Source organism: Rana temporaria, chromosome 3 (genome assembly GCF_905171775.1).
Source record: "Rana temporaria chromosome 3, aRanTem1.1, whole genome shotgun sequence".
NCBI lineage: Eukaryota > Metazoa > Chordata > Amphibia > Anura > Ranidae > Rana > Rana temporaria.
The window spans coordinates 495,162,307-495,234,395 of record NC_053491.1 but is presented as its reverse complement, the minus strand read 5'-3'; the positions used below and the strand labels follow the sequence as shown (position 1 = coordinate 495,234,395).

General features: G+C 52.6%; 3 protein-coding genes across 4 annotated transcripts in view; 1 reads left to right on the top strand and 2 right to left on the bottom strand.

The window, feature by feature from the left end:
* The window catches only part of LOC120933853 (sodium/potassium-transporting ATPase subunit beta-2-like), a 21,694-nt gene extending 5,490 nt beyond the window's left edge, over positions 1-16,204 (top strand). The window contains exons 2-7 of one of the 2 annotated variants that reach the window (XM_040347267.1): positions 165-272; positions 3,112-3,320; positions 4,933-5,004; positions 5,100-5,126; positions 15,192-15,302; positions 15,418-16,204. In XM_040347267.1, coding sequence (XP_040203201.1) covers positions 165-272; positions 3,112-3,320; positions 4,933-5,004; positions 5,100-5,126; positions 15,192-15,302; positions 15,418-15,579 — 689 coding nt within the window. In that variant the 3' untranslated portion in view covers positions 15,580-16,204. The remainder of the gene's footprint in view (positions 1-164; positions 273-3,111; positions 3,321-4,932; positions 5,005-5,099; positions 5,127-15,191; positions 15,303-15,417) is intronic. The other variant, XM_040347268.1, reaches the window with a different exon arrangement.
* Positions 16,205-24,768: 8,564 nt separating this feature from the next.
* LOC120933852 (uncharacterized protein DDB_G0271670-like) lies at positions 24,769-52,950 on the bottom strand. The gene is made up of 6 exons (XM_040347266.1): positions 52,682-52,950; positions 52,484-52,560; positions 45,894-46,235; positions 42,944-43,501; positions 38,592-38,852; positions 24,769-25,306 (listed from the first exon to the last, which is right to left on the bottom strand). The coding sequence occupies exons 1-6, from the start codon at positions 52,702-52,704 to the stop codon at positions 24,942-24,944; spliced, it is 1,626 nt and encodes a 541-aa protein (XP_040203200.1). The 5' UTR covers positions 52,705-52,950; the 3' UTR covers positions 24,769-24,941.
* Positions 52,951-56,281: 3,331 nt separating this feature from the next.
* TP53 (tumor protein p53) lies at positions 56,282-69,544 on the bottom strand. Its single transcript, XM_040347265.1, has 10 exons — positions 69,445-69,544; positions 68,063-68,108; positions 67,696-67,875; positions 62,565-62,751; positions 60,195-60,304; positions 58,595-58,704; positions 58,358-58,479; positions 58,029-58,108; positions 57,870-57,955; positions 56,282-56,530 (listed from the first exon to the last, which is right to left on the bottom strand). Exons 1-10 carry the CDS (start codon positions 69,513-69,515, stop codon positions 56,443-56,445), a joined length of 1,080 nt encoding a protein of 359 aa, XP_040203199.1. The 5' UTR covers positions 69,516-69,544; the 3' UTR covers positions 56,282-56,442.
* Positions 69,545-72,089: the final 2,545 nt, after the last annotated feature.

Below are 72,089 nucleotides of genomic sequence, written 5' to 3'. Positions count from 1 at the left end.
TGGGTAGAACATGGTGGAGTGGGGGGCTGTCAGTGTTTGGGTAGAACGTGGTGGAGCGGATGAGCATTTGAACGTATTCCATCGATGGACACTTCACTCTCATGCAGCGTCGGCGTGTCGTCTGTCAGATTTCTCTCTCATATCGGTGGTCTTTCTCCTCGCAGGGTTGATGATCAGACCCAAGCTGGACGCCCTGGAGATTGTATACAGCATCAATGGGCACAACGCTTCCTGGCAGAGATACGTTGATGGCCTTAATACTGTGCTGCAAGGTAAGTCTACTGAGATCTCCTATATATTCCATCTATATCTTCCCATCACCGATATCCATTCCCCTCTGTCATCTGCCGCCTGTACTTGTCTCCAAGACCCTCTGTCATCCAATATCTCCCCGGCACCTGATACCCATCCCTGGGACCATCTACTACCCCATGTGTCCCTAAATCATTCATCTGATATCTTTCCCGTCTTCCATTCCTCTGCCACCAACAGGATCATCTGCCATACAATATCTCCCCAACACCTTTATCTGATACACTTCCCCACTATCACCCCAAAACTCAGTCATCTGCCCCTACCTAGAGGACCATCTGCCATCCAATATCTCCCCGGCACCTGATACCCATCCCTGGGACCATCTACTACCCCATGTGTCTCTAAATCATTCATCTGATATCTTTCCCGTCTTCCATTCCTCTGCCACCAACAGGATCATCTGCCATACAATATCTCCCCAACACCTTTATCTGATATACTTCCCCACTATCACCCCAAAACTCAGTCATCTGCCCCCACCTAGAGGACCATCTGTCATCCAATAACTCCCCAGCACCTGATACCCATCCCCAGGACCATCCACAATCCAACGTGTCCCTGACACAATCATCTGATATCCTTCCCCGCTATCACCCCAAAACTCTGCCACCTACATTCACCTACAGGATCATCTGCCAATGCCATACAATATCTCCCTAACACCTTTATCTGATATCCTTCCCCACTATCTCCCCAAAACTCAGTCATCTGCCCCTACCTAGAGGATCATCTGCCATATAATATCTCCCCAGCACCTACACCTGATACCCATCTGTAGGACCATCTACAATCTAACATGTCCCTGACACAATCATCTGATATCCTTCCCCGCTATCACCCCAAACTCAGTCATCTTCCCCCAACTAGAGGACCATCTGCCATCCAATATCTTCCCAGTAGCCGATACCCATCCCCGGGACCCTCTACTACCCAACGTGTCCCTGACACAATCATCTGATATACTTCCCCACTATCTCCCCAAAACTCAGTCATTGGCCCCCACCTAGAGGACCATCTGTCATCCAATATCTCCCCAGCACCTACACCTGATACCCATCTGTAGGACCATCTACAATCCAACGTGTCCCTGACACAATCATCTGATATCCTTCCCCACTATCACCCCAAAACTCAGCCACCTACAGGATCATCTGCCATACAATATCTCCCCAACACCTTTATCTGATATACTTCCCCACTATCACCCCAAAACTAAGTCATCTGTCCCCACCTAGAGGACCATCTGTCATCCAATAACTCCCCAGCACCTGATACCCATCACCAGGACCATCCACAATCCAACATGTCCCTGACACAATCATCTGATATCCTTCCCCACTATCACCCCAAAACTCTGTCATTTACCCCCACCTAGAGGACCATCTGTCATCCAAAATCTCCCCGCCACCTGATACCCATCCCTGGGACCGTCTGCTACCCCATGTGTCCCTAAATCATTCATCCGATATCTTTCCCGTATTCCATTCCTGTGCCACCAACAGGATCATCTGCCATACAATATCTCCCCAACAATTTTATCTGATATACTTCCCCACTATCTCCCCAAAACTCAGTCATCTGCCCCCACCTAGAGGGACCATCTGTCTTCCATTATCTCCCCCAGCACCTACACCTGATACCCATCCCCAGGACCATCTACAATCCAACGTGTCCCTGACACAAGCATCTGATATACTTCCCCACTATCACCCCAAAACTCAGTCATCTGCCCCCACCTAGAGGACCATCTGCCATCCAAAATCTCCCCAGCACCTGATACCCATCCCCAGGACCATCCACAATCCAACGTGTCCCTGACACAATCATCCGATATCCTTCCCCGCTATCACCCCAAAACTCTGCCACCTACATTTACCTACAGGATCTGCCAATGTCATACAATATCTCCCTGATATCCTTCCCCACTATCACCCCAAAACTCAGTCATCTGCCCCCACCTAGAGGATCATCTGCCATCCAATATCTCCCCAGCACCTACACCTGATACCCATCTGTAGGACCATCTACAATCCAATGTGTCCCTGACACAATCATCTGATATACTTCCCCACTATCACCCCAAAACTCAGTCATCTGCCCCCACCTAGAGGACCATCTGCCATCCAATATCTCCCCAACACCTGATACCCATCTCCAGGACCATCCACAATCCAACATGTCCCTGACACAATCATCTGATATCCTTCCCCATATATCTCCTAAAACTCTGTCACACCTTCATCTAGTAACTACCCCCCCCCACTATTGCCCCCCAAATGTTTGAACTGTACCCATATCATGCAATGTCTCCATTGCCTGTAAATGGCACGCAGGGCATTTTGTATCTAATATTTCCGATATCTTTTCATCTGTAAGTCTTCTCCCCGTCTCTTGTGTCCCGTATTTCACCAACATTGCCCCTCCTGCACATCTCTAAAGACGATCTTCCCCAACCCATCACCCCGGGTCATTGCGCTTTTCCCCATTATCCGTAATCCCGCAGATACTTCGCCTTCAGCCATCTCCCCAACACACACTGTGCCCAATCTCTGCCCACGATATCTCCCTCTATACGGTGGTCCTCTATCTATTCCCATCTCCGACAACCACCTCCCACTGACCACCCCTCAGAAGGATCTTCCCCATTCAGTACTCCTCCAATGTCCGTACCTAGGCTGCCATCGTATTGCCACCATATTCCTCTTCCATCTACACTCCTTCCTTTGTTCCTCTGTCCTCCTCCGACATTCTCAGTAGTGTAGGTCTATTGTAATGTGTGGCCTTACCTCCCCACAGATTACAACCAATCTGTCCAAGAACATAGAGGCACCGTGTGCCCATCTGGAGTCTACAACCGGCAGGACGACTTTGGGGAGGTCAGGAATTACCCCAAGAAAGCTTGTCAGTTTGCCCGGGATAATTTGGGTGACTGCTCCGGGATAGGATTCGATCCCATGTTCGGATATGCCAACGGAACGCCATGTGTCCTCATCAAAATGAACCGGGTGAGGCCTTTGGGGGACTCGGCTGGGGGGGAGGGCGGTATTTACCATATATTATTACTCCCCTCGTATCTATGTGTACCCCCAAATATGCTGATACACAGAACCCCCCCCAACCCCTTTACATCACCCCAAATCTTCTAAATCCTGACAAGAGGTGATGGTGACGAAACTCTTTGGCCCGGGCCTCACCTGACACAACGGCCTCCCCTTAGGGCAGTGATGGAGAACCTTGGAACCCCAGATGTTTTGGAACTACATTTCCCACGATGATCATGCACTCTGCAGTGTGGTGGAGCATCATGGGAAGTGTAGTTCCAAAACATCCGAGGTGCCGAGGTTCCCCATCACTGCCTTAGGGGGTTTCTGGTCCTCCACTCTCATTGCGGAGAGAAGGGAGGGAATGGTGAGAACATCGATCAGGTTCTCATTGCCGTCTTGTACCCTTGTGGAAGATATTGTCCCGTTTCCTGTCCTGGTGACCACGCTCTCTTCTCCCCCCTACGTCTTTGTATGTTACCTCCATCTGCACAAAGTAGACCTCCAAGAACACAGGCCCACCATACTGTCATTAGTATAGAGATCTGGAGGGGACTACAAAATATCTTCCCTATATCCAGGGGCAATTTGGGGGGGTAGCTTGGGGTAACAATTGCTAGAAGTGGTGATTTAAGGAGATTTTATGTTGGGAGGGGCAATTTGGGGGGGCAGCTGGGGGTATGAATTGCTAGAAGTGGTGATTTAGGGGGATTTGTGTTAGGAGGGGAACTTTGGGGGGTGGCAGGGGGAAAGAATTGCTAGGAGTGGTGATTTAGGGGGATTTTGTGTTTGAAGGGACAATTTGGGGGGAAGCAGAGGGTAAGTGGTGATTTAGGGTGATTTGTGTTAGGAGAGGCATATTGGGGGGCAGCAAGGGGTAAGAATTTCTAGGATTGAGGATTTAGGGGGGTTTGTGTTGGGAGGGGCAATTTTGGGGGGTGGCAGGGGGAAAGAATTGCTAGGAGTGGTGATTTAAGGGGATTTTGTGTTTGGAGGGACAATTTGGGGGGAAGCAGAGGGTAAGTGGTGATTTGTGTTAGGAGAGGCATATTGGGGGGCAGCAAGGGGTAAGAATTGCTAGGAGTGAGGATTTGGGGGATTTGTGTTGGGAGGGGCAGCAGGGGGTAAGTATTGCTGAGTGGGGATTTATGTTGGTAGGGGCAATTTGGGGGGGCAGCTGGGGGTAAGAATTGATAGAAGTGGTGATTTAGGAGGATTTGTGTTAGGAGGGGAACTTTGGGGGGTGGCAGGGGGAAAGAATTGCTAGGAGTGGTGATTTTAGGGGATTTTGTGTTTTTCGAGGGACAATTTGGGGGGCAGCAGAGGGTAAGCCATTGCTAGAAGTGGTGATGTAGGGTGATTTGTGAGGGGAGGGGGGATGGGGGAGGAGGACATAATGCTCATACATCTTGAAGGGGGTGGTGAAGTTTGGTAGGTTCACCCCGGGCTCTAGATGATCTTGTCCCGGCATTGCCTATACCTGACGGTTCGTAGGTTACCACCCTTCACCACCACCACAGTTCTCTACTCTTCTTCTCCTAACATTGGTCCTCATCATTCTTCTCTATTACGGCAGGTGATAAACTTCTTCCCAAAAGTCATCCCGAGCCTCTCCAACACCTCCATCACCATCAGATGTTTCGGCAGGGTGAGTTTTTGGGGGGGGATCTGAGCGGTTCTTCTTCCCGTCTGTCATGTCCGTTATCTCAGACTCTTCTGTGTCTTTCTCTTTATTATCTCCAGAAGATAAAAATGGCTGCAAATGATACGGTAAGAGGTGGAGCCTATAGGGGGCACCATAGAGACCTATAGAAGCAGCTTATAGACCTCCTTATAGTGAACCCCGATATGAAGACCGCATATCCCAATGCTATAGAAGATACCTGCTTGTGATAGTGAGAGGAACATGGTGGGAGGTGGACCCTATAGGAGATGCCGTAGTAGAGCGGGTCACTCTTCATACCCAACTCCTGGGCATATAAAGGGTGGAATATTCATCACTACTATACAGAATATGGTGGGAAGAGGTGGAACCCTTCAATGTCGCTCTTCATACATAATTCCTATGTATAGGGAATCGTAGATATATTACATAATAGAACGTTACCTTCTATATGAGACCAGAAGAAATGGTACCCATACCAGACGCCGGAAGGTCACCTCATAGACCCCATAGATGTTCCTGGTGGACCCCATAGCCTGCCCCTTCTATGCCATACATTGCACCTACAACATGGAATATACATCACTATTATAAAGAATATCGGCCCGGATTCAGGTAGACTTTATGTCGGCGTATCTATAGATATACGCGGCGTAAGTTGAAAGATGCGCCGTCGTATCTCTGCACGCTATTCTGGGAGCTAGATGCGCCTGAATTTCTGCTTCCTCCGACCGACGTAAGTCTTAGTACGCCGTCGTATCTTGGGTGCATATTTACGCTGGCAGCTAGGGGCGCTTTCATAGATTTACGCATAGAATATGTAAATGAGCTAGATACGCCGATTCACAAACGTACTTGCGCCCGCTACGCCGTTTACGTATGGCTTACGTCCCGCATAACGTTACCCCTGCTAAATGAAGCGCAGCCAATGTTAAGGTATGGACGTCAGAACAGCCCTCTAAATTTACGTAGTTTACGTAAGTGGTAGGTGAATGGGGCTGTGCGAAGGTTATGTTCATGTCGAAAGTATTGCGCCGACGTTTCTTAGGGAGTATATGCGACGTGATTCTGAGCATGCGCGCGCATGCGCCGTACGAACGCCAATTCATTTACATGGGGTCACGGCTAATTTAAATGAAGCACGCCCCCTACCTGCCTATTTTGAATTAGGCGGCCTTACGCCGGCCTAATTACACTATTCCGGCGCAACGTACGGCGCAGGATCTTTCAGAATACTGTTCTGGGCTCCCTGATTTACGTCGGCGTAGCGCATATGAGATGCGCTACGCCGGCCAAAAGGTACGCCGCTGTACCCGAATCTATCTCTTTATCTGTAACTCTGTAGATGGGACAAGAAGAGGTGGAACCTTGGAGGAGATACCCCATAGCCTGCCCCTGCTGATATCCCATAGAGGCACCTAGAACATAGACTATACCCTATTATATAAAATATAGTATGTAGGAGACTAGAAGAGGTGGAGCCTATGGGAGATAACCACACCCAATACAGACAACAAGTATTGTAAAGAATATATTATGTAACTCTGTAGATGGGACAAGAAGAGATGGAACCTTGGAGGAGATGTGGTATAGTTACAGACCCCATAGCTGTACCTGATAGACCCCATAGCCTGCACCTGTTTATATCCCATAGAGGCACCTAGAACATAGAATATACATCACTATAATAAAGAATATAGGGCCAAATCCTCAGCCAGGCGGCGTAACTTAACTTTCAGCAGTTAAGTTACACTGACTTAAAGTTTTTACCTAAGTGCCTGATCCTCAAAGCACTTACGTAAAAATTTCAAGCAGTGTAAGTTAAGTGCCGCCGTCGTAAGGCGTTCCTCCTCTCCGGGGGGCGTTTACAATTTAAATGAGGCGCGCTCCCGCGCCGGCCGTACTGCGCATGCGTGTGACGTCATTTTCCCGACGTGCATCGCGCGAACGTAATTGACGCCGGGCGGCTTTGTGGATTGCGACGGGACACTAAAGTTACGACGGGTGAAAAAAAGACGCGCCGGGAAAACAAATAATTATAAAAAAAAATGACAGCGTCGCTCGGCATGCATTCCTGAGGGAGAACTCCATGCCAATTTTCAATGAAAAAAACGGCATGGGTTCCCCCTCAGGAGCATACCAGGCCCTTAGGTCTGTTATGGGTTGTAAGGAGACCCCCCTCCGCCGCAAAATTGACGTAGGGGGTCCCCCTACAATCCATACCAGACCCGTATCCAAAGCACGCTACCCGGCCAGCCAGGAAGGGAGTGGGGACGAGCGAGCGCCCCCCCCCCCCTCCTGAGCCATACCAGGCTGCATGCCCTCAACATGGGGGGGTTGGGTGCTCTGGGGCAGGGGGGCGCACTGCGGGCCCCCCCACCCCAGAGCACCCTGTCCCCATGTTGATGAGGACAGGACCTCTTCCCGACAACCCTTGCCATTGGTTGTCGGGGTCTGCGGGCGGAGGCTTATCGGAATCTGGGAGTCCCCTCAAATAAGGGGGCCCCCAGATACCGGCCCCCCACCCTAAGTGAATGGATATGGGGTACATCGTACCCCTATCCATTCACCTGTAGGCAAAAAGTAAAAGTTAATAAACACACAACACAAGGCTTTTTAAAATATTTTATTATTCTGCTCCGGATGCCCCCCCTGTCTTCGTTATTAGCTCTTTTACCAGGGGGGGCTTCTTCTTCCACTCTCCGGGGGTCTTCCGCTCTCCGGGGGGGGCTTCTCCGGACTCCGGGGGGCTTCTTCCATCTTCTCCCCTCTTCCGCTCTTGACTCGGCGAACCCCGGTTCTTCTGCAGCTCTCCGGTGCCTTCTTCTTCAGCGCTGGCTGCCTGCTATCTTTGTGTGTTAGCTCGATTTCAAACAGGCAGCCGGCGCGGTCTTCTGTGGCGTCAGGGTCTTCTGGTCTTCTGTTCTTCCGATGTTGCCTCGTCGCCTGTTGTCGCTGTAATGATGGAAGCGCGCCTTGCATCCCATTTATATAGGCATCACCGTCCCATCATGCTCCGGTAGGTACCCACGTGGTGGGTGCCTACCCACGTGCACCCACCACGTGGGTACCTACCGGAGCATGATGGGACGGTGATGCCTATATAAATGTGATGCAAGGCGCGCTTCCATCATTACAGCGACAACAGGCGACGAGGCAACATAGGAAGAACAGAAGACCAGAAGACCCTGACGTCACAGAAGACCGCGCCGGCTGCCTGTTTGAAATCGAGCTAACACACAAACATAGCAGGCAGCCAGCGCTGAAGAAGAAGGCACCGGAGAGCTGCAGAAGAACCGGGGTTCGCCGAGTCAAGAGCGGAAGAGGGGAGAAGATGGAAGAAGCCCCCCGGAGTCCGGAGAAGCCCCCCCGGAGAGCGGAACACCCCCGGAGAGCGGAGAAGACCCCCGGAGAGCGGAAGAAGAAGCCCCCCCTGCTAATTGAGCTAATAACGAAGACAGGGGGGGCGTCCGGAGCAGAATAATAAAATATTTTAAAAAGCCTTGTGTTGTGTGTTTATTAACTTTTACTTTTTGCCTACAGGTGAATGGATAGGGGTACGATGTACCCCATATCCATTCACTTAGGGTGGGGGGCCGGTATCTGGGGGCCCCCTTATTAAAGGGGACTCCCAGATTCCGATAAGCCTCCGCCCGCAGACCCCGACAACCAATGGCAAGGGTTGTCGGGAAGAGGTCCTGTCCTCATCAACATGGGGACAGGGTGCTCTGGGGTGGGGGGGCCCGCAGTGCGCCCCCCTGCCCCAGAGCACCCAACCCCCCCATGTTGAGGGCATGCGGCCTGGCACGGCTCAGGAGGGGGGGGGGCGCTCGCTCGTCCCCACTCCCTTCCTGGCTGGCCGGGTAGCGTGCTTTGGATACGGGTCTGGTATGGATTGTAGGGGGACCCCCTACGTCAATTTTGCGGCGGAGGGGGGTCTCCTTACAACCCATAACAGACCTAAGGGCCTGGTATGCTCCTGAGGGGGAACCCATGCCGTTTTTTTCATTGAAAATTGGCATGGAGTTCTCCCTCGGGAATGCATACCAAATGCCGTCGCTTGAATGGGCCTTTACAAGGTGTGACTAACTTTACACCTTGTAAAAGCAGCCCTAGTTTTACACCAGGCAAACTAACACTTACGGCGAAAAAACTAGGCACAAAAGCTTTGAGGATCGCCCTAATGCTAATTTGCATACTAACAGAGGCATTTCGACTCGAAATGCCCCCAGTGGCGGATGCGGTACTGCATCCTAAGATCCGGCAGTGTAAGTCCCTTACAGATGTCGGATCTTCTGCCTAACTTAGGAAAACTGCTTCTGAGGATCAGTTCCAAAGTTAGAACCAGAGATACGACGGCTTACGCCGTGGTATCTCTTTTGTGGATTTGCCCCATAGTCTGTTACTCTATAAATGGGACAAGAAGTGGTGGAACCTAAAGAAGATACCCCATAGCCTGCCCCTGCTGATATCCCATAGAGGCACCTAAAACAGACTATACCCTAACCCTATTATATAAAATATAGTATGTAGGAGACTAGAGAAGGTGGGACCTATAGGAGATGACCACACCCAATACAGACACCAAGTATTGTAAAGAATATTGTCTGTAACTCTATAGATGAGACAAGAAGAGGTGAAACCTTGGAGGAGATGTTGTAGAATCCCTTATAGACCTTATAATGGTATCTGATAGACCCCCATAGCCACCCCCTGCAGGCCCCCAGAATATGGAATATATAGAATATAGCACATAACCTTATACATGAGACAGGAAGAGGTGGCACCTTGGAGGAGATGTTGTAGAATCCCTTATAGACCTTATAATGGTATCTGATAGACCCCCATAGCCACCCCATGCAGGCCCCCAGAATATGGAATATATAGAATATAGCACATAACCTTATACATGAGACAGGAAGAGGTGGCACCTTGGAGGAGATGTTGTAGAATCCCTTATAGACCTTATAATGGTATCTGATAGACCCCCATAGCCACCCCATGCAGGCCCCCAGAATATGGAATATATAGAATATAGCACATAACCTTTTACATGAGACAGGAAGAGGTGGCACCTTGGAGGAGACACCCAACATATAGAATATACATTTGTATTAGATCCGGCCTCTTCTGAGATCTGAGGAATCGCCACTTGTGTAGAGTCTGTATGTCCGTATCTCTCCAGGGATGAGAACCATATACAGTATGAGAATATACAGTGTATGATAGGACAATGTGGTGTCACCCCGATATCTGACCCGGTGTATGATAGGACAATGAGGTATCACCCCGATATCTGACCCGGTGTATGATAGGACAATGAGGTATCACCCCGATATCTGACCCAGTGTATGATAGGACGATGTGATATCACCACCGATATCTGACCCAGTGTATGATAGGACAATGAGGTATCACCCCGATATCTGACCCGGTGTATGATAGGACAATGAGGTATCACCCCGATATCTGACCCGGTGTATGATAGGACGATGTGATATCACCACCGATATCTGACCCAGTGTATGATAGGACAATGAGGTATCACCCCGATATCTGACCCGGTGTATGATAGGACAATGTGGTATCACCCCGATATCTGACCTGGTGTATGATAGGACAATGAGGTATCACCCCGATATCTGACCCGGTGTATGATAGGACAATGTGATATCACCCCGATATCTGACCCAGTGTATGATAGGACAATGTGATATCACCCCGATATCTGACCTGGTGTATGATAGGACAATGAGGTATCACCCCGATATCTGACCCGGTGTATGATAGGACGATGTGATATCACCCCGATATCTGACCCGGTGTATGATAGGACAATGAGGTATCACCCCGATATCTGACCCGGTGTATGATAGGACAATGTGATATCACCCCGATATCTGACCCGGTGTATGATAGGACAATGAGGTATCACCCCGATATCTGACCCGGTGTATGATAGGACGATGTGATATCACCCCGATATCTGACCCGGTGTATGATAGGACAATGTGGTATCACCCCGATATCTGACCTGGTGTATGATAGGACAATGAGGTATCACCCCGATATCTGACCCGGTGTATGATAGGACGATGTGATATCACCCCGATATCTGACCCGGTGTATGATAGGACAATGTGGTATCACCCCGATATCTGACCTGGTGTATGATAGGACAATGAGGTATCACCCCGATATCTGACCCGGTGTATGATAGGACAATGTGATATCACCCCGATATCTGACCCAGTGTATGATAGGACAATGTGATATCACCCCGATATCTGACCTGGTGTATGATAGGACAATGAGGTATCACCCCGATATCTGACCCGGTGTATGATAGGACGATGTGATATCACCCCGATATCTGACCCGGTGTATGATAGGACAATGAGGTATCACCCCGATATCTGACCCGGTGTATGATAGGACGATGTGATATCACCCCGATATCTGACCCGGTGTATGATAGGACAATGAGGTATCACCCCGATATCTGACCCGGTGTATGATAGGACGATGTGATATCACCCCGATATCTGACCCGGTGTATGATAGGACAATGAGGTATCACCCCGATATCTGACCCGGTGTATGATAGGACGATGTGATATCACCCCGATATCTGACCCGGTGTATGATAGGACGATGTGATATCACCCCGATATCTGACCCGGTGTATGATAGGACAATGAGGTATCACCCCGATATCTGACCCGGTGTATGATAGGACAATGTGATATCACCCTGATATCTGACCCGGTGTATGATAGGACAATCAATGTGGTATCACCCCGATATCTGACCCGGTGTATGATAGGACGATGTGATATCACCCCGATATCTGACCCGGTGTATGATAGGACAATGTGATATCACCCTGATATCTGACTCGGTGTATGATAGGACAATGTGATATCACCCCGATATCTGACCCGGTGTATGATAGGACAATGAGGTATCACCCCGATATCTGACCCGGTGTATGATAGGACAATGTGATATCACCCCAATATCTGACCCGGTGTATGATAGGACAATGTGGTGTCACCCCGATATCTGACCCGGTGTATGATAGGACAATGTGGTGTCACCCCGATATCTGACCCGGTGTATGATAGGACAATCAATGTGATATCACCCAGATATCTGACCCGGTGTATGATAGGACAATCAATGTGATATCACCCCGATATCTGACCCGGTGTATGATAGGACAATCAATGTGATATCACCCAGATATCTGACCCGGTGTATGATAGGACAATCAATGTGATATCACCCCGATATCTGACCCGGTGTATGATAGGACAATGTGATATCACCACCGATATCTGACCCGGTGTATGATAGGACAATGAGGTATCACCCCGATATCTGACCCGGTGTATGATAGGACAATGAGGTATCACCACCGATATCTGACCCGGTGTATGATAGGACAATGAGGTATCACCCCGATATCTGACCCGGTGTATGATAGGACAATCAATGTGGTATCACCCCGATATCTGACCCGGTGTATGATAGGACAATGTGATATCACCCCAATATCTGACCCGGTGTATGATAGGACAATGTGCTATCACCCCAATATCTGACCCGGTGTATGATAGGACAATCAATGTGATATCACCCCGATATCTGACCCGGTGTATGATAGGACGATGTGATATCACCCCGATATCTGACCCGGTGTATGATAGGACGATGTGATATCACCCCGATATCTGACCCGGTGTATGATAGGACGATGTGATATCACCCCGATAGCTGACCCGGTGTATGATAGGACAATCAATGTGATATCACCCCGATATCTGACCCGGTGTATGATAGGACAATGTGATATCACCCCGATATCTGACCCGGTGTATGATAGTACAATGTGCTATCACCCCAATATCTGACCCGGTGTATGATAGGACAATCAATGTGATATCACCCCGATATCTGACCCGGTGTATGATAGGACGATGTGATATCACCCCGATATCTGACCCGGTGTATGATAGGACGATGTGATATCACCCCGATATCTGACCCGGTGTATGATAGGACGATGTGATATCACCCCGATAGCTGACCCGGTGTATGATAGGACAATGAGGTATCACCCCGATATCTGACCCAGTGTATGATAGGACAATCAATGTGATATCACCCCGATATCTGACCCGGTGTATGATAGGACGATGTGATATCACCCCGATAGCTGACCCGGTGTATGATAGGACAATGTGGTATCACCCCGATATCTGACCCGGTGTATGATAGGACAATCAATGTGGCATCACCCCGATATCTGACCCGGTGTATGATAGGACAATGTGGTATCACCCCGATATCTGACCCGGTGTATGATAGGACATTGTGGTGTCACCCCGATATCTGACCCGGTGTATGATAGGACAATGTGGTGTCACCCCGATATCTGACCCGGTGTATGATAGGACAATGTGATATCACCCCGATATCTGACCCGGTGTATGATAGGACAATCAATGTCGTATCACCCCGATATCTGATCCGGTGTATGATAGGACAATCAATGTGATATCACCCCGATATCTGACCCGGTGTATGATAGGACAATGTGGTATCACCCCGATATCTGACCCGGTGTATGATAGGACAATGAGGTATCACCCCGATATCTGACCCGGTGTATGATAGGACAATCAATGTGATATCACCCCGATATCTGACCCGGTGTATGATAGGACAATGAGGTATCACCCCGATATCTGACCCGGTGTATGATAGGACAATGAGGTATCACCCCGATATCTGACCCGGTGTATGATAGGACAATCAATGTGGTATCACCCCGATATCTGACCCGGTGTATGATAGGACAATGTGATATCACCCCGATATCTGACCCGGTGTATGATAGGACAATGTGGTATCACCCCGATATCTGACCCAGTGTATGATAGGACAATGTGATATCACCCCGATATCTGACCCGGTGTATGATAGGACAATGTGATATCACCCCGATATCTGACCCGGTGTATGATAGGACAATGTGGTATCACCCCGATATCTGACCCAGTGTATGATAGGACAATGTGATATCACCCCGATATCTGACCCGGTGTATGATAGGACAATGTGATATCCCCCCGATATCTGACCCGGTGTATGATAGGACAATGTGATATCACCCCGATATCTGACCCGGTGTATGATAGGACAATGTGGTGTCACCCCGATATCTGACCCGGTGTATGATAGGACAATGAGGTATCACCCCGATATCTGACCCGGTGTATGATAGGACAATGAGGTGTCACCCCGATATCTGACCCGGTGTATGATAGGACAATGAGGTATCACCCCGATATCTGACCCGGTGTATGATAGGACGATGTGATATCACCCCGATATCTGACCCAGTGTATGATAGGACAATGAGGTATCACCCCGATATCTGACCCGGTGTATGATAGGACAATGAGGTGTCACCCCGATATCTGACCCGGTGTATGATAGGACAATGTGGTATCACCCCGATATCTGACCCGGTGTATGATAGGACAATGTGGTGTCACCCCGATATCTGACCTGGTGTATGATAGGACAATGTGATATCCCCCCGATATCTGACCCGGTGTATGATAGGACAATGTGATATCACCCCGATATCTGACCCGGTGTATGATAGGACAATCAATGTGATATCACCCCGATATCTGACCCGGTGTATGATAGGACAATCAATGTGATATCACCCCGATATCTGACCCGGTGTATGATAGGACAATGTGATATCACCCCGATATCTGACCCGGTGTATGATAGGACAATGTGGTGTCACCCCGATATCTGACCCAGTGTATGATAGGACAATGTGGTGTCACCCCGATATCTGACCCGGTGTATGATAGGACAATCAATGTGATATCACCCCGATATCTGACCCGGTGTATGATAGGACAATGTGGTGTCACCCCGATATCTGACCCGGTGTATGATAGGACAATCAATGTGGTATCACCCCAATATCTGACCCGGTGTATGATAGGACAATGAGGTATCACCCCGATATCTGACCCAGTGTATGATAGGACAATGTGGTGTCACCCCGATATCTGACCCGGTGTATGATAGGACAATGAGGTGTCACCCCGATATCTGACCCTTCTCTCCTCTCCCAGAACGAGGAAAACGACAATCTCCTGGGCAGCAGAGCCTACTTCCCCAGCACCAACCAGGGCCTGGGCAGCATCGACCTCAAGTACTTCCCCTACTATGGAAACCGGGCACAGGTAAGAACCTCCCACGTTGGGGAGAATTCATCAACCAATCAGATGCTGTGTTCTGCCATTGTTCTCCAATCACCCCGCCAATCTCACTTTTCTTGGTCTCCCCTCCCCCACACAGAAAAATTACACGCAGCCATTTGTGGCGGTGAAATTCCTGAACGTGACGCAGAACATGGACCATAATGTGGAATGTCGCATAAACGCTGCCAACATCAAGAATCAGGATGAACGGGACAAATTCCAGGGGCGGGTGATCTTCAGGCTGAGGATTGACTCATGAAGACGATCGTCCAACGTTCTTCCTCATCTTCCCCCGACATAGACGGACAGAGCCGGGGACATGGGATCGTAGTCGTAGGATATCACTGCCTCCTCCCACCCGGCTCATACATCAACGGACCGCCACGCCAGGCTGGGGGGTAATGACACCATGTAGGCTTATATCCCACCTAGGAACTACCACTAAACATGTCCACACATAGGCCACTGTCTCCACCAGACAACACAGGGGCGTGCAGCCAATATCCCCACTAAGGGGCGTGCAGCCAATATCCCCACCAAGGGGCGTGCAGTCAATATCCCCACTAAGGGGCGTGCACAGTCAATATCCCCACTAAGGGGGCGTGCAGTCCATATCCCCACTAAGGGGGCGTGCACAGTCAATATCCTCACTAAGAGGCGTGCACAGTCAATATCCTCACTAAGGGGCGTGCAGCCAATATCCCCACTAAGGGGGCGTGCAGCCAATATCCCCACTAAGGGGCGTGCAGTCAATATCCCCACTAAGGGGCGTGCAGCCAATATCCCCACTAAGGGGCGTGCAGCCAATATCCCCACTAAGGGGCGTGCAGCCAATATCCCCACTAAGGGGCGTGCAGCCAATATCCCCACTAAGGGGCGTGCAGTCCATATCCCCACTAAGGGGGCGTGCAGCCAATATCCCCACTAAGGGGGCGTGCAGCCAATATCCCCACTAAGGGGGCGTGCAGCCAATATCCCCACTAAGGGGGCGTGCAGCCAATATCCCCACTAAGGGGCGTGCAGCCAATATCCCCACTAAGGGGCATGCAGCCAATATCCCCACTAAGGGGGCGTGCAGCCAATATCCCCACTAAGGGGCGTGCAGCCAATATCCCCACTAAGGGGCGTGCAGTCAATATCCCCACTAAGGGGGCGAGCAGCCAATATCCCCACTAAGGGGGCGTGCAGCCAATATCCCCACTAAGGGGCGTGCAGCCAATATCCCCACTAAGGGGGCGTGCAGTCAATATCCCCACTAAGGGGGCGTGCAGTCAATATCCCCACTAAGGGGCGTGCAGTCAATATCCCCACTAAGGGGCGTGCAGCCAATATCCCCACTAAGGGGCGTGCAGCCAATATCCCCACTAAGGGGCGTGCTGCCAATATCCCTACTAAGGGGCGTGCAGTCAATATCCCCACTAAGGGGCGTGCAGCCAATATCCCCACTAAGGGGGCGAGCAGTCAATATCCCCACTAAGGGGCGTGCCGCCAATATCCCCACTAAGGGGCGTGCAGCCAATATCCCCACTAAGGGGCGTGCCGCCAATATCCCCACTAAGGGGCGTGCCGCCAATATCCCCACTAAGGGGCGTGCCGCCAATATCCCCACTAAGGGGCGTGCAGCCAATATCCCCACTAAGGGGGCGAGCAGTCAATATCCCCACTAAGGGGCGTGCCGCCAATATCCCCACTAAGGGGCGTGCACAGTCAATATCCCCACTAAGGGGCGTGCACAGTCAATATCCCCACTAAGGGGCGTGCAGTCAATATCCCCACTAAGGGGCGTGCAGTCAATATCCCCACTAAGGGGCGTGCAGTCAATTGCTATTGTCCCCATCTAAGGATGTCCAATCAACTGCCACTGTCTCTGCCTAGGAGCATTCAGGCAACTTCCACTGCTCCCTCCAAGGACCGTGCAAACAACTGCCACCATCCCCACCAATGTGTGTCCAATAAACTGCCACCATCCCCACCAATGTGTGTCCAATAAACTGTCACCATCCCCACCAAAGGGTGTCCAATAAACTGCCACCATCCCCACCAATGTGTGTCCAATAAACTGCCACCATCCCCACCAAAGGATGTTCATTAAGCCACAATTGCCCCCATTAATGGTTGTCTAATCAACTGCTATTGTCCCCATCTAAGAGTTCCCAATAAACTGCCACCATCCCCACCCAAGGGCATCCAATAAACTACCACCAACCCCACCAAAGTGTGTCAATTCAACTGCTATTGTCCCCATCTGAGGGTGTCCAATCAACTGCCACCATCCCTACCAAAGGGCATCCAATCAACTGCCGCCATCCCCACCAAAGGGCGTCCAATCAACTGCCACTCTCCCTATTTAAGCACATCCAATCAACTGCAACTCTCCCTGTCAAGGCGTGTCTAGACAACTGTCACTGCCCCCTCCAAAGGGAATCCAATTGGCTGCCAATCTTGCGACCCCAGGACGTCCCAGTCACAAGCCACCACCCCCCAAAAATGGTCATCCAATGAACTAATGCTATTACAGGAACAATGCTGAAGTGTTCAAGATTAGAAATCTGTCCCTCCTCCCCACACTGGCACCCCCCTATAGACACCCCGCCACCCGCAGCACCGCGCCCCAGCACTGTATATAATGATGTGTATATAACGTATTTATTGTAGAGTGGATTCAGATCCATCAATAAAGAGCCGGTGATTTCTACTGAGACTCGTTTCATGGCGCACAATGAATGTCAGGCGGACGACGTTGGTGAGACCCCCAGATCAGCTCTACAGCGGGGACACCCCGACATGAGGGGGAATGTGTACTGACCACCAATGAGAGGAGCATTCTTCCCACTGACCACCAATGAGAGGAGCATTCCTCCCACTGACCACCAATGAGAGGAGCATTCCTCCCACTGACCACCAATGAGAGGAGCATTCCTCCCACTGACCACCAGTCTAAAGGGGATCTTCTCTAGTGACCACCAATGAGAGGAGCATTCCTCCCACTGACCACCAATGAGAGGAGCATTCCTCCCACTGACCACCAATGTAAGGAGCATTCCTCCCACTGACCACCAATGTAAGGAGCATTCCTCCCACTGACCACCAATGAGAGGAACATTCTTCCCACTGACCACCAATGAGAGGAACATTCTTCCCACTGACCACCAATCAGAGGAGCATTCCTCCCACTGACCACCAATGTAAGGAGCATTCCTCCCACTGACCACCAATGTAAGGAGCATTCTTCCCACTGACCACCAATGAGAGGAGCATTCTTCCCACTGACCACCAATGAGAGGAGCATTCCTCCCACTGACCACCAATGAGAGGAGCATTCCTCCCACTGACCACCAATGAGAGGAGCATTCTTCCCACTGACCACCAATGAGAGGAGCATTCTTCCCACTGACCACCAATGTAAGGAGCATTCTTCCCACTGACCACCAATGAGAGGAGCATTCCTCCCACTGACCACCAATGTAAGGAGCATTCCTCCCACTGACCACCAATGTAAGGAGCATTCTTCCCACTGACCACCAATGAGAGGAGCATTCCTCCCACTGACCACCAATGTAAGGAGTATTCTTCCCACTGACCACCAAAGAGAGGAGCATTCTTCCCACTGACCACCAAAGAGAGGAGCATTCTTCCCACTGACCACCAAAGAGAGGAGCATTCTTCCCACTGACCACCAAAGAGAGGAGCATTCTTCCCACTGACCACCAAAGAGAGGAGCATTCTTCCCACTGACCACCCTCCTGAAGGGGCTCTTCTCTAGTGACCACCAATGAGAGGAGCATTCTTCCCACTGACCACCAATGTAAGGAGCATTCCTCCCACTGACCACCAGTCTAAAGGGGCTCTTCTCTAGTGACCACCAATGAGAGGAGCATGCTTCCCACTGACCACCAATGAGAGGAGCATTCTTCCCACTGACCACCAATGAGAGGAGCATGCCATCCCACTGACCACCAATGAGAGTAGCATTCCTCCCACTGACCACCAATGAGAGGAGCATTCCTCCCACTGACCACCAATGAGAGGAGCATTCCTCCCACTGACCACCAATGAGAGGAGCATTCCTCCCACTGACCACCAATGAGAGTAGCATTCCTCCCACTGACCACCAGTCTAAAGGGGCTCTTCTCTAGTGACCACCATTATAAGGTGCATGCCATCCCACTGACCACCAATGAGAGGAGCATTCTTCCCACTGACCCCCAGCCCTAAGGGGCTCTTCTTTAGTGACCACCAATGAGAGGAGCATTCCCCCCACTGACCACCAGTCTAAAGGGGCTCTTCTCCAGTGACCACCAATGAGAGGAGCATTCTTCCCACTGACCACCAATCAGAGGAGCATTCTTCTCACTGACCACCAGTCTAAAGGGGCTCTTCTCTAGTGACCACCATTATAAGGTGCATGCCATCCCACTGACCACCCTCCTGAAGGGGGTCTTCTCTAGTGACCACCAATGAGAGGAGCATTCCTCCCCCTGACCACCAGAATAAAGGGGCTCTTCTCTTGTGACCACCAATGAGAGGAGCATTCTTCCCACTGACCACCAGTCTAAAGGGCTCTTCTCTAGTGACCACCAATGAGAGGAGCATTCTTCCCACTGACCACCAGTCTAAAGGGGCTCTTCTCTAGTGACCACCAATGAGAGGAGCATTCTTCCCACTGACCACCAGTCTAAAGGAGATCTTCTCTAGTGACCACCAATGTAAGGAGCATTCCTCCCACTGACCACCAGTCTAAAGGGGCTCTTCTCTAGTGACCACCAATGTAAAAAGCATTCTTCCCACTGACCACCAATGTAAGGAGCATTCCTCCCACTGACCACCAATCAGAGGAGCATTCCCCCCACTGACCCCCAGCCCTAAGGGGCTCTTCTCTTGTGACCACCAGGGAGGGAGGGAGTAGGTCCCTCTAGTGAACGTGTTGGATCGGTTGAGGAGGGCGGACATGTCTCCGGCACAGCGAGGGTTAATCTTGCTGGAGGAACTCCGGCACGCACATTGGTGGTATTAGTGCTCGGGATTAGTCCCGGATTAGTGTCACCGTCTGTCACTCCTGCAGATGACACAACAAGTGCAGACGGGGATGATAACGGAGTGACCACCTGCCGATCTATTCATGTGCTGCTCTGGGGGGTTCTTATGTACTTTCTGTAGAGGGCGCCACCTGCAGGTAATGTGAAGTATGAAGCTGTTCTGGAGTAAATGCCAACAATAGAAGAAAGCTCCCCGGGGGGTTTGTCAAATGGCGGGGGGGCTGGGGGTACTGGAAGGAGGGAGGCTGAAAAACACGTGAGCCCATGGTGCCTCTTCAGAAATCAACCAGCAAGATGGAACCCCAACCCCCCCAGTCCAGTCACAGATAACGGCACACATGATCACACCATTGCCCCCGAAATGTCAGAGAGGTAAGACCACCGTGACTAGCGGGTCAAGACCAGGGAATGACCCAAATATCTAAGGCCTCCACTAGAGGGGGACTCCACCGAAATACCTGAGGCCTCCACTAGAGGGGGACTCCACCGAAATACCTAAGGCCTCCACTAGGGGGAGACTCGACCCAAATATCAAAGGCCACTACTAGAGGGGAACTCGACCCAAATACCCAAGTCCACCACTAGAGGGGGACTTTACCCAAATACCCAAGTCCACCACTAGAGGGGGACTCGACCCAAATACCCAAGTCCACCACTAGAGGGCGACTCCACCCAAATACCCAAGTCTACCACTAGAGGGGGACTCGACCCAAATACCCAAGTCTACCACTAGAGGGGGACTCGACCCAAATACCCAAGTCCACCACTAGAGGGCGACTCCACCCAAATACCCAAGTCCACCACTAGAGAGAGACTCGACCCAAATACCCAAGTCGACCACTAGAGGGGGACTCGACCCAAATACCCAAGTCCACCACTAGAGAGAGACTCGACCCAAATACCCAAGTCAACCACTAGAGGGGGACTCGACCCAAATACCCAAGTCCACCACTAGAGAGAGACTGCACCCAAATACCCAAGTCTACCACTAGAGGGGGACTCGACCCAAATACCCAAGTCCACCACTAGAGGGCGACTCCACCCAAATACCCAAGTCCACCACTAGAGAGAGACTCGACCCAAATACCCAAGTCGACCACTAGAGGGGGACTCGACCCAAATACCCAAGTCCACCACTAGAGAGAGACTGCACCCAAATACCCAAGTCCACCACTAGAGGGGGACTCGACCCAAATACCCAAGTCCACCACTAGAGGGGGACTCGACCCAAATTCCCAAGTCCACCACTAGAGGGGGACTCAAAGCAAATACCCAAGTCCACTACTAGAGGGGGACTCGACCCAAATACCCAAGTCCACCACTAGAGGGGGACTCGACCCAAATACCCAAGCCCACCACTAGAGGGCGACTCGACCCAAATACCCAAGTCCACCACTAGAGGGAGACTCGACCTAAATACCAAAGTCCACCACTAGAGGGGGACTCCACCCAAATACTGAGAACACAACTAGAGGGGGACTCGACCCAAATACCCAAGTCCACCACTAGAGGGGGACTCGACCCAAATACCCAAGTCCACCACTAGAGAGAGACTCGACCCAAATACCCAAGTCGACCACTAGAGGGGGACTCGACCCAAATACCCAAGGCCACCACTAGAGGGGGACTCGACCCAAATACCCAAGTCCACCACTAGAGGGCGACTCGACCCAAATACCCAAGTCCACCACTAGAGAGAGACTCGACCCAAATACCCAAGTCGACCACTAGAGGGGGACTCGACCCAAATACCCAAGTCCACCACTAGAGAGAGACTCGACCCAAATACCCAAGTCCACCACTAGAGGGGGACTCGACCCAAATACCCAAGCCCACCACTAGAGGGGGACTCGACCCAAATACCCAAGTCCACCACTAGAGGGGGACTCGACCCAAATACCCAAGTCCACTACTAGAGGGGGACTCGACCCAAATACCCAAGTCCACTACTAGAGGGGGACTCGACCCAAATACCCAAGTCCACCACTAGAGGGGGACTCGACCCAAATACCCAAGTCCACCACTAGAGAGAGACTCGACCCAAATACCCAAGTCGACCACTAGAGGGGGACTCGACCCAAATACCCAAGTCCACCACTAGAGAGAGACTCGACCCAAATACCCAAGTCCACCACTAGAGGGGGACTCGACCCAAATACCCAAGTCCACCACTAGAGGGCGACTCGACCCAAATACCCAAGTCCACCACTAGAGAGAGACTCGACCCAAATACCCAAGTCCACCACTAGAGGGGGACTCCACCCAAATACTGAGAACACAACTAGAGAGAGAGTCCGCCAAAGTACCTGAGGCGAGCACTAGAGGGCGACGCAACACAAATACTTAAGCCACCGCTAGAAAGAGATTCCACCTAAACACCTGAGGCCACCACTAGAGGGGGACTCGACCCAAATACCCAAGTCCACCACTAGAGGGAGACTCCATCCAAATACCTGAGGCCATTACTTCAGGGGGACAGCATCCAAAAACCTGAGAACACAACTAGAGGGAGAGTCCGCCAAAGTACCTGAGGCGAGCACTAGAGGGCGACGCAACACACATACCTAAGCCACCGCTAGAAAGAGACTCCACCTAAACACCTGAGGCCACCACTAGAGGTGGATACCCCACAAATACCGGAGGTCATCACTCCAGGGGACATCACCCAAATACCTGAGGGCACCACTAGAAGGGGACTTCGCCCAAATACTAGAAGCCACCACTAGAGGAAGACTCAACCCAAATATGCAAAAAGTGGTTAAGGAACCTTTATTTGTCCAAAGTCACATGTTAGGATTCGTGTTAAATGTTAGGGTAAGGTTAGGGTTAGAAATAGAGTTAGGGTAAGGGTTAGAGATAAAGTTAGAGTTAGAGATATAGAGTCTTTAGGTGCAGGACCATGATCTCTAAGTCCAGGGACAGAGTCTCTAGGTGCAGGGACAGAGTCTCTAGGTGCAGGGACAGAGTCTTTAGGTGCAGGGACAGAGTCTCTATGTGCAGGGACAGAGTCTCTATGTGCAGGGACAGAGTCTCTAGGCGCAGGGACACAGTCTCTAGGCGCAGGGACACAGTCTCTAGGCGCAGGGACACAGTCTCTAGGCGCAGGGACAGAGTCTCTATGTTCAGGGACAGAGTCTCTAGGTGCAGGGACAGAGTCTCGAGGTGCAGGGACAGAGTCTCTAGGTGCAGGGACAGAGTCTCTAGGTGCAGGGACAGAGTCTCGAGGTGCAGGGACAGAATCTCTAGGTGCAGGGACAGAGTCTCAAGGTGCAGTGACAGAGTCTTTAGGTGCAGGGACAGAGTCTCTAGGCGCAGGGACACAGTCTCTAGGTGCAGGGACAGAGTCTCTAGGTGCAGGGACACAGTCTCTAGGCGCAGGGACAGAGTCTTTAGGTGCAGGGACAGAGTCTCTATGTGCAGGGACAGAGTCTCTAGGTACAGGGACACAGTCTCTAGGTGCAGGGACAGAGTCTCTAGGTGCAGGGACAGAGTCTCGAGGTGCAGGGACAGAGTCTCTAGGTGCAGGGACAGAGTCTCTAGGTGCAGGGACACAGTCTCTAGGCGCAGGGTCAGAGTCTCTAGGTGCAGGGACAGAGTCTCTAGGTGCAGGGACACAGTCTCTAGGCGCAGGGACAGAGTCTCTAGGTGCAGGGACAGAATCTCTAGGTGCAGGGACAGAGTCTCTAGGTGCAGGAACAGAGTCTCTAGGTGCAGGGACAGAGTCTCTAGGCGCAGGGACAGAGTCTCTAGGTGCAGGAACAGAGTCTCTAGGTGCAGGGACAGAGTCTCTAGGTTCAGGGACAGAGTCTCTAGGTTCAGGGACAGAGTCTCTAGGTGCAGGGACAGAGTCTCTAGGTGCAGGGACAGAGTCTCTAGGTGCAGGAACAGAGTCTCTAGGTGCAGGGACAGAGTCTCTAGGTTCAGGGACAGAGTCTCTAGGTACAGGGACACAGTCTCTAGGTACAGGGACACAGTCTCTAGGTACAGGGACAGAGTCTCTAGGTGCAGGGACAGAGTCTCTAGGTGCAGGGACAGAGTCTCTAGGTGCAGGGACAGAGTCTCTAGGTGCAGGGACAGAGTCTCTAGGTTCAGGGACAGAGTCTCTAGGTTCAGGGACAGAGTCTCTAGGTGCAGGGACAGAGTCTCTAGGTGCAGGGACAGAGTCTCTAGGTGCAGGAACAGAGTCTCTAGGTGCAGGGACAGAGTCTCTAGGTTCAGGGACAGAGTCTCTAGGTACAGGGACACAGTCTCTAGGTACAGGGACACAGTCTCTAGGTACAGGGACAGAGTCTCTAGGTGCAGGGACAGAGTCTCTAGGTGCAGGGACAGAGTCTCTAGGTGCAGGGACAGAGTCTCTAGGTTCAGGGACAGAGTCTCTAGGTGCAGGGACAGAGTCTCTAGGCGCAGGGACAGAGTCTCTAGATGCAGAAACAGAAGTCTTCAGGATACATTTTATATTGATAAGTCCATCAGAACATGGAACCTGGGAAAGGACTGGTCTGTGGTGTCCCTAGGTTTAGGAACTAACTCGGATCAGAGCTCTGTAGATGAGAGGTGTGCAGCAGCCCCGCATGCAGGAGCAGAATCAGGAACCTATATAACAGATGAATGGCAGCTCTTGTGCACAGCACTTGGCGCCCCAGGTGAAATTCTGGGCGGGGGCCCCTGATATCATTCCGCAGGCATTGGTGAAAGGTGTGTCAGGCTCTCCGGGCCCCCAGTAGCTGAATCCTCCCCATAGCTGTCTTCCGCTCCAGTACCAGTTACTTTTGAAGCGGTTGAACCTCAGCCCGATCCAGAAACCTGTACTGGGGGTGTAGGGGGACAGGAGGGCGGCCACGTTGTTCTGGTCCTGCTGAGACAATACTGCAGCTATGTCAGTGAAATTACTGCGGCAGTATAAACGTGCGTTCAACCACGACATGGGGGTCAGTACCAAGTGCAGCATACCTGGGGGGGAGAGAAAATCACATGAGAGCGGGTAAGACATGGGGGTCAGTACCAAGTGCAGCATACCTGGGGGGGAGAGAAAATCACATGAGAGCGGGTAAGACATGGGGGTCAGTACCAAGTGCAGCATACCTGGGGGGAGAGAAAATCACATGAGAGGGGGTAAGACATGGGGGTCAGTACCAAGTGCAGCATACCTGGGGGGGAGAGAAAATCACATGAGAGGGGGTAAGACATGGGGGTCAGTACCAAGTGCAGCATACCTGGGGGGGAGAGAAAATCACATGAGAGCGGGTAAGACATGGGGGTCAGTACCAAGTGCAGCATACCTGGGGGGGAGAGAAAATCACATGAGAGGGGGTAAGACATGGGGGTCAGTACCAAGTGCAGCATACCTGGGGGGAGAGAAAATCACATGAGAGGGGGTAAGACATGGGGGTCAGTACCAAGTGCAGCATACCTGGGGGGGAGAGAAAATCACATGAGAGGGGGTAAGACATGGGGGTCAGTACCAAGTGCAGCATACCTGGGGGGAGAGAAAATCACATGAGAGGGGGTAAGACATGGGGGTCAGTACCAAGTGCAGCATACCTGGGGGGGAGAGAAAATCACATGAGAGGGGGTAAGACATGGGGGTCAGTACCAAGTGCAGCATACCTGGGGGGGAGAGAAAATCACAAGAGAGGGGGTAAGACATGGGGGTCAGTACCAAGTGCAGCATACATGGGGGGAGAGAAAATTACATGAGAGGGGGTAAGACATGGGGGTCAGTACCAAGTGCAGCATACCTGGGGGGAGAGAAAATCACAAGAGAGGGGGTAAGACATGGGGGTCAGTACCAGATGCAGCATACCTGGGGGGAGAGAAAATCACATGAGAGGGGGTAAGACATGGGGGTCAGTACCAAGTGCAGCATACCTGGGGGGGAGAGAAAATCACATGAGAGGGGGTAAGACATGGGGGTCAGTACCAAGTGCAGCATACCTGGGGGGGAGAGAAAATCACATGAGAGGGGGTAAGACATGGGGGTCAGTACCAAGTGCAGCATACCTGGGGAAGGAAATTACATGAGAGGGGGTAAGGTATGGGGGACAGTACCAAGTGGATCATTCCTGGGGGGGAAGAGAAAAGCACATGATAGGGGGTAAGACATGGGGGTCAGTACCAAGTGCAGCATACCTGGGGGGGGATTACATGAGAGGGGGTAAGGTATAGGGGACAGTACCAAGTGGAGCATACCCGGGGGGAAGAGAAAATCACCTGGGGGGAAAGGGGGATAAGGCATGGGTGGAGGTGCTCAGTGCCCAGTGGAGGCTTAATAAGAATTTCCCAATTGGTGCCTATTGGTCACTGGGAGAGAGAGGGAGGGTGGATGGGAGGATGGGTGTCAGATAGGAGTATGTGACCCAATGGGCGACCTTTCTCTTTTTCTAGTCAAGTAAGAGATGTTACCCATCATAGGGAACTGGCATATGGGGGGTGGGGTGGTGGCTTTTGGAGTCCACATGCATACACAGGGATTAAAAAAAGGGGACATTGGGTACTACAAGGAATCATCCATTGGGTATCTTTGAAGACTGTTGGGAGAGGGAGGGACAGTAGCGGGGCTCTTAGTGCCATCAATGCTAAAGGCCAGGCCGGCAAACCTTCTCCGATCCCCTCTTGTCTTCCTCTTTGGGTTCATTCGGTTATTTACGGACATTCAGTTTTCTTCTTCTAAGTGGTGGAACTCGTGTCCCACATGGCCAGTGAGATTCATCTATTCTAACATCAGGAATCACCGACTAGGCGGGTTATGTAATAAAGAGGCCATCAACTATCTGCTTGCTAGCTTTGAAACCCAAATCATGACTGCGAGGGTTGAGCCTGTGGCAAATTCTACGGGTTTAGAATTTGTGGTCTTGGGAAATGTATAGCTGAACTGACCGCAGCCCCCTATTTCCACGAATAAAATAAGTTGAGTTGGGCCTATTGTTAGGCATCCACGAGTTGGGCCTATTGTTAGGCATCCAATAGTTGGGCCTATTGTTAGGCATCCAATAGTTGGGCCTATTGTTAGGCATCCAATAGTTGGGCCTATTGTTAGGCATCCAATAGTTGGGCCTATTGTTAGGCATCCACCAGTTGGGCCTATTGTTAGGCATCCAATAGTTGGGCCTATTGTTAGGCATCCATGAGTTGGGCCTATTGTTAGGCATCCACGAGTTGGGCCTATTGTTAGGCATCCAATAGTTGGGCCTATTGTTAGGCATCCAATAGTTGGGCCTATTGTTAGGCATCCATGAGTTGGGCCTATTGTTAGGCATCCATGAGTTGGGCCTATTGTTAGGCATCCAATAGTTGGGCCTATTGTTAGGCATCCAATAGTTGGACCTATTGTTAGGCATCCAATAGTTGGGCCTATTGTTCGGCATTCATGAGTTGGGCCTATTGTTCGGCATCCATGAGTTGGGCCTATTGTTAGGCATCCAATAGTTGGGCCTATTGTTCGGCATCCAATAGTTGGGCCTATTGTTCGGCATCCATGAGTTGGGCCTATTGTTAGGCATCCATTATTGGGCCTATTGTTAGGCATCCATTATTGGGCCTATTATCCCCGGTGACAAATGTTCTGCTGCTATTGGCCAATGTTACACTGCATTGTCCTCCTAGTCACATGGTTAATCAGGCTAAAAAAAATGAATTGCCAACCAGGCGGACCCTGCTTAGCCTCTGAGATCAGAGGAGATCTTACAGTAGAGCCCCAGCCTAGGCCCTTTGTCTCTTGTTCAGTGGGATGGAGACTGTCCACCGCCAGGCCCCCACGGCAGTCACGTAGTCTATAATAGGTGTAGTGTGCGCGCCATAAAAGATGATTACAGATTGTATTTGAATAATGATTATGCAAATAATGTTTTACTGAAAACATCCATAAAAGTCCGAAATTATCACTCTGGGAAGGTGCAAATCACCCACGACAATGGAATCGTGACTGGCAGGTTCAGGTCATATAATACATGGTAAGAAGGGAAGGTTCCGGTCATAGAACGTGTGACGGTATCGGTATGATATCCCCGTCAACGTTCCCTTCTTCCCATAACGAAAATCACCCCAATATTCCACGAGGAGGGATATCCCTGGAATCGCCCAGAAAGCCACACATGAGACCAGCTTACTGCTTGAACAACACAGACTTTAATGTTATAACACACACAGCTTATATGTCATTTCCAAAACTGTTACAATGACAAATCTCCGCCCCCCTCACACTGGGGCTTCCATACAGATTATAGGTAGACACGACGGGGCCGATGCTGAAAACACATTTTCTTTAGACAATGACATCAATGACGCTGAGCACTAGCTGTACTGAATACATCAACCAGACCGCTCGACCCCGCATATAGAGAGATAATTACCACAATGAAGCAATCAGAATAATTAACACAAGCCACTTAAACCCAGCTCTCCTTCACACAACACAATAGATCAATTAACCTTTAGAAATAGTGAGGGGACATTAGCACATCAATAACCTGGCTAGCAGGGAGCAGTAAACTGAGACATATAGGCAAATGTATCACAATGGCCCCCCTTTTGCTCCCTGCTCCGGCAAACCCGGTTGGACCTTCCCTGGTCCAGTAGGGTTGACGGGTTCAGAGCTATTAGTCAGAGGTTAACTCCGTTTGGCATGACTGACCTCCCTTGGCAACTGCTTCAGACTCAGGTATGTCACCGGGTCGTCAGATCACACGCCGGTCAGTCCCCAAGTCTTTGTGCGATCTGCAAAGTCACCAGAAGTCAGTGTGAAGACAGCGAATGGGTCTGTGCGCCGCCGTCTAGGTGTCCCGCTATGGGAGGGGGCAGGTTATGGCTCTGAAGTGACAATCCCAGGAGATTCATAAAAAGAAAAAGTTATATTTGTTGAAATGCTGTAGCACTGGTGCTCAGAGTCCGGGGGGGGGGGGGGGAGGGGAATCAGAGCCCCATAAGGTCAGCCACCCCCTGCTCCCTCCGCAGCCGCCGGTTCTCCTCTTGGAGCTTCTCCAGCTCCATCTCCAGTTCATGCTGCTGTGACCTCAGGTGGTTGTTCTCCTCCTCCATGCGGCTTATGCACTCCTCCAGCTCTATGTACTCACGGATCAGCTCCTGCTTGCTCATGTCCTGCAGGCTCTCCACGTGGTCCTTCATCATCAGGAACTGGGTGGTGGTGTAAGGGGCCACCGGTGGGCCCTTGGCGAACATCTCGGCACGCATCTGGGACGCCCGCTGCGACTCCCTCTCCTCCAGTCGCTTCTTCTCCTCCCAGGTCAGCTTGTTATACGGCTTCCAGGACCTCTTCTTCTTGAAGGGTGGCCGGCGGTGCCTCTTTCTGCCCAGCTCCCTCCAGGGCCCCTCCGGCTCAGGGCTGGAGCCCATGACCAGCTGACAATGGTGTTCCCTGTTGTCCGTAATAACAGATTGTACCATGAGGGCTTCGTAAGGGGTGCCCAATGGTTCTTCCTGACCCAGCTCCTGGGGATCCCAAGCCGAGTCTACACAATGGGCTGCTGCTGGTGGGCGGTACCCATGTTGAGACCAATTTGACCTGGTGTTGTCATTCATGGGGCAATTCTGCTTGAAGTGACCCAGCTGTTTGCACCGGAAGCAGCGTTGTTCGTTGCCCTCCTGGCGTGGATAGCGAGGGCTAGATGTCACCGGTCTGTTAGGAGGTTGGTATCTAGCGGTTGGTGGGTGTGAGGGCACCGTTTGTGGTGGAGGTTGTTCCTGTGGTGTGACCTTGTTCGTCTTGCGAGTATCTGCATATTTATCCGCCAACTTAGCGGCCTCTGGTAGAGTCATGGGCCTGCGATCTCTCACCCAATCTTTGACGTCCGTCTGGATGTGATTGTAAAATTGCTCCAGGAGCATTAGTTGCAAAATGTCCTCTGCGGTGGTGGCCTGGCTGCTGTTAGCCCAGTTAGAGGCCGACAGGGATAACTGGCATGCCCATTCCGCGTAAGAGTCTTTTGTGGTTTTGCGTGAGTCCCTGAACTTCTGTCGGTGGGACTCTGGGGTTACTGCATAACGAGCCAGGAGCGCTTCTTTAACCCGGGCGTAGCTATGGATATCCTGATCTGGCACGGTCCGGAAAGCATCAGAAGCTTTGCCTGACAGTTTGCCTGACAATATTGCAACCCACTCTCCTCTAGCTATTCGGTGCAGGTTACATTGTCGCTCAAAGTCTGCAAGGAAGTTATCAATCTCACAGTCCTTTTCATCAAAAGCTTTAAAAGCGCTAAACGGAATCTTCCTTGCGTCTGCTGTGCTGTACTCACTGTTTGGAGAATGTGCGGCTGCTTGTTGAACTGCTGCCAGTTTTAACTGTAGTTCTGCGTCCCTTATTTGTTTATCCTTCTGTAGTTCTGCGTCTCTTATTTCTTTAGCCTTCTGTAGTTCTGCGTCTCTTATTTGTTTAGCCTTCTGTAGTTCTGCGTCTCTTATTTGTTTAGCCTTCTGTAGTTCTGCGTCCCTTATTTCTTTATCCTTCTGTAGTTCTGCGTCTCTTATTTCTTTATCCTTCTGTAGTTCTGCGTCCCTTATTTCTTTAGCCTCCTGTAGCTCTGCATCTCTTATTTGTTTATCCTTCTGTAGTTCTGCGTCCCTTATTTGTTTAGCCTTCTGTAGCTCTGCGTCTCTTATTTGTTTATCCTCCTGTAGCTCTGCGTCTCTTATTTGTTTAGCCTTCTGTAGTTCTGCGTCTCTTATTTGTTTATCCTTCTGTAGTTCTGCGTCCCTTAGTTCTTTAGCCTCCTGTAGCTCTGCGTCTCTTATTTGTTTATCCTTCTGTAGTTCTGCGTCCCTTATTTGTTTATCCTTCTGTAGTTCTGCGTCTCTTATTTGTTTAGCCTCCTTCGCTAACAGGTCCATCACTTTCAGTACCACATCTGGCGTTGGGTTCGGGCCGAACCACGCTAGCTTCTCTCTCATTAGCTTGTTGGCTGGCGATTCCTCCTCCTGAATCACTGGTGTCTCCATCTCTTGTACTGCTGGCGTTGCTGCAATCCCGTCCTCCTGGTCTAGCTCCATTGATTCTGCTATGATGACCCGCTTGGTTTTGTTGCTAGCAATCCTTCCACGAACTTCCAGTAGTTCTTCCAGTGTCTGCTTGGAATCCGGGTGTGAAGGGGAATAGAAGGGAAAAATCCCACTGCTACCAACCAATTGTGACGGTATCGGTATGATATCCCCGTCAACGTTCCCTTCTTCCCATAACGAAAATCACCCCAATATTCCACGAGGAGGGATATCCCTGGAATCGCCCAGAAAGCCACACATGAGACCAGCTTACTGCTTGAACAACACAGACTTTAATGTTATAACACACAGCTTATATGTCATTTCCAAAACTGTTACAATGACAAATCTCCGCCCCCCTCACACTGGGGCTTCCATACAGATGAGTAGGTAGACACGACGGGGCCGATGCTGAAACACATTTTCTTTAGACAATGACATCAATGACGCTGAGCACTAGCTGTACTGAATACATCAACCAGACCGCTCGACCCCGCATATAGAGAGATAATTACCACAATGAAGCAATCAGAATAATTAACACAAGCCACTTAAACCCAGCTCTCCTTCACACAACACAATAGATCAATTAACCTTTAGAAATAGTGAGGGGACATTAGCACATCAATAACCTGGCTAGCAGGGAGCAGTAAACTGAGACATATAGGCAAATGTATCACAGAACGTGTGGTAGGAAGGGAAGGTTCCAGTCATAGAACACATGGTAAGAAGGTAAGGTTCCAGTCATAGAACGCATAGTAAGAAGGGAAGGTTCCAGTCATAGAATGCATTGTAAGAAGGGAAGGTTCCAGTCATAGACCACATGGCGAGAAGGGAAGGTTCAGGTCATAGAACAAATGGCGAGAAGGGAAGGTTCCGGTCATAGAACACATGATAAGAAGGGAAGGGTCAGGTTGTATAACACATGGTAAGAAGGGAAGGTTACGTCATAGAACACATGGTAAGAAGGGAAGGTTCCAGTCATAGAACACATGGTAAGAAGGGAAGCTTCCGGTCATAGAACACATGGTAAGAAGGTAAGGTTCCAGTCATAGAACGCATGGTAAGAAGGGAAGGTTCCGGTCATAGAACGCATGGTAAGAAGGGAAGGTTCAGGTCATAGAACGCATGGTAAGAAGGAAAGGTTCCGGTTATAGAACGCATGGTAAGAAGGGAAGGTCCCAGTCATAGAACGCATGGTAAGAAGGGAAGGTTCAGGTCATAGAACGCATGGTAAGAAGGAAAGGTTCCGGTTATAGAACGCATGGTAAGAAGGGAAGGTCCCAGTCATAGAACGCATGGTAAGAAGGGAAGGTTCCGGTCATAGAACGCATGGTAAGAAGGGAAGGTTCAGGTCATAGAACGCATGGTAAGAAGGAAAGGTTCCGGTTATAGAACGCATGGTGAGAAGGGAAGGTTCCGGTCATAGAACGCATGGTAAGAAGGGAAGGTTCCAGTCATAGAACACATGGTAAGAAGGGAATGTTCTGGCCATAGAACACATGGTAAGAAGGGAAGGTTCAGGTTGTATAACGCATGGTAAGAAGGGAAGGTTCTGGTCATAGAACGCATGGTAAGAAGGGAAGGTTCCGGTCATAGAACACATGGTAAGAAGGGAAGGTTCCGGTCATAGAACGCATGGTAAGAAGGGAAGGTTCCGGTCATAGAACACATGGTAAGAAGGGAAGGTTCCGGTCATAGAACACATGGTAAGAAGGGAAGGTTCCAGTCATAGAACGCATGGTAAGAAGGGAAGGTTCCGGTCATAGAACACATGGTAAGAAGGGAAGGTCCCAGTCATAGAACACATGGTAAGAAGGGAAGGTTCCGGTCATAGAACGCATGGTAAGAAGGAAAGGTTGCGGTCATAGAACACATGGTAAGAAGGGAAGGTTCCAGTCATAGAACACATGGTAAGAAGGGAAGGTTCCAGTCATAGAACGCATTGTAAGAAGGGAAGGTTCCAGTCATAGACCACATAGTAAGAAGGGAAGGTTCCAGTCATAGAACGCATGGTAAGAACTAAGAAGGGAAGGTTCAGGTTGTATAACGCATGGTAAGAAGGGAAGGTTCCGGTCATAGAACACATGGTAAGAAGGGAAGGTTCCGGTTATAGAATGCATGGTAAGAAGGGAAGGTTCCGGTCATAGAACGCATGGTAAGAAGGGAAGGTTCCGGTCATAGAACGCATGGTAAGAAGGGAAGGTTCCAGTCATAGAACGCATGGTAAGAAGGGAAGGTTCAGGTTGTATAACGCATGGTAAGAAGGGAAGGTTCCGGTCATAGAACGCATGGTAAGAAGGGAAGGTTCCGGTCATAGAACGCATGGTAAGAAGGGAAGGTTCCAGTCATAGAACGCATGGTAAGAAGGGAAGGTTCAGGTTGTATAACGCATGGTAAGAAGGGAAGGTTCCGGTCATAGAACACATGGCAAGAAGGGAAGGTCCCGGTCATAGAACACATGGTAAGAAGGGAAGGTTACGGTCATAGAACGCATTGTAAGAAGGGAAGGTTCCGGTCATAGAACGCATGGTAAGAAGGTAAGGTTCCAGTCATAGAACGCATGGTAAGAAGGGAAGGTTCCGGTCATAGAACGCATGGTAAGAAGGGAAGGTTCAGGTCATAGAACGCATGGTAAGAAGGAAAGGTTCCGGTTATAGAACGCATGGTAAGAAGGGAAGGTCCCAGTCATAGAACGCATGGTAAGAAGGGAAGGTTCAGGTCATAGAACGCATGGTAAGAAGGAAAGGTTCCGGTTATAGAACGCATGGTAAGAAGGGAAGGTCCCAGTCATAGAACGCATGGTAAGAAGGGAAGGTTCCGGTCATAGAACGCATGGTAAGAAGGGAAGGTTCAGGTCATAGAACGCATGGTAAGAAGGAAAGGTTCCGGTTATAGAACGCATGGTGAGAAGGGAAGGTTCCGGTCATAGAACGCATGGTAAGAAGGGAAGGTTCCAGTCATAGAACACATGGTAAGAAGGGAATGTTCTGGCCATAGAACACATGGTAAGAAGGGAAGGTTCAGGTTGTATAACGCATGGTAAGAAGGGAAGGTTCTGGTCATAGAACGCATGGTAAGAAGGGAAGGTTCCGGTCATAGAACACATGGTAAGAAGGGAAGGTTCCGGTCATAGAACGCATGGTAAGAAGGGAAGGTTCCGGTCATAGAACACATGGTAAGAAGGGAAGGTTCCGGTCATAGAACACATGGTAAGAAGGGAAGGTTCCAGTCATAGAACGCATGGTAAGAAGGGAAGGTTCCGGTCATAGAACACATGGTAAGAAGGGAAGGTTCCAGTCATAGAACACATGGTAAGAAGGGAAGGTTCCGGTCATAGAACGCATGGTAAGAAGGAAAGGTTGCGGTCATAGAACACATGGTAAGAAGGGAAGGTTCCAGTCATAGAACACATGGTAAGAAGGGAAGGTTCCAGTCATAGAACGCATTGTAAGAAGGGAAGGTTCCAGTCATAGACCACATAGTAAGAAGGGAAGGTTCCAGTCATAGAACGCATGGTAAGAACTAAGAAGGGAAGGTTCAGGTTGTATAACGCATGGTAAGAAGGGAAGGTTCCGGTCATAGAACACATGGTAAGAAGGGAAGGTTCCGGTTATAGAATGCATGGTAAGAAGGGAAGGTTCCGGTCATAGAACGCATGGTAAGAAGGGAAGGTTCCAGTCATAGAACGCATGGTAAGAAGGGAAGGTTCAGGTTGTATAACGCATGGTAAGAAGGGAAGGTTCCGGTCATAGAACGCATGGTAAGAAGGGAAGGTTCCGGTCATAGAACGCATGGTAAGAAGGGAAGGTTCCAGTCATAGAACGCATGGTAAGAAGGGAAGGTTCAGGTTGTATAACGCATGGTAAGAAGGGAAGGTTCCGGTCATAGAACACATGGCAAGAAGGGAAGGTCCCGGTCATAGAACACATGGTAAGAAGGGAAGGTTACGGTCATAGAACGCATTGTAAGAAGGGAAGGTTCCGGTCATAGAACGCATGGTAAGAAGGGAAGGTTCCGGTCATAGAACACATGGTAAGAAGGGAATGTTCTGGCCATAGAACACATGGTAAGAAGGGAAGGTTCCGGTTGTATAGCGCATGGTAAGAAGGGAAGGGTCAGGTCATAGAACACATAGTAAGAAGGGAAGGGTCAGGTCATAGAACACATGGTAAGTAGGGAAGGGTCAGGTCATAGAATGCATTGTAAGAAGGGAAGGGTCAGGTTGTACAACGCATGGTAAGAAGGGAAGGGTCAGATCATAGAACACATGGTAAGAAGGGAAGGTTCCAGTCATAGAACACATGGTAAGAAGGGAAGGGTCAGGTTGTACAACACATGGTAAGAAGGGAAGGTTCCAGTCATAGAACGCATGGTAAGAAGGGAAGGGTCAGGTTGTACAACGCATGGTAAGAAGAGAAGGTTCCGGTCATAGAATGCATTGTAAGAAGGGAAGGTTCCGGTCATAGAATGCATTGTAAGAAGGGAAGGTTCCGGTCATAGAATGCATTGTAAGAAGGGAAGGTTCCGGTCATAGAATGCATTGTAAGAAGGGAAGGGTCAGGTCATAGAACACATGGTAAGAAGGGAAGGGTCAGGTCATAGAACACATGGTAAGAAGGGAAGGTTTCCGGTCATAGAATGCATTGTAAGAAGGGAAGGTTCCAGTCATAGAACGCATTGTAAGAAGGGAAGGTTCCGGTCATAGAATGCATTGTAAGAAGGGAAGGGTCAGGTCATAGAACACATGGTAAGAAGGGAAGGGTCAGGTTGTACAACGCATGGTAAGAAGGGAAGGGTCAGGTCATAGAATACATGGTAAGAAGGGAAGGGTCAGGTCATACAATACATGGTAAGAAGGGAAGGGTCAGGTCATAGAATACATGGTAAGAAGGGAAGGGTCAGGTCATACAATACATGGTAAGAAGGGAAGGGTCAGGTTGTACAACGCATGGTAAGAAGGGAAGGCAGACCTCAATAAATATGGGGAAGAACATCATGTGTGCCTAGGCACCTTCACCATAATGCGCTGGAAATCAGGTGTCTACAAAAGATGGCGGCTGCCTAACTTGCACCCCACCAGGGTGTGTGACACTACTCTATGGCACTGGGGGTGGGGTGTGGGTTTCCTGGACCAGGGCGACCAGACAACAGGATGGCGGCAGCTGTGCTTCTACCCTTCATTGGTCTGCCAGTCACCAACATGGCGGTAGTCAAACCTCCACCCTTTCCAAACGGCTTCAGCCATGTAGGAGGGGTGGCGCCAGGCATGTACTGGCCATCGGGACCACTGGGAGTTTCCCGGTGGGCCGATGGCTCAGTGGGCCAGTCAGGTGCAGTCCTGGAGCTGCTCCTCTCTGACGGTAAGTTATTGCCATTTCACTCCTGTCAGGAGGAGCCGCAGCCGTCACTTGCTGGATGAGGATTAGCCTTACTGCTCCCTCCAGCCTGCAGGGGGAGATAGACAGCCGGCAGACTTTCCTTCCTCTCTCCCCTTATCTGACTGGAGAGAGGAGGGATGCTGCCTTCATTCTGGAGAGGTGTGAGTACATGTGGGAGGAGAGGGGGTCACTCTGATGGGGGACACTCTGATGGGGGTCACTCTGATGGGGGTCACTCTGATGCAAGGGGGGTAACACTTATGGGGGACACTCTGATGCAAGGGGACACTGATGGGGGACTCTCTGCAAGGGGGGACACTCGAATTCAAGGGGGACTCTGATACAAGGGAGACTCTGATGGGGGACACTGATACAAGGGGGACTCTCTGATGGGGGACACTCTGATGCAAGGGGGACACTGATGGGGGACTCTCTGCAAGGGGGACACTCTAATTCAAGGGAGACTCTGATGGGGGACACTGACACAAGGGGGACTCTCTGATGGGGGACACTGATACAAGGGGGCTCTCTGATGGGGGACACTGATACAAGGGAGACTCTGATGGGGGACACTGATACAAGGGGGCTCTCTGATGGGGGACACTGATACAAGGGAGACTCTGATGGGGGACACTGATACAAGGGGGACTCTCTGATGGGGAACACTGATACAAGGGAGACTCTGATGGGGGACACTGATACAAGGGGGACTCTATGATGGGGGACACTGATACAAGGGGGCTCTCTGATGGGGGACACTCAAAATTAAAGTGGGCCGGTCTGGATGAAGTCCAGGGCCAAATTTTTGTCCCAGTCCAGCCCTGGCTTAACCAAATATTTCTGCCCTCCATATATTCCCGGTTTCTCTTGTAGCCCCCATGGGAAAATGAATTGCCCACCCGGGTCCTATGAGAAGTAGCAGATTATGAGATAAAAGAGACGACAGTATAAAACTCCTCCCACTGATGTGATGGAATCTCCGCGAGACTCAAACCTTCGCCTCCAGTTTGATCCCAATGGAATCTCCCAGATGGAAGGCCCTCCAGCTCCGGAGTCGGCCTCAGGCCTCGTACACATGACCGAGGAACTCGTCGTAAACATCGTTTTCCTCCACGAGTTCCTTGTCAGGCTTGTCGAGAATCTTGACAAGCTTTCTTTGCGTACACACAGTCAAGACAAAATCTCGTCGTTCTCAAACGCGGTGACGTAAAACACGTACGACGGCACTATAAAGGGGAAGTTTGATTCCACTGGCGCCACCCTTCTGAGCATGTGCGGGTTTCTAAGCATACACACCAACGTGTTTCTCGTCAAAAACCAGCCCGACGAGGAACACCGCGAGAAAATTGAGACTCCCGACGAGGAAAAAAGACTTGTTCTCTTTTTTTCTCATCGAGTTCCTCGTCAGCTTTCTCGATGAAAAAACATACACACGACCGTTTTCCTCGGCAAAAAAGCTCCTGAGGAAAACGGTCGTGTGTACGAGGCATCACAGGGGAATAATAAAAGGTGAAAAGCCCTCCAAACCTCGGCACAATGTTCTGACTTCAGTAGCAGTGATTTATATCCCGTTCCCCCCCCCCCCTCCACATCGGACGATGTATGCTCAATAAGAGGTGTGGGCGCCATTTTGTGCTGCGTTGGGTTTTTGGTTGGCAATTCTAAATTACTTTTTCCGTTCTCTGATCTACACCCCAAATTCGGCTGAATTGTATTAATGACACCTCTAGGATAAATGATGAGATCCTCTCCACCCAGTCAGAGGGGGGATGGGCGGAGAGGCTGCAGATACACCCTGGCACTGGTTCAGGAAATATGGGGGAAAACCAGTAAGAAAGCTGAAGACATTGACGGGCAGTCTGGTGTACCTGCGATGGTTCTGGAGCTCTGGAATGATGATGCTGGTGATGTAGAGGTGGATGTACTGGAGGTGCCGGAGGTACTGGAGCTGGTGGAGGTTCCGGAGGTACTGGAGCTGGTGGAGGTACTGGAGCTGGTGGAGGTTCCGGAGGTACTGGAGCTGGTGGAGGTACTGGAGCTGGTGGAGGTTCCGGAGGTACTGGAGCTGGTGGAGGTTCCGGAGGTACTGGAGCTGGTGGAGGTTCCGGAGGTACTGGAACTGGTGGAAGCTGTGAAAGAAAATGACCCATAATGAACATCATGTGGGATACAAGCTCAGGTCCGGGTTTTCCAAAACAGTAAATCTTCAGCACACACAAAGCTCCTCCAAAAACCTTCTTTGAACATGCACAAGAACAAGGGACAACCTTCTGACGAGTTTCGGCCTCTAAGGCCAATTAAAGCCCTAGGAGGCTGCAGCACATCAGAGGGTCATCCTGTGCTTTTGGGCGTGTTCAAGAAAGATTCTGAAGGGGCGTGCTGGAGATTTACCGTTCGATGGGCTGTGCTGCCGTCCTGGATGAGGACCGCTCCACGCACTGTTCGAGGGTGGAGGAGACCCAAGGAGAAGGTGAGTTGTGTACCCGTTTCGTTGTGGACTGTGTTTGCAAGTATTGGTGTCAAGGGTCAGGCCTGGAGACCAGCAGCTATAGCAGTAGAGAGGCTCCCACCCACCAACCAGCAGGATAGGTATACAAACAGGTCACCCTGGCAGATGAGGCAAACTCAACCAAGGTACGGATTCTAAGCACTAGTCTGTGTTTACCAGAGCCCTGATGGTGGGGATGGGTTTTGCTGTGTGTTAGTACCAGGTTGCCGTCCTCAGGATCACCCCACAAGGAGGGGAACAAGCTGGGGTCCAGAAGCAGATATAGCAGGTAGGGAGTGAGCAGAAGCATATTCGGAAAACAAGCCAAAGGTCGGTAAGGAGTGGTTGCAGGTTGGGATCATAGGGAAACGTAGTCGAAGAGCAAGCCAAAGGTCGGTAACGAGTGATTGCAGGTTGGCATCATAGGGAAACGTAGTCGAAGAGCAAGCCAAAGGTTGGTATCGAGTGGTTGCAGGTTGGGATCATAGGGAAGCGTAGTCAAAGAGCAAGCCAAAGGTCGGTAATGAGTGGTTGCAGGTAGGGATCATAGGGAAACGTAGTCAAGAGCAAGCCAAAGGTCGGTAACGAGTGGTTGCAGGTTGGGATCATAAGGAAGCGTAGTCAAAGAGCAAGCCAAAGGTCGGTAACGAGTGGTTGCAGGTTGGGATCATAGGGAAGCGTAGTCAAAGAGCAAGCCAAAGGTCGGTAATGAGTGGTTGCAGGTAGGGATCATAGGGAAGCGTAGTCAAAGAGCAAGCCAAAGGTCGGTAACGAGTGATTGCAGGTTGGCATCATAGGGAAACGTAGTCGAAGAGCAAGCCAAAGGTTGGTATCGAGTGGTTGCAGGTTGGGATCATAGGGAAGCGTAGTCAAAGAGCAAGCCAAAGGTCGGTAACGAGTGATTGCAGGTTGGTATCATAGGGAATTGTAGTCGAAGAGCAAGCCAAAGGTTGGTATCGAGTGGTTGCAGGTTGGGATCATAGGGAAGCGTAGTCAAAGAGCAAGCCAAAGGTCGGTAACGAGTGATTGCAGGTTGGGATCATAGGGGAGCAGAGTCAAAGAGCAATGCAAAGGTGGTAACGAGTGGTTGCAGGTTGGGATCATAGGGAAGCAAAGTCGGTAAACAAGTCAAAGGTCAGTAACGAGTTCACTCTAATCCTGGATACCAGGGGAGTATGTACAGGGGTCACAATTGTAACTCCGCCCCATGTTCCAGGGGGCCCATGCGGCTCCCCTTTACACCTGGATAGGAGGGACGGTGGGGACAGTGACATATAGAGGAACCGATCGCCTCCATTGTCCTCCTGCAGCCGCTGAAAACGGAGGGAATCGGTTCCTCCGGCTGGGGGTCGAGGGGCCCCAGATGGGGGTCGAGGGGCCCCGGCTGGGGTCGGGGGGGGTCCTTTATGGTTTCTTGCACCGGGGGTTCTGAAGGCCCTAGTTACACCGATACCCTCTGCACACACCAACATAAGGGTCTGAACCTGCTGAGCTCCGGAACGGAGGAGTGTGAAGGAGGAGCTCCGGGTTCAGGGCGTCTCCGACATCGAGGATAACAGACGGGAAGAAAACACTCTGGAAAGAGTTCAATAATTATAGTGACGGGATAATAAGGAAATGAATGGTTGGCATACCTGAGGTGTTCTGGGCTTCATACGTCGGGGACGTTGTGGTGGAGTCTGGTAAACAAGGAAGTGTATCAGAAAACAAATACAGACGTCACGGCTCAGGAATTGTGAGCCGCAAACCCATGACAAGCCTTCAGCCTATAGAAATAACTCATGGTGGTCTGGGCACCTGCTGAGCCAGGGGTTTTGTGGTACCCAAATGGTTGGTACTTCTACCAGCATCAAAAGAACCCCAGACAGAGCTCTGTGGACCAGCCCTGGGGGTAGCAGTGCCCGTGTGGAATACGATAGATGCTCCCTGTAGTCCTCTGCGAGCCGCTTCTTCCTCTGGACAAGATCCTCCCACACGATCTTCTACCTCTCCTTCCCTTTCCTCCTCTACATTCCTGGGCACCCACACCTAGTATGTAACTTCATCAGCCTCCCTCTCCTCATCACTGGGGCCCACCTGGCAGTAAGCTGCAGGAACATGGCTGCCTCTAGTCTAGATAGTGTAGCCTGACCACCACTTTGTCCTGCAGGACCTGCTCTCCTACTACCTCTGCATGCAGAGCCTCTCCCTCACTTTCCTCCTCTACATTCCCGGGCACCCACAACGTCTAGTATGCAACTTCATCATCCTCCAACTCCTCATCAATATGGTCCACCTGGTAGTAAGCTACAGGAACATGGCTACCTCTAGATAGTGTAGCCTGACCACCACTTTGTCCTGCAGGACCTGCTCTCCTCCTACTATCTCTGCATGCAGAAGCTCTCCTTCACTTTCCTCCTCTACATTCCCGGGCACCCACACCTAGTATGTAACTTCATCAGCCTCCCTCTCCTCATCACTGGGGCCCACCTGGCAGTAAGCTGCTGCTGCAGGAACATGGCTGCCTCTAGATAGTGTAGCCTGACCACTTTGTCCTGCAGGACCTGCTCTCCTCCTATTACCTCTCTATGCAGGACCTCTCCTTCACTTTCCTCCTCTACATTCCTGGGCACCCCTGTCCCCTATGTAACCTCATCAGCCTCCTTCTCCTCAGCACTATGGTCCACCTGGCAGTAAGCTGCTGCTGCAGGAACATGGCTGCCTCTAGAGGTGCAGCCCGACCACCACTTTTTCCTGCAGAACCTGCTCTCCTCCTACTACTCCTGCATGCAAAGCCTCTCCCTCACTTTCCTCCTCTACATTCCTGGGCACCCACACCTAGTATGTAACTTCATCAGCCTCCCTCTCCTCAGCACTATGGTCCACCTGGTAGTAAGCTGCAGGAACATGGCTACCTCTAGAGGTGCAGCCCGACCACCACTTTTTCCTGCAGGACCTGCTCTCCTCCTATTACCTCTCTATGCAGGACCTCTCCTTCACTTTCCTCCTCTACATTCCTGGGCACCCCTGTCCCCTATGTAACCTCATCAGCCTCCTTCTCCTCAGCACTATGGTCCACCTGGTAGTAAGCTGCAGGAACATGGCTACCTCTAGAGGTGCAGCCCGACCACCACTTTTTCCTGCAGGACCTGCTCTCCTCCTACTATCTCTGCATGCAGAGCCTCTCCCTCACTTTCCTCCTCTACATTCCCGGGCACCCACAACGTCTAGTATGCAACTTCATCATCCTCCAACTCCTCATCAATCTGGTCCACCTGGTAGTAAGCTGCAGGAACATGGCTGCCTCTAGATCGGAAAGCCCGACCACCATATTGTCCTGCAGGACCTGCTGGCCTCCTTCCACCTCAGAACCCTTTGCCTATCCCTTCAGGTCTGCCTGGCAATATGGCTGCAGGGAATTGCCTACGTTTAATGTCCGATACGGCGATAGGGGGAATGAAGATGCAGTGATTTGGTCCTCAAAACCCCCACTACTGTAGGTGCGGAGAACTGAGGTAATCAGCAGCGAGGTTCGGCCTGAACCCGCGGGAATCTGTCACATGACCACATTTTTTTTTTTTTATTCTAAAACACCTGTCCTAAAGTTCAAAGGCCCGGAAATGAATGATTGGTTGCTATAGCAACAAAGAATTATGGCATTAGTTGAAATGGCTTTGCTTCAAACCCATGTTGGATCCCAACCCAACCCGCCTTGTGTCTGGGAGGAAGTGTGGAGATGCCGTATGGTCTTACCCGTGGACACCGAGCTCGTTGTGGTGGTTGTAGAGGGAGTCGAAACAGGAACCTCGGGGGGGCCGAAAAGATTGCCAACAACTGAATTTGCATTGTATATTGACAGAGAGACTTGGCTAAAAGATCTCTTCTGTATGGTGAGGCCTGGAGATTGTACGCTGAAGCCATCGGTTTGTTGGTTGACATCATCGGTTTGTTGGGTGGCATCATCGGTTTGTTGGATACCGCCATTGGTTAGTTGGTTGACACCAGTAATTTGTTGGATACCACCATTGGTTAGTTGGTTGACACCAGTAATTTGTTGGATACCACCATTGGCTTGTTGGCTGAAACCATTGGTTTGTTGGTTACCAAAACCATTTTGTTGGTTACCACCTCTGTTTTGCTGGTTCATACCATTGCTTTGTTGGCTGAAGCCATTGGTGGGTCCGTTGGTTGGTTGGTTGCTCCCAATTGGGGTACTTTCATTTATTGGATTGGTAAGAGAGGCAACAGTGGTGGACACCAAGGGCCACTGACATGTAGCGGGAATGTTGGGGGGCACTGTTGTGTTGGTTGCTGCAGAAGAAGCAAAAAAAAGGAAAAGGATTGTTATTGGTTATTTCCCTACATCGACCAATCCGCAACACTCCACCCTACACTGTTTCCCCCATGGACTGTATCTTTCTGTACACTGTGGCCCCCATGGAATGTATCTTTCTGTACACTGTGGCCCCCATGGACTGCATCTTTCTGTACACTGTGGCCCCCATGGACTGCATCTTTCTGTACACTGTGGCCCCCATGGACTGCATCTTTCTGTACACTGTGGCCCCCCATGAAATGTATCTTTCTGTACACTGTGGCCCCCATGGACTGTATCTTTCTGTACACTGTGGCCCCCATGGACTGTATCTTTCTGTACACTGTGGCCCCCATGGACTGCATCTTTCTGTACACTGTGGCCCCCATGGAATGTATCTTTCTGTACACTGTGGCCTCCATGGAATGTATCTTTCTGTACACTGTGGCCCCCATGGACTGCATCTTTCTGTACACTGTGGCCCCCATGGAATGTATCTTTCTGTACACTGTGGCCCCCATGGAATGTATATTTCTATACACTGTGGCCCCCATGGAATGTATCTTTCTTTACACTGTGGACCCCATGGACTGTATCCTCCTGTACACTGTGGCCCCCCATGGACTGTATCCTCCTGTACACTGTGGCCCCCCATGGACTATCTTTCTGTACACTGTGACCCCCATGGAATGTATCTTTCTGTACACTGTGGCCCCTATTGACTATCTTTCTATACACTGTGGCCCCCATAGACTGTATCCTTCTGTACACTGTGGCCCCCATGGACTGTATCTTTCTGTACACTGTGACCCCCATGGACTGTATCTTTCTGTACACTGTGGCCCCCATGGAATGTATCTTTCTATACACTGTGGCCCCCACGGACTGTATCTTTCTATACACTGTGGCCCCCATGGACTGTATCTTTCTATACACTGTGGCCCCCATGGACTGTATCTTTCTGTACACTGTGACCCCCATGGACTGTATCTTTCTGTACACTGTGACCCCCATGGACTGTATCTTTCTGTACACTGTGGCCCCCATGGAATGTATCTTTCTATACACTGAGGCCCCCATGGAATGTATCTTTCTGTACACTGTGGCCCCCATGGAATGTATCTTTCTGTACACTGTGGCCCCCATGGAATGTATCTTTCTATACACTGTGGCCCCCACGGACTGTATCTTTCTATACACTGTGGCCCTCATGGACTGTATCTTTCTATACACTGTGGCCCCCATGGACTATATTTCTGTACACTGTGGCCCCCATGGACTGTATCTTTCTGTACACTGTGGCCCCAATTGACTGTATCTTTCTATACACTGTGGCCCCCACGGAATGTATCTTTCTGTACACTGTGGCCCCCACGGAATGTATCTTTCTATACACTGTGGCCCCCATGGACTGTATCTTTCTGTACACTGTGGCCCCCATGGAATGTATCTTTCTATACACTGTGGCCCCCACGGACTGTATCTTTCTATACACTGTGGCCCTCATGGACTGTATCTTTCTATACACTGTGGCCCCCATGGACTATATTTCTGTACACTGTGGCCCCCATGGACTGTATCTTTCTGTACACTGTGGCCCCAATTGACTGTATCTTTCTATACACTGTGGCCCCCACGGAATGTATCTTTCTGTACACTGTGGCCCCCACGGAATGTATCTTTCTATACACTGTGGCCCCCATGGACTATCTTTCTGTACACTGTGGCCCCCATGGAATGTATCTTTCTGTACACTGTGGCCCCCATGGACTATCTTTCTATACACTGTGGCCCCCATGGACTATCTTTCTATACACTGTGGCCCCCATGGACTGTATCTTTCTGTACACTGTGGCCCCCATGGACTATCTTTCTGTACACTGTGGCCCCCATGGACTATCTTTCTGTACACTGTGGCCCCAATTGACTGTATCTTTCTATACACTGTGGCCCCCATGGAATGTATCTTTCTATACACTGTGGCCCCCATGGAATGTATCTTTCTATACACTGTGGCCCCCATGGACTGTATCTTTCTGTACACTGTGGCCCCCATGGACTGTATCTTTCTATACACTGTGGCCCCCATGGAATGTATCTTTCTATACACTGTGGCCCCCATGGAATGTATCTTTCTATACACTGTGGCCCCCATGGACTATCTTTCTGTACACTGTGGCCCCCATGGAATGTATCTTTCTGTACACTGTGGCCCCCATGGACTATCTTTCTATACACTGTGGCCCCCATGGACTATCTTTCTATACACTGTGGCCCCCATGGACTGTATCTTTCTGTACACTGTGGCCCCCATGGAATGTATCTTTCTGTACACTGTGGCCCCCATGGAATGTATCTTTCTGTACACTGTGGCCCCCATGGACTCACCTTTGTAACACACGAAGTAGAATTTGGAGTCACATGCCCCGTCATTCCACTTTAACAATTTGTACCTCGCACAGGAATAGGAGGTCAGGCCGGGCATCCCGGAATTCCATTTGGTATAGGTTCCCAAGGCGTTGCCGGCACTCCAGCGCCAGACCCCCGGGGAGCAGAGGTAGAGCCCCACCCACACCTCAGTCAGGATCGCCACCGCCGACACCTGCATCAGCTCCGTATCCGACTCAATGCTGGCCAGGTCTGTGTACTGCGTCCGGCAATAAGTCAAGGCCTCCGCCCAGGTGAGTGACTGCTTCACCAGGAAGTACGAAGGGGCCCCCTGAGCGGACCCTGTGGAGAGACACAAAGAAGGGGAAGATACATCAGGTGCACCTTCTCATCACTGTCCCTCCAGCCTGCTTCTAGGAAGTCCATTCCACCAAGATACGGGACCCCCAACCTGGCAGCACATGGTCAGGACCTCTCGCCACATCTGCTACATTTTGTATTTCATGTAAAATGTAAGATGGCGGTGACTGAGCCGGCGCTATGTCGGGAGGACTTACCGCTGGTGTCCACAGGAGAAACATGGAGGCGATCTCTTCTGGTCTATTCAGCTACTCCATAACCAGAATCCACCTCTTAGTCCTATCCTGAGACTACCGGATAGCCACCCCATAACCAGAATCCACCACTCAGTCCTAACCTGAGACTGCCGGATAGCCACCCCATAACCAGAATCCATCACTCAGTCCTAACCTGAGACTGCCGGATAGCCCCCCCATAACCAGAATCCACCTCTTAGTCCTATCCTGAGACTACCAAATCGCCACCCCATAACCAGAATCCACCACTCAGTCCTAACCTGAGACTGCCGGATAGCCACCCCATAACCAGAATCCACCACTCAGTCCTAACCTGAGACTGCCGGATAGCCCCCCCATAACCAGAATCCACTGCTTAAGCCTATCCTGAGACTACCAAATCGCCACCCCATAACCAGAATCCACCACTCAGTCCTAACCTGAGACTGCCGGATAGCCACCCCATAACCAGAATCCATCACTCAGTCCTAACCTGAGACTTCCAGATAGCAACGCCATAACCAGAATCCACCACTCAGTCCTAACCTGAGACTGCCGGATAGCCACCCCATAACCAGAATCCATCACTCAGTCCTAACCTGAGACTTCCAGATAGCAACGCCATAACCAGAATCCACCACTCAGTCCTAACCTGAGACTGCCGGATATCCCCCCCCATAACCAGAATCCACCACTCAGTCCTAACTTGAGACTGCCGGATAGCCACCCCATAACCAGAATCCACCACTCAGTCCTAACCTGAGACTGCCATATAGCCACGCCATAACCAGAATCCACCACTCAGTCCTAACCTGAGACTGCCGTATAGCCACGCCATAACCAGAATCCACCTCTTAGTCCTAACCTGAGACTGCCGGATAGCCACCCCATAACCAGAATCCACCACTCAGTCCTAACCTGAGACTGCCGGATATCCCCCCCATAACCAGAATCCACCACTCAGTCCTAACCTCAGACTGCCGGATATCCCCCCCCATAACCAGAATCCACCACTCAGTCCTAACTTGAGACTGCAGGATAGCCACCCCATAACCAGAATCCACCACTCAGTCCTAACCTCAGACTGCCGGATAGCCACCCCATAACCAGAATCCACCACTCAGTCCTAACCTGAGACTGCCGTATAGCCACGCCATAACCAGAATCCACCACTCAGTCCTAACCTGAGACTGTCGTATAGCCACGCCATAACCAGAATCCACCTCTTAGTCCTAACCTGAGACTGCCGGATAGCCACCCCATAACCAGAATCCACCACTCAGTCCTAACCTGAGACTACCGGATAGCCACCCCATAACCAGAATCCACCACTCAGTCCTAACCTGAGACTGCCGGATAGCCACCCCATAACCAGAATCCACCACTCAGTCCTAACCTGAGACTACTAGACAGTGATAACGTGCGACTACCAGACAGCCACACCATAACTGGAGACAGCCACTCAGAAACCCTATAACCAGAGACCAACCGACGGTCATAACCTGAGACTACCAGATAGCCACCCCATAACCAGAGACAACCATTCAGCCACCCCATTACTGGAGACTACTGCTCAGAAACCCCATAATAGGAGATTGCCATTCAGCCACCCCATAAATCGACACAACCACTCAGGCACTACATAACCAGAGACTACTCCTGAGCTGCCCCATAACAGACTAAAGCTCAGACACCCCGAATGCAGAGAATACCCTCAGTCATCACATAACCGAAGACTACTGCTCAGCCACCCCATTACTGGGGACAATAACTCAACCACCCCATGACAGAAGACAACCATTCTACCCCTTAGTCATAACCCAAGACTAATGGATGGCAGCCCCATAACCAGAGATGATCACCAAGACCAAAGACTACTAATCAGCCACCCCATAACCAGACACTACTGCTAAGCAACCCCATATCCGGAGATTATCACTCAACCACCCCAAGACCAGAGACTACTGCTTAGCCAACCCATAATCAGAGACTACCACCAAGCCACCCCATAACTGGAGATTATCACTCAACCACCCCAAGATCAGAGACTACTAATCAGCCACCCCATAACCAGACACTACTGCTAAGCAACCCCATAACCGGAGATTATCACTCTACCACCCCAAGACCAGAGACTACTAATCAGCCACCCCATAACCAGAGACTACTGCTAAGCAACCCCATAACCGGAGATTATCACTCTACCACCCCAAGACCAGAGACTACTAATCAGCCACCCCATAACCAGAGACTACTTCTAAGCAACCCCATAACCGGAGATTATCACTCAACCACCCCAAGACCAAAGACTACTGCTTAGCCAACCCATAATCAGAGACTACCGCTAAGCCACCCCATAACCGATGACTACCATTCAGCCACCCCATAACCAGGGACTACTGCTTAGCTATCCGATAACCTGTGGCCACCACTCAGCCACCCCATAACTAGACAAAACCATTTAGACACTACATAACCAGAGACTACCCCTTGGTCGCCCCATACTTGAAAAGAACTCTGAGGAATCGGGCTTGTCTGATGAAATGCGTTGGATTTCCAACCACAGCAATTTGGACATCACCTATGCTGGAGTTGTGATTTGATATGCTCTTACCTTCTCATGTTTGTATGTTTTTTGGCATTAAAAATAAATGGTGTTGATGGTAAAGCACTAGGAGTTTTCACTCTCCCGTGTTTTACGGTGTTTGGTGTTTCCCCGTTCGAGGAGAGCAGCATGGTTCTAAGCATTTCATATGTACCATTGGATGCGAGACGGAGAGAGTGTTGAGGCTTTGTTGCATTCTGGTCCCTTAACTGAAGACTTGCCCATCCACCCCATAACTGAGGACAACAACTTAACCACCCCATGACAGAAGACAACCAGATACTCCAAGACTATTACCGAGTCATAACCCGAGATCAATGGATGGCAACCCCATAACCGGAGTGTGATACATTTGCCTATATGTCTCAGTTTACTGCTCCCTGCTAGCCAGGTTATTGATGTGCTAATGTCCCCTCACTATTTCTAAAGGTTAATTGATCTATTGTGTTGTGTGAAGGAGAGCTGGGTTTAAGTGGCTTGTGTTAATTATTCTGATTGCTTCATTGTGGTAATTATCTCTCTATATGCGGGGTCGAGCGGTCTGGTTGATGTATTCAGTACAGCTAGTGCTCAGCGTCATTGATGTCATTGTCTAAAGAAAATGTGTTTTCAGCATCGGCCCCGTCGTGTCTACCTACTCATCTGTATGGAAGCCCCAGTGTGAGGGGGGCGGAGATTTGTCATTGTAACAGTTTTGGAAATGACATATAAGCTGTGTGTGTGATAACATTAAAGTCTGTGTTGTTCAAGCAGTAAGCTGGTCTCATGTGTGGCTTTCTGGGCGATTCCAGGGATATCCCTCCTCGTGGAATATTGGGGTGATTTTCGTTATGGGAAGAAGGGAACGTTGACGGGGATATCATACCGAAACCGTCACACGGAGATTACCAATCAACCACCCCAAGACCAAAGACTACCACTCAGCCACCCCATAACCAGACACTACCACTCAGCCACCCCATAACCAGACACTACCACTCAGCCACCCCATAACCAGACACTACCACTCAGGCACCCCATAACCAGACACTACCACTCAGCCACCCCATAACCAAACACTACCACTCAGCCACCCCATAACCAGACACTACCACTCAGCCACCCCATAACCAGACACTACCACTCAGCCACCCCATAACCAGACACTACCACTCAGCCACCCCATAACCAGACAATGCCACTCAGCCACCCCATAGCCAGACAATGCCACTCAGGCACCCCATAACCAGACACTACCACTCAGCCACCCCATAACCAGACACTACTGCTCAAACCCCATAACCAGAGAAGTTTGCTTAATCACCTCCGTAATCAGAGACTATTGCTCAGCAACCACATAAATGAGACTAGTGCTCAGCCACCCCATAATCAGAGACTACAGGCTCAGCCACCCCAAATTCAGAGACTACAGGCTCAGCCACTCCATAATCGGAGAATAGTATTCAGCCACCCCATAATCAAAGACTACAGCTCAGCCACCCCATAATCAGAGACTACAGCTCAGCCACCCCATAATAGGAGACTACAGCTCAGCCACCCCATAATCCGAGAATAGTGCTCAGCCACCCCATAATCAGAGACTAAAGCTCAGCCACCCCATAATCGGAGAATAGTATTCAGCCACCCCATAATCAAAGACTACAGCTCAGCCACCCCATAATCAGAGACTACAGCTCAGCCACCCCATAATCCGAGAATAGTGCTCAGCCACCCCATTATCAGAGACTACAGCTCAGCCACCCCATAATTGGAGAATAGTGCTCAGCCACCCCATAATCCGAGAATAGTGCTCAGCCACCCCATAATCTGAGAATAGTGCTCAGCCACCCCATAATCAGAGACTACAGCTCAGCCACCCCATAATCGGAGACTACAGCTCAGCCACCCCATAATTGGAGAATAGTGCTCAGCCACCCCATAATCCGAGAATAGTGCTCAGCCACCCCATAATCAGAGACTACAGCTCAGCCACCCCATAATTGGAGAATAGTGCTCAGCCAGCCCATAATCGGAGAATAGTGCTCAGCCAGCCCATAATCGGAGAATAGTGCTCAGCCACCCCATAATCGGAGAATAGTGCTCAGCCACCCCATAATCGGAGAATAGTGCTCAGCCACCCCATAATCGGAGAATAGTGCTCAGCCACCCCATAATCGGAGAATAGTGCTCAGCCTTCCCATAATCGGAGAATAGTGCTCAGCCTTCCCATAATCGGAGAATAGTGCTCAGCCACCCCATAATCGGAGACTACAGCTCAGCCACCCCATAATCAGAGACTACAGCTCAGCCACCCCATAATCAGAGACTACAGCTCAGCCACCCCATAATCAGAGACTACAGCTCAGCCACCCCATAATCAGAGACTACAGCTCAGCCACCCCATAATCAGAGACTACAGCTCAGCCACCCCATAATCGGAGAATAGTGCTCAGCCTCCCCATAATCGGAGAATAGTGCTCAGCCACCCCATAATCGGAGAATAGTGCTCAGCCACCCCATAATCAGAGACTACTGCTCAGCCACCCAATAAAGATTACCACTCAGCCACCCCGTAATCGGAGAATAGTGCTCAGCCACCCCATAATCGGAGAATAGTGCTCAGCCACCCCATAATCGGAGAATAGTGCTCAGCCACCCCATAATCAGAGACTACTGCTCAGCCACCCAATAAAGATTACCACTCAGCCACCCCGTAATCGGAGAATAGTGCTCAGCCACCCCATAATCAGAGACTACTGCTCAGCCACCCAATATAGATTACCACTCAGCCACCCCATAATCGGAGAATAGTGCTCAACCACCCCATAATCGGAGAATAGTGCTCAGCCACCCCATAATCAGAGACTACTGCTCAGCCACCCAATAAAGATTACCACTCAGCCACCCCATAATCGGAGACTACAGCTCAGCCACCCCATAATCGGAGACTACAGCTCAGCCACCCCATAATCGGAGACTAGTGCTCAGCCACCCCATAACTTGAGACTGCTACTCAACCATCCCATAACCGGAGACCATCACTGAGCTCCTTTATAACCAGAGACAACCATCAACCTGCCCCAACCTGAAGACCAAAGCTCATCAGACCACACAACCCGAGCCCAGTGCTGAGGAGGACAATCACCAAACAATCAGGACATCCAATACGGGTCAGTAAGGAAAGAGAATAAAGACCCCGATATACAGACTTAAAAAATATTGAAAGAGGCCAAAAATTCTATGCAAAATATGCTGTGGGCCCGCTCTACCCAACAGCCGTAGACCTTCATGAGGGACATGTGGTGGAACCGGGGGGGGGGGGGGGGCAGTGACCCAGGATGACTTCATATATTAGGGAGCCGTCAAATCTCACTACTGGCCTTATAACCCATCTGGGAACAACGGCCGCCCATATAACAGAGGATACTCACTCAGGAAGTAAATGTAAAGAAGGGCCGGCACCAACATCTTCGGGAAACGTCCACAGCGCAGTCCGCTCCGTTTAGATCTGTATAAAAGAGTAAATATCGATATATACCCAGAACTTCGAGATATATATATATATATATATAGATGTATAGTCCTATATCACACAATATATATATATATATTAGTGGTGGTCCGCTCACATGGCCTGTCCTTCCCGTCCCATCTTCCAGCAGCTCTCTGCAGTGCCTCCCTCGCTCCTCTATAGGGTTCTATAGGTTCTGCGCTCCGTATTTTTGGCCGGTTTGATGACTTTGACTAACAAATTTGCAGGCAGCTGGTAAGCAAATCTTGTGGTGGGTGTGATGGAAGGCGCACAGAGCGCGGTGTGTTCTCACATTTCCATACACTACAGCCGGGCGATACATCCACATTACCCCCACCTCAGAGGTTGTGCACAGGATTTACATGAAGTAAACCTCGTAGAAAGAGCGCAGTGACCCCATAGCGTTTTGACCCCCATAAAATGAGCGCAGTGACCCCATAGGGATTTGACCCCCATAAAATGAGCTCAGTGACCCCATAGGGCTATGACCCCCATAGAAAGAGCGCAGTGACCCCCATAGCGCAGTGACCCCCATAGAAAGAGCGTCGTGACCCCATAAGCACTGTGACCCCCATAGAAAGAGCGCAGTGACCCCATAGGGCTATGACCCCCATAGAAAGAGCATCGTGACCCCATAAGCACTGTGACCCCCATAGAAAGAGCGTCGTGACCCCCATAGAAAGAGCGCCGTGACCCCATAAGCACTGTGATCCCCATAGAAAGAGCGCAGTGACCCCATAAGCACTGTGACCCCCATAGAAAGAGCGCAGTGACCCCATAAGCACTGTGACCCCCATAGAAAGAGCGTCGTGACCCCATAAGCACTGTGACCCCCATAGAAAGAGCGCAGTGACCCCATAGGGCTATGACCCCCATAGAAAGAGCATCGTGACCCCATAAGCACTGTGACCCCCATAGAAAGAGCGCAGTGACCCCATAAGCACTGTGACCCCCATAGAAAGAGCGCAGTGACCCCATAGGGCTATGACCCCCATAGAAAGAGCATCGTGACCCCATAAGCACTGTGACCCCCATAGAAAGAGCGCAGTGACCCCATAGGGCTATGACCCCATAGGGCTATGACCCCCACAGAAAGAGCGCAGTGACCCCATAGGGCTGTGACCCCCCACAGAAAGAGCGCAGTGACCCCATAGGGCTGTGACCCCCATAGAAAGAGCGCAGTGACCCCATAGGGCTGTGACCCCCATAGAAAGAGCGCAGTGACCCCATAGGGCTGTGACCCCCACAGAAAGAGCGCAGTGACCCCATAGGGCTGTGACCCCCACAGAAAGAGCGCAGTGACCCCATAGGGCTGTGACCCCCCACAGAAAGAGCGCAGTGACCCCATAGGGCTATGACCCCCATAGAAAGAGCGCAGTGACCCCATAGGGCTATGACCCCCATAGAAAGAGCATCGTGACCCCATAAGCACTGTGACCCCCATAGAAAGAGCGCAGTGACCCCATAGGGCAGTGACCCCATAGGGCTATGACCCCCACAGAAAGAGCGCAGTGACCCCATAGGGCTGTGACCCCCACAGAAAGAGCGCAGTGACCCCATAGGGCTGTGACCCCCACAGAAAGAGCGCCGTGACCCCCATAGAGCTATGAGCCCCACAGAAAGAGCGCCGTGACCCCCATAGAAAGAGCGCAGTGACCCCATAGGGCTGTGACCCGCATAGAAAGAGCGCAGTGACCCCATAGAGTTATGACCCCCACAGAAAGAGGGCTGTGACCCCCACAGAAAGAGGGCTGTGACCCCCACAGAAAGAGGGCTGTGACCCCCATAGAAAGAGCACCGTGACCCCCATAAGCACTGTGACCCCCCCATAGAATGAGTACAGTGACCCCATAGGACAGTGACCCCATAGAATGAGCACAGTGACCCCATAAGCACTGTGTCCCCCATAGAAAGAGTGCCGTGACCCCCCTAGAGCTATGACCCCATAGAATGGGCACCGCGACCCCCATAGAATGGGCACCGTGACGCCCCTAGAGCTATGACCCCATAGAATGGGCACCGTGACCCCCCTAGAGCTATGACCCCATAGAATGGGCACCGTGACCCCCCTAGAGCTATGACCCCATAGAATGGGCACCGCGACCCCCATAGAATGGGCACCGTGACGCCCCTAGAGCTATGACCCCATAGAATGGGCACCGTGACCCCCCTAGAGCTATGACCCCATAGAATGGGCACCGTGACCCCCCTAGAGCTATGACCCCATAGAATGGGCACCGCGACCCCCATAGAATGGGCACCGTGACGCCCCTAGAGCTATGACCCCATAGAATGGGCACCGTGACCCCCCTAGAGCTATGACCCCATAGAATGGGCACCGTGACCCCCCTAGAGCTATGACCCCATAGAATGGGCACCGCGACCCCCATAGAATGGGCACCGTGACGCCCCTAGAGCTATGACCCCATAGAATGGGCACCGTGACCCCCCTAGAGCTATGACCCCATAGAACGGGCACCGTGACCCCGCTGTCCCAGGATTCGCACAGCCAGAGTCGTTGTAGTGAAGGGTCAGCTAAGGGTTTACCAGCAGCCACACGTCTCTTGTAGGGAGGGGCTTGTAGTGCCAGGAATGTAGTGTTATAATATGGGGGGGGGGGGCTTAAATGGTGCCAATCGTCACCACAGCACCTTGCCATACAAAATCAAGAGAAGAGGGCTGGGAGGACCCTGTACAGAAGAGCTTCCAATCTATAGAAGTGATTGGAAAGGTAATAACTGGAAGGGATGAGCTGGTGGTGGAGAGGGGGAGATGTCAGCTGTTGGGTGGGATAGACATCCCTGAAGAAATGATTTTTCGGGGATCTTCTGAATGAAAGAAAGCGTAGGAGACGGCTCTGGACTGATAGGGGGGGGGTAGGGAGTTCCAGGTTCCCATCAGCATTACCTGGTTTCCTGAGACCAGCCGGGGGGGGGGGTTTCTACCAGCATCCCGAGTCCAAGAGACCATGCCCCAAAATGGGGGGGTACTAGCATTCCTCCGGTCCAAGAGACCATTCCCTGGGTTCCCGAGACCAGCCTAGGGGGGGGGGGGGAAGCTACCAGCATTCCCTGGTCCAGAAGACCATTCTTCAGGTTCCCGAGACCAGCCTGGGGGCTACCATCTTTCCTCAGTCCAGGAGACCATTTCATGGGTTCCTGAGACCAGCCTAGGGGGGCAACCTGCAAGAGACCATTACCCAAGAGGGGGCTACCAGCATTGCACGGTCCAAGAGACCATTCCCCAGGTTTCCAAGACTAGGATAGGGGGCTAACAGATTTCCCCAGTCCAGGAAACCATTCCCCGTTTTCCTGAGACCAGCCTAGGGGGCTACCAGCATTCCTTGGTCCAAAGACACAATTACCCGGGGTCCCAAAACCAACCAGGGAGGCCACCATTATTCCTCCGTCCACGAGACATTTACCAGTGGTTCCAGAGAGAAGCCTAATGGGGCCACCAGCATCCCCAGTCCAAGAGACCATTGCCGGGAATCCAGAGACCAGCCTACCAACGACATGGTCCTTTATAGATCCTGTATATGTAGAAGGGACCTGCACTCCCCCCCCCTATAATGGATGGCACCATCCAACGTCATTTCCCAACCACACCATTCCAGATCAGCGCCCCTCTTTGTATACCGGAAACACGGCGGATTCTAATCGCAATCTCCAGACACACAAATTCCACACCAGAAAAATTAAACGGAAATTTTTTATTAAAAAAAAAACATCTTATGGCAGTGACTGTTAGAAATGTTGGGGGAGGGGGGCACATGATTAGGATAAAGCGATAAGGATTGGGGGAGGGGAGATAGAAAACTTTAGCGAGACGTATCGGCCTCTTCCGGGGGCCTCATCCTCATTCCGAGTCCAGCTCATCCTTCACTAGAAGCTTCTTCCCTTTCTTGGGTTTGATCTCATCCCGACATTTGCGGCATTTCAGCGTCCTGCGGAGACAAAACGCGTTTAGTCAGCGGCTCTTCATAGGACAACAGACATCGGTGTTCATCAACCCTCCCCAGATCCCAGGAGGCTACCTCTCTAGATCGCCACCCCCCCAGATCCCAGGAGGCCACTTCTCTAGACCGCCACCCCCCCCAGATCCCAGGAGACCACCTCTCTAGACCGCCACCTCCCCAGATCCCAGGAGGCCACCTCTCTAGACCGCCACCTCCCCTGATCCCAGGTCACCTGTGAGGCGTGCCACCTCCCCAGATCCCAGGCGGCCACCTGTGGGGCGTGCCACCCCCCCAGATCCCAGGAGGCCACTTCTCTAGATCGCCACCCCCCCAGATCCCAGGAGGCCACTTCTCTAGACCGCCACCTCCCCCAGATCCCAGGAGGCCACCTCTCTAGACCGCCACCTCCCCCAGATCCCAGGAGGCCACCTCTCTAGACCGCCACCTCCCCCAGATCCCAGGAGGCCACCTTTCTAGACTGCCACCTCCCCAGATCCCAGGAGGCCACCTCTCTAGACCACCACCCCCCCAGATCCCATCTCTTTAGACCACCACCCCAGATCCCATCGCTCTAGACCACCACCCCAGATCCCACCCCCCCAGATCCCAGGAGGCCACCTACCCAGATCCCAGGAGGCCACCTCTCTAGACCGCCACCCCCCCAGATCCCAGGAGTCCTCCCCTCTAGACCGCCACCCCCCCAGATCCCAGGAGGCCACCTCTCTAGACCACCACCTCCCCAGATCCCAGGCGGCCACCTCTCTAGACCGCCACCCCCCAGATCCCAGGAGTCCTCCCCTCTAGACCGCCACCCCCCCAGATCCCAGGAGTCCTCCCCTCTAGACCGCCACCCCCCCCAGATCCCAGGAGGCCACCTCTCTAGACCGCCACCTCCCCAGATCCCAGGCGGCCACCTCTCTAGACCACCACCCCCCCAGATCCCAGGAGGCCACCTCTCTAGACCGCCACCCCCCCAGATCCCAGGAGGCCACCTCTCTAGATCTCAGGAGGCCACCTCTCTAGATCGCGGACGGCCACCTCTCCAGATCCCAGGAGGCCACCTATGGCGCGCCATCTCTAAACCGCCGCCTCCCCAGATCTTGGGCGGCCACCTATGTCATCCCATCTCCCGGCAGTCACCTGGTAGAGCCCCACCTCCCCACTCGGCAGCTACAGGGTGGACGCCTGTTACAGCCCACCCCAAGCACGTACCCGACACTGTGCTCCCCAATACACACTCGTCTCCTCATGTCGCTCCCACATTTATAAGTGGAGCTCAGTGGCGCCCTCCTCTCTCTCTGCCATATTACAGAAGTGGATCACTTACAGTTTCTGGGGCTCCGCTTTGTTGTCCTGACACTCCAGGGCATCATTTATCTTCTTGAGCATGTCGTAGCGCTCACGTCCTCGGATCTGGAAGGAGAAAATTAGGTCAGCATCAAGAGAAAAAAAAAAGGGGGCGGAGACAGAGGGAAGGCGGGGTTACCTGGAGGGTGAAGACTTCCTCTTCTGTGACGAGCCGTTTTTTGGGAATTAAGACCTCCAACGTCTGAGGGTTGGAAATGGCTGGAAGGACGAGAAACAAAGGTCATTACAGTAAGCCCCTCCCCTCATTACTTAAACCCCTCCCCTGGAGGATTAAAAGGTAATTTCTGCACCGCCCCCTACAGGTGAAGTTGGGGAACTCCCCCTATAACGCAAGCCACTCCCCTTTCCTGGAATGCCAGAATTCTTGAACCACCGCACTCAGATTGGGATACTCAGCCAATCCTCAATGGCCCCACCCCTTGGTGCCCCACCCCCGCAGAGTCTCACCTCTTTTCCCGCTGCCCTTCAGCTCCTTCTTCTTGGTGAAGTTCTCCTCCTCCGTTCGGCGGTCTCTGCCAGGGCAAGCGCACACACGGACCTCGAAGCAGCGCCGGCCCAGGAGGACACCCCTGGAAGACATGGAGGGGTCAGAGGGGCAGACAAGAGGGCGCTTCCCCCCGCCCCCCCCCCCCCATCATGACTGAACCCCTAAATAAAACAGGGCTCCCAAAACCTGATACTCACTCCTTGGACTCCAGGGTGATGATGGTCATGATGGGTCGGCGGTTCATTCCCCCCATACAGGAACTGTTACACATGTAGTTCAGGAGGATGGTTGTACACTGGGACCCCACCTGGAAAGGAGAGAACGTGAGGGGGTCACCGAGAATACCACCTCCCCCCACTGGTCCCCTCTCCATCAATATGGCACCCAAAGCACAAAGAGACCAAGGATTCCACACCTCCCCCCAAAAAGGCCCCAACCGTTCCCCTCTACCCCCCAATAAGGCCCCTGGAACACAGGATGTCCCAGAGGATTCCACACCCCCAATACCTCCCCCCACCCTTCCCCCTGCACTACAATATGGCCCCTGGAACCCACAGCACAGGAGGTCTCAGAGGATTCCACACCCCCAATACTTCCCCCCCCCCCACTACAATATAGCACCTGGAACCCACAGCACGTCCCAGAGGACTCCACACCCCCAATACCTTCCCCGCCTTTCCCCCTCCACCCCAATGGCCCCTGGAACCTAGAGCAGAGGAGGTCCCAGAGGATTCTCCTCGCCACCCCATTACCTCACCCCACCTTTCCCCTCCACCCCAATGGCCCCTGGAATCTAGAGCAGAGGAGGTCCCAGAGGATTCTCCTTGCCCCCAATACCTCCCCCCACCTTTCCCCTCTACCTCAATATGGCCCCTGGAACCTAGAGCACAGGGGGTTCGAGAGGATTCCCCAACCCAATACCTCCCCCACCTTTCCTCTCCACCCCAATGTGCCCCTGGAACTTACAGCACAGGAGGTCCAAGAGGATCCCCCTCCCCCACCACAAATACCTTCCCCTACCGTTTCCCCTCCACCACAATAGGGCCCCTGGAACCACAGCACAGGAGGTCCAAGAGGATTCTACACCCCCAATACCTCCCCCCTCCCTTCCCCCTCCACCACAATATGGCCCCTGGAACCCACAGGAGGTCCAAGAGGATTACCCTCGCCCCCAATACCTCCCCCCACCTTTCCCCTCTACCTCAATATGGCCCCTGGAACCTAGAACACAGGGGGTTTGAGAGGATTCCCCAACCCAATACCTCCCCCACCTTTCCTCTCCACCCCAATGTGGCCCCTGGAACTTACAGCACAGGAGGTCCAAGAGGATCCCCCTCCCCCACCCCAAATACCTTCCCCTACCGTTTCCCCTCCACCACAATAGGGCCCCTGGAACCCACAGGAGGTCCAAGAGGATTCCACACCCCCAATACCTCCCCCCACCACAATATGGCCCCTGGAACCCACAGGAGGTCCAAGAGGATTCCCCTCCCCCACCCCCAAATACCTTCCCCCTCTACCACAATATGGCCTCTGGAACCTAGAGCACAGGGGGTTCGAGAGGATTCCCCACCCGAAATACCCCCCCACCTTTCCCCTCCACCCCAATGTGGCCCCTGGAACCCACAGCACAGGAGGTTCAAGAGGATTCTCCTCACCCCCAATAGCTACCCCACCTTTCCCCTCCACCCAAATATGGCCCCTGGAACCCACAGCACAGAAGGTCCAAGAGGATTCACAACCCGCAATGCCTACCCCACCTTTCCCCCCCTCCACCAGAATATGACCCCAGCTCACCTGTGGCTCCTCATAGGGCAGGCACACGCTGTGACGCCCATTGACATCCTCTGCGTACTGTGCCATGGAATTCCCTTCCACGCGGATCAGGTGACTTCGAGGGGCATAGTCTAGAAGAAAGATAAACGACTTTATTCAGAGGAAGTCATGTGACCCGAACATTGAGTTTGTTTTCCCCCCGACTGGGTCACTTCCCATCCTCAGGACACCAGAGGTCTTCATGTGAGTTACGGACAACCAATCAGCTCCTTGTATCTACTTCCTAGCCTGAACCAAGAGCTTGATGCCGATTGGCGGCACATTTTGCATACTGCCGAAACAGGATTTTGGTACTTACCGTAAAACCCCAATTCTTGGAGCTCAGTGAGGAACACAGGAGGAGTTCAGATAGTCGGGTTATACTGCCGACCACAGGAGGACCGGTAAACAAACACTGTGTTCGAGTCCAGCATAAGCCCCCCCCCTACTCTAACCATGCCTCGCTTTTGTGGCAAAGAGGTACCAACAGCTTCCTAATTTTTTTCCTCTGGTCTATTGAAGGACACAAATTCAAAAGCTGTGAAGAGGTCCAAATCAGAGCCCCAGGAGGGGGGAGGGTACAAGCACACATCAGAACTTGGGAAGAGCCGCCTGAAGGACCTCACACCCCGAAGCCGGGAATCAGATAAGGCCTGGACATCCAACCTGGAAAAACCTGGACACCCAAGTGAAGGGAACACCAGATGGAAGACATAGAAAACCGGCTCGGTGCGGAAAAGCCCAAGAGGCACGTACGGATCTGGTGGAGAGCGCGCCGACAAGGCGGGAGAGGGTGGAACCCCAACATTAGGACCAGAAGCTTTAATGATGGTTCTTCTTTATGAAGACCATCAGATATGAGGATGGAAGAGATGTTTACAGCCAAACCCGCATCCAAGCCATGGAGTGGAATGGAGGATCTCACCCGACGAGTTGGACAGGAGGGACTGGAAAACGATGTTCTGGCCAAGGTGAAAAATGCCAAAAACCATCCAAGGGTGGAAGGCATTTCTTGGCCTCAACACCATCTTGTCCTTCGAGTAAGACCAGAATAGGTTCTTTACAGGATAGTCATCAGCTCAGAGACTTGGATCACGGCAATGAAGAAATCAAACCTGAGAGAGTGGGGGGGGGGGCCTCCAAGAGGAGCAAATGGTTGTTTTTGTAACGTTGATCATACCAAAATCAGATCCCACAAAGTCAACCAAGAGCACACCGGGGGAGTTACCCTATAAAAAAAAAAAAAAGGCGCCTTAACAGGAAGCCAGAACTGGAGTCTCCAAACTGCGGCCCTTTGCTCTTCCCCGTCAGGCCACTGGTGCCCAATTCCCCCCCCCACCCCACTAACACCATCAACGGGGCACAATTCCCACCCCCCGTCAACAGGGCAAAATCCCCCCCCCCCCACTGACACCATCAACAGGGCACAATTGGCCCTACCAGTGCATAGACTGTACCCTGAGGGGTATCAAAGGCCAAATTCCTGGTCCACGCCCATATGCAAAAATGCCAGGCTTAGCACCACAAAGAATCTGAGATAAAAGTGTCTTGCCTGGCACCAGGCAAAGTGCGGCTTCCGCGTGTAAAGATCGATCGGACATCCACTTTTTAACCAAGTTCTCCTCAAACAAGTATAAGGCTGATAAGACGCTTGGGGAGGGACAAAACATTCGTCAGGGTTCCTCCAGTCTCAAAAAGGAAGGCCAAGAACAGCCGTGCCAGAAAGGAAGTGCCAAGTGCCGGAAAGGTCTTGGTAGCCTTAAAGAACCTTGACTTGGCCAGCACTGGCGGAGGCTCAAAGCCAACCCCGGCACCGACGCTCAAGGCCAACCCCGGCACCGACGCTCAAGGCCAACCCCGGCACCGACGCTCAAAGCCAACCCCGGCACCGACGCTCAAAGCCAACCCCGGCACCGACGCTCAAAGCCAACCCCGGCACCAACGCTCAAAGCCAACCCCGGCACCGACGCTCAAAGCCAACCCCGGCACCGACGCTCAAAGCCAACCCCGGCACAGACGCTCAAAGCCAAAATGTGCCATTCAGTCCATGAAATTCTGCATCAAATATTGATAAACTACCCCCCACCTAGAACTGACCCCATGCTGCAGGTGTAGAATACCCCAAATCTTCTGTTACCCCCATAGTTTACATGTAGCCCCACCCCCTCAGAATTCATCCCATGGGAGGATTGTAGAAGAAAAAAAAAAACTCTTCCAATTTCACGATACGGTAGATGTAGCACCAACCATCGAAAAAGGGAGCAGCCCCTCCATAGAAAATATTGGAAGGTACGAGGAGACAATGACTAGAGACATTGTAGAAGAAACCCCGCCCCTTCTGGGGCCACTTACCATCACCCGGCTCCATGGATCTCTCGTGATGAGGGCACCGCTTCACCACCTCTGCCATGTGCTCCGATTTCTTGTACACCGCCACGGCGCGGAGCACCGAACCGCTGGGAGGGGGGGCCTGAACGTGGATCAGAACCGGGCAGGTCTTCGCCGATTGGCAGAACAGCTTGTTCAGGTCTGGGGAGTACTGCAAACAGGATGGGGGAGGAGTGAGCCAACGGGGTCCCCAACCAAACGAGAGGCGTCTCCCCCACCCCCCGACATTAGACGTGTCCACTCATCCAACTCCCCCGCCAATACAGAACATCCATCACTCCGGGGACCCACCTACCACCTCATCACTCCGGGGACCCACCTACCACCTCACCCCCCCCCCCCCATCACTCCGGGGACCCACCTACCACCTCATCCCCATCACTCCCGGGATCCACCTACCACCTCATCCCCCCATCACTCCGGGGACCCACCTACCACCTCATCCCCATCACTCCCAGGACCCACCTACCACCTCACCCCCCCCCCCCCATCACTCCGGGGACCCACCTACCACCTCATCTCCCATCACTCCCGGGACCCACCTACCACCTCACCCCCCCCCCCCCCCCATCACTCCGGGGACCCACCTACCACCTCATCCCCCCCCCCCCATCCCATCACTCCCGGGACCCACCTACCACCTCATCCCCCCCATCACTCCCGGGACCCACCTACCACCTCATCCCCCATCACTCCGGGGACCCACCTACCACCCCATCCCCCCATCACTCCGGGGACCCACCTACCACCCCATCACTCCCGGGACCCACCTACCACCTCATCCCCCCCCACCTCCCCCCTCATCCCTCCAGAGACCCACCGACCCCCCTCATCCCTCCAGAGACCCACCTCATCCCTCCAGAGACCCACCTACCCCCTCGTCCCTCCAGAGACCCACCTCATCCCTCCAGAGACCCACCTACCCCCCTCATCCCTCCAGAGACCCATTTCATCCCTCCAGAGACCCACCTCATCCCCCATCACTCCGGGGACCCACCTACCACCTCATCCCCATCACTCCGGGGACCCACCTACCACCTCATCCCCCAACACTCCCAGGACCCACCTACCACCTCATCCCCCCATCACTCCGGGGACCCACCTACCACCTCATCCCCCCATCACTCCCAGGACCCACCTACCACCTCACCCCCCCCCCCCCCATCACTCCGGGGACCCACCTACCACCTCATCCCCCCCCCCCCCCATCCCATCACTCCCGGGACCCACCTACCACCTCATCCCCCCCATCACTCCCGGGACCCACCTACCACCTCATCCCCCCCATCACTCCCGGGACCCACCTACCACCTCATCCCCCATCACTCCGGGGACCCACCTACCACCTCATCCCCCATCACTCCGGGGACCCACCTACCACCCCATCCCCCCATCACTCCGGGGACCCACCTACCACCCCATCACTCCCGGGACCCACCTACCACCTCACCCCCCCCCCCCCCCCCCCCCTCATCCCTCCAGAGACCCACCGACCCCCCTCATTACTCCAGAGACCCACCGACCCCCCTCATCCCACCTCATCCCTCCAGAGACCCACCTACCCCCCTCATGCCTCCAGAGACCCACCTACCCCCCTCATCCCTCCAGAGACTCACCTCATCCCTCCAGAGACCCACCGACCCCCCTCATCCCTCCAGAGACTCACCTCATCCCTCCAGAGACCCACCGACCCCCCTCATTACTCCAGAGACACACCGACCCCCCTCATCCCTCCAGAGACCCACCTCATCCCTCCAGAGACCCACCTACCCCCCTCATCCCTCCAGAGACCCACCTCATCCCTCCAGAGACCCACCCCCCCCCCTCATCCCTCCAGAGACCCACCTCATCCCTCCAGAGACCCACCTCATCCCTCCAGAGACCCACCTACCCCCCTCATCCCTCCAGAGACCCACCTCATCCCCTCATCCATCCAGAGACCCACCTCATCCCTCCAGAGACCCACCTACCCCACCTCATTCCTCCAGAGACCCACCGACCCCCCTCATCCCCCCCAGAGACCCACCGACCCCCCCTCATCCCTCCAGAGACCCACCTACCCCCCTCATCCCTCCAGAGACCCACCTACCCCCCTCATCCCTCCAGAGACCCACCTCATCCCTCCAGAGACCCACCTCCCCCCTCATCCCTCCAGAGACCCACCTCATCCCTCCAGAGACCCACCTACCCCCCTCATCCCTCCAGAGACCCACCTACCCCCCTCATCCCTCCAGAGACCCACCTCATCCCTCCAGAGACCCACCTACCCCCTCATCCCTCCAGAGACCCACCTACCCCCCTCATCCCTCCAGAGACTCACCTCATCCCTCCAGAGACCCACCTACCCCCCTCATCCCTCCAGAGACCCACCTCATCCTCCAGAGACCCACCTCTCCCCCCCTCATCCCTCCAGAGACCCACCTACCCCCCTCATCCCTCCAGAGACCCACCTACCCCCCTCATCCCTCCAGAGACCCACCTCATCCCTCCAGAGACCCACCTCATCCCTCCAGAGACCCACCTCATCCCCCCAGAGACCCACCGACCCACCTCATCCCTCCAGAGACCCACCTCATCCCTCCAGAGACCCACCTACCCCCCTCATTCCTTCAGAGACCCACCTCCCCCCTCATCCCCCCAGAGACCCACCTACCCCCCTCATCCCACCTACCCCCCAGAGACCCACCTACCCCCCTCATCCCTCCAGAGACCCACCTCATCCCTCCAGAGACCCACCTACCCCCTCATCCCTCCAGAGACCCACCTCATCCCTCTCCAGAGACCCACCTACCCCCCTCATCCCTCCAGAGACCCACCTCCCCCCCCTCATCCCTCCAGAGACCCACCTCATCCCTCCAGAGACCCACCTCCCCCCCTCATCCCTCCAGAGACCCACCTCATCCCTCCAGAGACCCACCTACCCCCCTCATCCCTCCAGAGACCCACCTCATCCCTCCAGAGACCCACCTACCCCCCTCATCCCTCCAGAGACCCACCTACCCCCCTCATCCCTCCAGAGACCCACCTACCCCCCTCATCCCTCCAGAGACCCACCTCATTCCTCCAGAGACCCACCGACCCCCCTCATCCCTCCAGAGACCCACCTCCCCCCCCCTCATCCCTCCAGAGACCCACCTACCCCCCTCATCCCTCCAGAGACCCACCTACCCCCCTCATCCCTCCAGAGACCCACCTACCCCCCTCATCCCTCCAGAGACCCACCTCATCCCTCCAGAGACCCACCTCCCCCCTCATCCCTCCAGAGACCCACCTCATCCCTCCAGAGACCCACCTACCCCCCTCATCCCTCCAGAGACCCACCTACCCCCCTCATCCCTCCAGAGACCCACCTCATCCCTCCAGAGACCCACCTCATCCCTCCAGAGACCCACCTACCCCCTCATCCCACCTCATCCCTCCAGAGACCCACCTCATCCCTCCAGAGACCCACCTCATCCCTCCAGAGACCCACCTCATCCCTCCAGAGACCCACCTCATCCCTCCAGAGACCCACCTCATCCCTCCAGAGACCCACCTCATCCCTCCAGAGACCCACCTCTCCCCCCCTCATCCCTCCAGAGACCCACCTACCCCCCTCATCCCTCCAGAGACCCACCTACCCCCCTCATCCCTCCAGAGACCCACCTCATCCCTCCAGAGACCCACCTCATCCCTCCAGAGACCCACCTCATCCCTCCAGAGACCCACCTACCCCCCTCATTCCTTCAGAGACCCACCTCCCCCCCTCATCCCCCCAGAGACCCACCTACCCCCCTCATCCCTCCAGAGACCCACCTACCCCCCTCATCCCTCCAGAGACCCACCTCATCCCTCTGGGACCCACCTACCCCCCTCATCCCTCCAGAGACCCACCTCCCCCCTCATCCCTCCAGAGACCCACCTCATCCCTCCAGAGACCCACCTCCCCCCCTCATCCCTCCAGAGACCCACCTCATCCCTCCAGAGACCCACCTACCCCCCTCATCCCTCCAGAGACCCACCTCATCCCTCCAGAGACCCACCTCCCCCCCTCATCCCTCCAGAGACCCACCTCATCCCTCCAGAGACCCACCTACCCCCCTCATCCCTCCAGAGACCCACCTCATCCCTCCAGAGACCCACCTACCCCCCTCATCCCTCCAGAGACCCACCTCATCCCTCCAGAGACCCACCGACCCACCTCATCCCTCCAGAGACCCACCGACCCACCTCATCCCTCCAGAGACCCACCGACCCCCCTCATCCCTCCAGAGACCCACCGACCCCCCCTCATCCCTCCAGAGACCCCCCTCATCCCTCCAGAGACCCACCGACCCCCCCTCAACCCTCCAGAGACCCCCCTCATCCCTCCAGAGACCCCCCTCATCCCTCCAGAGACCCACCTGTCCCCCTCATTCCTCCTGGACCCACCTACTCCCCCCCCCCCCTCATGGGTTCCCCAAGAAAGCTTCCACCACACAGGGAATTCCTCCTCACTGTTCCCATTAAAAAAAAAAGAAAATCAAATAGGACCCCCCCCCCCACATCCCAATTCCCCCACAAAATAGAATTTCCCCCCATAACTCATCACACACCTCTTATCACACAGGGGCCCTTCAGATTCCATCCGGCATCAGATCATCTCTTCTCCGGAGCGTCGCTTCCTGGGGAGATCCTGCAGAACATCACTGCTGACTGACGGAATCTCGGGGTACCCCCCCTGGGAGGGGAAGGGGGGGCTCCATTCCTGGACAGAGCTGCAACTCCTCATCCCTCCATACTGCTCTATGGTGAGGGAGGAGGAGGAGCTGCACACACCAGGATCCCGACTAGTCCGGACATGTTCAGGACGGGGCCGGTCCTGTGTCTCATCCTCGGGACACGGGGCCCATGCCGTCCCTCACACACGGGGCCCATCCCATACACCCAGCAGGGGGCCTGTCCCTCACACCCGGGGCCCGTCCCATCCCTCACACCCAGCAGGGGACCCGTCCTGTCCCGTCCCGTCCCTCACACCCAGCAGGGGACCCGTCCCATCCCTCACACCCAGCAGGGGACCCGTCCCATCCCTCACACGGAGCCCATCCCTCACACACAGGGCCCGTCCCCCTCGTACCGTACAGGTGACAGACTTGGCGGTCCCGTTCTGCTCGAACTCCAGCTGCAGGAGGTGGTTCCCGGGGTAATCCTCGGTGGAGGGGACGGCGGTGGACGATGGAGGAGTGAAGGTGCTGGTGATCCCGCCCTCCTGTAAGGTGGTCATGGTCGGGGGAAGGGGAAGGGGGTAATCCAAATCCTGATAATGGAGAGGAATGAGAAGAAGAAGAAAAGTGACGATCGACGACAACGATGGAAACCCAACAATAGAAATCCCACCCCGAGAACCACCCAGGAAACCCCATACATGGCAGGAGACACCTGAGAACAAGGCGGGGGGGGGGGGTAAGAGGGGACACAGCGGGGGACACTGCGGGGTCACTTACTTGAAATCCCACTTCCGGACAATTAACCGTCTGCATGGCCGGCAACCTGAAGAATAAAAACAACACAAATCACTACAATGCTCCGCCCTTTGTAGGGTGACAAGCCAGCTCCTCCTCTACTATATACCCGTCAAACTGGGGATATAGTGGTGTCAGCAGTGGGGTGTCACCGAGTGTCAGCAGTGGGGCAACACTGGGTATATTGGGGTGTCACTGGGTATATCGGGGTGTAGTGGGGTGTCACTGGTATATCGGGGTATCACTGGTAATATCTAGGTGTCAGCAGTGGGGCAACACTGGGTATATTGAGGTGTAGTGGGGTGTCACTGGGTATATTGGGGAGTAGCGGGGTATTTTGGGGCGACACTGGGCTTATCGGGGGTGTAGTGGGACAACACTGGGCTTATCGGGGGTGTAGTGGGACAACACTGGGCATATCGGGGTGGGGTGACACTGGGCATATCGGGGTGGGGTGACACTGGGCATATCGGGGTGGGGTGTGTATTTTGGGGTGTCACTGGGTGTAGTGGGGCGTATTGGGGTATATCGGGGTGACACTAGGTATATCAGGGATTAGAGGGGTGTATCGGGATGACACTGGGTGTAGTGGGGTATATCGGGGTGACACTGGGTGTAGTGGGGTGACACTGGGTGTAGTGGGGTATATTGGGATGACACTGGGAATATCGGGGTGTAGTGGGCGAATTAGGGTGACACTGGGTGTATCGGGATGACACTGGGTGTAGTAGGGTGTATCGGGGGGTGACACTGGGTGTAGTAGGCGAATTGGGGTGACACTGGGTTTAGTGGGGTATATCGGGGTGTCACTGGGTATATCGGGGGTGTAGTGTGGTGTCACTGGGAATATCGGGGTGTATTGGGGTGACACTGGGTGTTAGTGGGGTATATTGGGGTGACACTGGGTGTAGTGGGGTATATTGGGGTGACACTGGGTGTAGTGGGGTATATTGGGGTGACACTGGGAATATCGGGGTGTAGTGGGCGAATTAGGGTAACACTGGGTGTAGTGGGGTATATCGGGGTGACACTGGGTGTAGTAGGGTATATCGGGGTGACACTGGGTGTAGTAGGGTGTAGTGGGGTATATCGGGGTGACACTGGGTGTAGTAGGGTGTAGTGGGGTATATCGGGGTGACACTGGGTATATCGGGGGTGTAGTGTGGTGTCACTGGGAATATCGGGGTGTATTGGGGTGACACTGGGAATATCGGGGTGTATTGGGGTGACACTGGGTGTAGTGGGCGAATTGGGGTGACACTGGGTGTAGTGGGGTGTATTGGGGTGACACTGGGAATATCGGGGAGTAGTGGGCGAATTGGGGTGACACTGGGTGTAGTGGGGTATTTCGGGGCGACACTTACAGACTCCAGAGGTCCTCGAAGGTCTCCTGGCTGAGGGGCGGTTCCATACCGTTGTCACTGGGAGGATCCATTAGATGAGATCTGTGGGGGGAGGGGAGAACGTCATACACAGTACAGGAGAGGATACGGGGTATTCCATACAGAGGGGGGGGGGGGTTAAAATCACTTGGCTCCGCCTCTATGAGGAACACAAAACTCTCCATTCATACCCTCCTCACTCCTAGATTTAGATGCTTTTCAGCCACTAACAGCGCGATTTTACCCCCCCTCCCCCCACTAGGGCTGAAGAAAGGGTTAAATGTACCTGAAAAGCGACGCAGCGGTGCCCAATCACTGCAATGGAAAGAGGCGGAGCCTAAACTGATCCAAAGATGCCACTTGCAGAACTTTTCCCCCCCAACATCCCGCCAGAGCACCGCCCCTCCCCTTCTGGCCACCCCCCCTTCCTTCCACCCGCCCCTCCTATCCTTACACATTATAAAATCAGTGGGGTGTACCAAGATGTCCGCTCTCCCCCTTCTCACTGTATCCTTACTATGGAGGAGTGCGGGGTGTACCAAGATGTCCGCTCTCCCCCTTCTCACTGTATCCTTACTATGGAGGAGTGCGGGGTGTACCAAGATGTCCGCTCTCCCCCTTCTCACTGTATCCTTACTATGGAGGAGTGCGGGGTGTACCAAGATGTCCGCTCTCCCCCTTCTCACAGTATCCTTACTATGGAGGAGTGCGGGGTGTACCAAGATGTCCGCTCTCCCCCTTCTCAGTGTATCCTTACTATGGAGGAGTGCGGGGTGTACCAAGATGTCCGCTCTCCCCCTTCTCACTGTATCCTTACTATGGAGGAGTGCGGGGTGTACCAAGATGTCCGCTCTCCCCCTTCTCAGAGTATCCTTACTATGGAGGAGTGCGGGGTGTACCAAGATGTCCGCTCTCCCCTTCTCAGTGTATCCTTACTATGGAGGAGTGCGGAGTGTACCAAGATGTCCGCTCTCCCCCTTCTCACTGTATCCTTACTATGGAGGAGTGCGGGTGTACCAAGATGTCCGCTCTCCCCCTTCTCACTGTATCCTTACTATGGAGGAGTGCGGGGTGTACCAAGATGTCCGCTCTCCCCTTCTCAGTGTATCCTTACTATGGAGGAGTGCGGGGTGTACCAAGATGTCCGCTCTCCTCCTTCTCACTGTATCCTTACTATGGAGGAGTGCGGGGTGTACCAAGATGTCCGCTCTCCCCCTTCTCAGTGTATCCTTACTATGGAGGAGTGCGGGGTGTACCAAGATGTCCGCTCTCCCCCTTCTCACTGTATCCTTACTATGGAGGAGTGCGGGGTGTACCAAGATGTCCGCTCTCCCCCTTCTCACTGTATCCTTACTATGGAGGAGTGCGGGGTGTACCAAGATGTCCGCTCTCCCCCTTCTCAGTGTATCCTTACTATGGAGGAGTGCGGGGTGTACCAAGATGTCCGCTCTCCCCCTTCTCACTGTATCCTTACTATGGAGGAGTGCGGGGTGTACCAAGATGTCCGCTCTCCCCCTTCTCACTGTATCCTTACTATGGAGGAGTGCGGGGTGTACCAAGATGTCCGCTCTCCCCTTCTCACTGTATCCTTACTATGGAGGAGTGCGGGGTGTACCAAGATGTCCGCTCTCCCCCTTCTCACTGTATCCTTACTATGGAGGAGTGCCGGGTGTACCAAGATGTCCGCTCTCCCCCTTCTCACTGTATCCTTACTATGGAGGAGTGCGGGGTGTACCAAGATGTCCGCTCTCCCCTTCTCAGTGTATCCTTACTATGGAGGAGTGCGGGGTGTACCAAGATGTCCGCTCTCCCCTTCTCAGTGTATCCTTACTATGGAGGAGTGCGGGGTGTACCAAGATGTCCGCTCTCCCCCTTCTCAGTGTATCCTTACTATGGAGGAGTGCGGGGTGTACCAAGATGTCCGCTCTCCCCCTTCTCACTGTATCCTTACTATGGAGGAGTGCGGGGTGTACCAAGATGTCCGCTCTCCCCCTTCTCACTGTATCCTTACTATGGAGGAGTGCGGGGTGTACCAAGATGTCCGCTCTCCCCTTCTCAGTGTATCCTTACTATGGAGGAGTGTGGGGTGTACCAAGATGTCCGCTCTCCCCCTTCTCACTGTATCCTTACTATGGAGGGGTGCGGGGTGTACCAAGATGTCCGCTCTCCCCTTCTCAGTGTATCCTTACTATGGAGGAGTGTGGGGTGTACCAAGATGTCCGCTCTCCCCTTCTCTCTGTATCCTTACTATGGAGGGGTGCGGGGTGTACCAAGATGTCCGCTCTCCCCTTCTCTCTGTATCCTTACTATGGAGGAGTGCGGGGTGTACCAAGATGTCCGCTCTCCCCTTCTCAGTGTATCCTTACTATGGAGGAGTGTGGGGTGTACCAAGATGTCCGCTCTCCCCTTCTCAGTGTATCCTTACTATGGAGGAGTGTGGGGTGTACCAAGATGTCCGCTCTCCCCTTCTCTCTGTATCCTTACTATGGAGGGGTGCGGGGTGTACCAAGATGTCCGCTCTCCCCCTTCTCTCTGTATCCTTACTATGGAGGAGTGCGGGGTGTACCAAGATGTCCGCTCTCCCCCTTCTCACTGTATCCTTGCTATGGAGGAGTGCGGGGTGTACC

What these genes read in the sequence shown, in the direction of transcription:
- LOC120933852 (XM_040347266.1), bottom strand. Translation starts at nt 52,704, where the DNA reads ATGGGACGGGAAGGACAGGCCAT. An exon ending in GGACGGGAAGGACAGGCCAT is followed by an intron (nt 52,561 to 52,681) that starts GTGAGCGGACCA and finishes TCTTTTATACAG; the next exon opens with ATCTAAACGGAGCGGACTGC. An exon ending in CTACTTCGTGTGTTACAAAG is followed by an intron (nt 43,502 to 45,893) that starts GTGAGTCCATGG and finishes CTTCTTCTGCAG; the next exon opens with CAACCAACACAACAGTGCCC.
- TP53 (XM_040347265.1), bottom strand. Translation starts at nt 69,515, where the DNA reads ATGGATCCTCCCAGTGACAACGGTATGGAACCGCCCCTCAGCCAGGAG. An exon ending in CCAAGTCTGTCACCTGTACG is followed by an intron (nt 62,752 to 67,695) that starts GTACGAGGGGGA and finishes TCCTGTTTGCAG; the next exon opens with TACTCCCCAGACCTGAACAA. An exon ending in GAAGGGCAGCGGGAAAAGAG is followed by an intron (nt 58,109 to 58,357) that starts GTGAGACTCTGC and finishes TCGTCCTTCCAG; the next exon opens with CCATTTCCAACCCTCAGACG.